Source organism: Mauremys reevesii, linkage group 20, assembly GCF_016161935.1.
Source record: "Mauremys reevesii isolate NIE-2019 linkage group 20, ASM1616193v1, whole genome shotgun sequence".
Taxonomy (NCBI): Eukaryota; Metazoa; Chordata; order Testudines; family Geoemydidae; genus Mauremys; species Mauremys reevesii.
In genome coordinates this window covers 13,051,280-13,122,815 of record NC_052642.1, presented here as the reverse complement: position 1 = coordinate 13,122,815, position 71,536 = coordinate 13,051,280, and the positions used below count along the sequence as shown (strand labels likewise).

General features: G+C 42.5%; 1 protein-coding gene, 2 long non-coding RNA genes and 3 other non-coding genes across 8 annotated transcripts in view; all 6 read left to right on the top strand.

The window, feature by feature from the left end:
• The first annotated feature begins 21,390 nt into the window (after positions 1–21,390).
• NCBP3 (nuclear cap binding subunit 3) lies at positions 21,391–46,075 on the top strand. 3 transcript variants are annotated; one of them, XM_039508244.1, is made up of 14 exons: positions 21,391–21,652; positions 22,709–22,774; positions 25,566–25,671; positions 27,033–27,158; positions 28,716–28,844; positions 32,460–32,533; positions 33,597–33,705; positions 34,537–34,636; positions 34,992–35,098; positions 37,381–37,666; positions 39,637–39,794; positions 41,603–41,767; positions 42,105–42,150; positions 44,016–44,153. In XM_039508244.1, the coding sequence occupies exons 1-13, from the start codon at positions 21,491–21,493 to the stop codon at positions 42,125–42,127; spliced, it is 1,611 nt and encodes a 536-aa protein (XP_039364178.1). In that variant the 5' UTR covers positions 21,391–21,490; the 3' UTR covers positions 42,128–42,150; positions 44,016–44,153. The 3 variants fall into 3 exon arrangements, with proteins under 3 accessions (XP_039364178.1, XP_039364176.1, XP_039364177.1); XM_039508242.1 differs by lacking the exon at positions 42,105–42,150 and having other exon boundaries at positions 21,392–21,652; positions 44,016–46,075; XM_039508243.1 differs by lacking the exons at positions 21,391–21,652; positions 42,105–42,150 and adding an exon at positions 22,004–22,036 and having other exon boundaries at positions 44,016–46,075.
• A 6,756-nt stretch (positions 46,076–52,831) lies between these two features.
• On the top strand, positions 52,832–57,122 carry LOC120387109. Its single transcript, XR_005590035.1, has 6 exons — positions 52,832–52,908; positions 53,115–53,219; positions 54,321–54,346; positions 55,082–55,312; positions 55,966–56,043; positions 56,951–57,122. It is a non-coding gene; the product is annotated as an uncharacterized LOC120387109 (long non-coding RNA).
• LOC120387612 lies at positions 54,177–54,250 on the top strand. Its single transcript, XR_005590257.1, has one exon. It is a non-coding gene; the product is annotated as a small nucleolar RNA SNORD65 (small nucleolar RNA).
• Positions 54,784–54,859, top strand: LOC120387605. Its single transcript, XR_005590250.1, has one exon. It is a non-coding gene; the product is annotated as a small nucleolar RNA SNORD49 (small nucleolar RNA).
• On the top strand, positions 56,802–56,874 carry LOC120387611. The gene has a single exon (XR_005590256.1). It is a non-coding gene; the product is annotated as a small nucleolar RNA SNORD65 (small nucleolar RNA).
• A 1,575-nt stretch (positions 57,123–58,697) lies between the features above and the next one.
• The window catches only part of LOC120387411, a 70,783-nt gene continuing 57,944 nt past the window's right edge, over positions 58,698–71,536 (top strand). Inside the window, exons 1-2 of the long non-coding RNA XR_005590154.1 lie at positions 58,698–59,236; positions 61,369–61,469. This is a non-coding gene — a long non-coding RNA (uncharacterized LOC120387411). The remainder of the gene's footprint in view (positions 59,237–61,368; positions 61,470–71,536) is intronic.

The following is a 71,536-nucleotide window of genomic DNA, read 5'->3' as shown; positions in this document are numbered from 1 at the left end:
TTAAGATTCAGATTTTATGTTTAGTTTCTCCCTCCATTATGAACCACCCCCCCACCCCCCGATCTGGACTCCTCCAAACTTAGTGGTTTGTGATCTGAATTCCACAGCGCAGGACCATCTCTAGGGCTGCCAACTGTCTAATCACACAAACCCAAATGACCTTTCCTCGCCCCTTCCATGAGGCAGCGGCCCCACCCCTTCCCCAAGGCCCTGCCCCAATCACTCCATCCCCCCTCCTGCCATCGATCGATCTCCCCCACCCTCACTCACTTTCACTGGGCTGGGGCCGAGGGGTTCGGGGCTCTGGGCTGAGGCCGGGGCAGGGGGTTGGAGTGCAGGAGGGGTGCGGGGTGAAAGCTCTGGGAGGGAGTTTGGGTGTTGGAGGGGGTTGGGGTGTGGGAGGAGATTTGGGGTGCTGGCTCCAGGAGGGGGCTCAGGGATGGGGCAGGGGGTTGGGGTGCAGTAGGGGGTGAGGGTTGTGGGCGCTGGCCGGGTGGCACTTACCTCAGGCAGCTCCTGGTTGGGGGCACAGCGGGGCTAAGGCAGGCTCCCTGCCTGCCCTGGCCCCGTGCCGCTCCCGGAAGCAGCCAGCACATCCCTGCATCCTTTGGGGAGGTAGGGGGCTCCACGCACTGTCCCTGCCTTCAGGCACTGCCCGCACAGGTCCCACTGGCCTCCGTTCCTGGCCAATGGGAGCTGCGGAGTCAGCACTTGGGATGGGGGCAGCATGCAGAGACCCCCTCCCCACTCCCAGGGCAGGCAAGGAGCGTGCCTTAGCCCCGCTGCACCGCCGGACTTTTAGCAGCCTAAAATCTCCCCGTTTGGCTTCATTAGCCTCCGGGAGATAGAGCCCGATTCCGGGAGACTCCCGGTGAAACCGGGAGGATTGGCAACCCTACTCATCTCTGAGCTGTGAATTTCTTATTCAGTGTGAAAATCTGTTGGCAGGTTTTACAGAAAGGAAGGCAATAGTTCTGGGTTATACAAACATGGCCTGCCTGCAACAGTGAAAAGAGACTCAAAGCAAGGTACGTGCTCAGTCAGGATAACTAAATATGCTCCAAGCTCCAAGAGGCCATTTGGGGGAAACCGTACAAACTCATGGGCAAAGGCAAGAAATCAATTAGCCCAGCAGGGAGTGTGAGATGTTTAGCAGATCAGCTGATGTGAGGATTTCAGTCTTTGCTGTTCTCTGAGTGAGAACTAGAAATGGATTCAGACATCCATGAGTTTTTGAAGCGTTTCAGCTCCAAACCTGGATCCAGATCCAAACTTTGCAAATACTGTAGCTCCTATCGTTCTAACGGACCAAATCAAAACCTCCGCCTGCCACAACCCTCAATCCAAACCTTAGAGTGTTTGAAATCTGAAGCTTTCGATCCAAGCGTGAGGTGTCAGAAGGACTTAGCACTCACTGTAGGTGGGGTGTTACTTTTCAAAGCACTGGGAATCGATTGATTGAGGTGATGTGTATATAAATTGCCTACTTTGAAATCTGAACGTTCTGAGGGACTGGTCTGAGACTGTGGAATGAACTCCACATCTCCAGCAGGTCTTCAGTCCTGTGGAGTGAAACACTGCAGGGATCCTCTCGTGGGAGACAGGAGACAGCTCCTGGGATGGGAGAGAATCCGATTTTAGAAATCTCAGGTCAAAGGCCTGGAACAGGGGAAAGGAACTGGGACTGAGTTGTCAATGACTTTTGGGTGGGTGACCTGGGAACCTTTGAATGGGATTGGGAAGCTGCTGTGCTGTAACCTTGGTTAACTTTGGGGCTTGGGGAGGAGCTATTTGTACTATGCGGGATGCAGGGACTATGGCAGGTTGTGTGAATGAAAGGGTTTGAATTCTCTGCCAAGAGAGACAACATTCCTTTGCATGGATAGATGAAGGGAAAACTGAGGTGGGGTGCAGCTGGACTGTGGGGGGGTGCCTGTGGCGGGGTGTCACGTGTCACTGTCACGTGATCATTAATTCACAAAATTTACCAGAGGTCTTTAACATCTGTATCCTGGCCAAATTCCAGTTTGACTGCTGATATTCTACTTATCTAAAATTCCCTGGGTAGCCTTCAACTGCATATAATATTCTTCTATTCTTGTCCAAAATTGTTGTATCATTTTGCTAGGCGTTGCTAAACAACTGCTGCATACTACCTCAGCGGTGGTTGCATTTTAGTGCCGGGCAAAGTAATTCCTAAATTAGAAACCTGGAAATCTTTAGGTTGAAAAACTCCTCTAGAAATGTAGTGTCCTTGTTGTTAACTTATTACCAAGAGAGATGCCTATTCTGAAAGCCTTGGGGTAGCTTGTGCACTGCTCAGGCATATTATTATTATTTATTATTTATTATTGCAATAGCAACTACAGGCCTCAGTTATAGATTCCAAGGCCAGAAGGAACCATTGTGATCCTCTAGTCTGTCCTCCTGTATAATGCGGGCCATAGAATTTCATCCAGTTACCCCTGCATTGATACCAGTAAAGGATCAGGTCTGCACTGTGCTAGAAGCTGTAAGACACAAAATGTAAGGAGAGTCCCCATCCCAAAACGCTTGCGGTCTGCATAAGGCGAAACAATAATGGGGGCAGGGGAAGAAACAGCACAAAAAGTGACTATGGATCTGCAGTAGGAAATAAAAGGTGAAACTGAAGTTAGTGTTTGGCAGGGTGATGGGAACCACACGCTGATGGCTCAAAGATCTGCAGCTCCTCAAAACAACAGTCAGTGGTTAAGTGGGCTAAGATAAAGGGGTTAGGGGAGCCAAGATCTGCTATCAATAAGGACCTGGGAAAATCACAGAACGTGCAACCGAGTATATTCCCGAGGGTGACATGTCATTTGAGGCTGGAGGGCAATGCGGGGGCATGAATGACACTAGAAATGGCACGATTCTGTTTTCAAACAGCTGTAAATTATATAAGTTAATTAACTTAAAGACTTGAGATATTGGGCTAAATTCACTCAGTGGCCCTCTGTGGGGCAGTGACCGCTTACACCTTTGGAATATTTGGCCTGTTGATATTACAAGTCCTGTATTATCTTTCATTTGTATTACAGCAGTGCCCCAGGCAAGATCTGGGCCCCATTGCGCCAGGCACTGTACGCACACATAGCAAGAGACAGTCCTCGCCCTAAAGAATTCACAACGGGAATTGAGATGCAGCAAGAGTGACTCGCCCAAAGACAGACACTAGGCCTGGTGGAGGGCTTAGAAGTGAATGTCTTCTGGTCCTAATCCAGGGCTTTAAACACAAAACCATCATCTTTACTGTCTGTGACTAGTTACTTTTTACACATACATTCCCATAGGGCCGTAAGAACAGTGGGAGATCAGTTAGGAAGACAACAAAAATTAACACCCTCGGAGCTGAGAATCATTGCAGCTAAGGGGGAGTTGCTAGCAGGCAGATTGGCTAACCTCTTCCTGGCATAGAAGTAGACAGATGGGAAGTTAATCCTGTGATTCGAATGCACTGTGCGATGTAACTATAATTTGCAGCCATCCCTGGGTGGAATATCATAGCTTAAGCAGGAGTGAAAACTCATCTCCAGAAGTACCCTAATCAATCAAGCAAGTCACAAAAATGTCAGTCAGAAAAACCCCCAATCTCCCATCTCAGCCAGGTAGAGTCACTTACGGGACTTAAATATATATAAGGAGCTGAAATAACAGATGAGTGAATTCATTCCTAGCACTAATCGGCATAGCAGCCACCCAGACTTGGATGGAAATAGAACAGAGACGAGAACAGCAGTTTTGGCAAGCATGAGAGTGCATAGTCCTGTCTCAAAGTGTACTGGAAGCAGCAGTTTCCCTAGGACACAAGGAACAGTTGCAGAATCATCTCCTGGGAGAGGATGTGCCAAACCAATTGCCTTGCAAGCTGGGCCATGATTCAGAACGGGATGGGGGGGAGGAATTGTCATCATGTATATGTTTGATTTCTCCCCCCCACCCCACCCCCTGAAAATGTCACCAAAAAAGAAACATCTGGTTTCTAAACAGATATAGCACAAGTTATGGCATGTAGACAGGCCCTCATGGGAAAGCACATTAGTGTAGGCAAGGAACCACTAATCAACCCTTTGTCAATGAAGCAAAACAAAACAGTGCCTTGCATTAACCCTGCAGACTGGACACAGGAGGCTGACATTAAGTGGTTGTTAGAATCTGGATGGAGACACAGCTACCATCTGAAAGGGCTCCTCGCCTGACTCCCATCCCGAAGCACACCAGCAAGTTGCTATTGTTTTAAGGACTGTTTGTTTCCAAAGGTTTCAGATGTGGGAAGTTAACTGCATAAGAACACTCATACCAAATTAAACCAATGATCCATCTAGCCCAGTGTCCTGTCTCTTACAGTGGCCAGTGCCAGATGCTTCAGAGGGAATGAACAGAACAGGGCAATTTTGAGAGATCCATCCCCTGTCATCAAGTCCCAGCTTCTGGGAGTTGGAGGTTTAGGGACACCTGGAGTATGGGGTTGCGTCCCTGACTCTCCTGGCTAATAACCAGGGGCAGCGCCCGCGGGGGGCAGCCAGCGGGGAGGCGGGCTGGCGGCATTGGGGGCGGCGCGGCTCCGGCTGCCTGCGGCGCCGCTGCGGAGCCCGAGAGAGCCCGAGCCGGACCTGCCGTGCCAGTCGGTCCTGCGGCGCGCGCGTCCCGCCTCTCCCGCGCTCGCTCCTCCCCGCAGGCATGACCGCGCAGGTCCGCGCCCCCGGACCCGGACCTGCCCGGCAGGGCGCCGGGGGAGCTCGAGCGAGCCTCGCCCCCCATGCCGCCGCCGATGCGGAAGAAGGGGACCGCCCCGGGGGACTGGGGAAGGGCGGCGCAGCGCTCCGCGCTGCTTGGGGCAGCCTACTTTGTAGAGCCGCCCCTGCTAATAACCCCCTCAACTGACCTAAAACAGCACAATGCTGTCCCTTCCTGAGGTTCCCAAGCACCAATCTGCTCCCTTGCAAGCAAGGGAGGTCAACATTTCCTGCATTCTCCAGGGCAGGGGACTCTGGCAAATGAGCCCATGGCCACTCGTTCACCCAGCTAGTTCACCCTTCCCTGCAGTTAGGGTGACCAGATGTCCCGATTTTATAGGGACAGTCCCGTTTTTTGGGTCTTTTTCTTTATATAGGCTCCTATTACCCTCCACCCCCATCCCGATTTTTCACACTTGCTGTCTGGTCACTCTACCTGCAGTTAATTCCAGTTTTACTTGCAATGGATCACAAACATACGTCCAGATTTTCCAAATTGCTCAGAGTGCTGGGCACTGAGCTCTTCTGAAAATCCAGACCCAAACGGCATGCCCTTCTGACACAGTCCTGCAGCTCTTTTGAAAATCCGGGTCTGTAACACAATCTGCCTGCTGCATTATGCGTGGGATGCCTACTGCTGCTGAGAGAAGTTCAGGGAACTCTGTGTGAGGACAGGACACACTGTAGGATCAGGCCTTTCCGAGGTGGATACTTCCAACCCACGAGAGAGGATGGAAGGTAATAGTGTGTAAACTGGATTACTGCATCCAGCTCCTGTCCTCAGTGTGTGAATCAGCAGGAGCAGAAAGAGAAGAGACACAAGGGAGCGTGAGGCAATGAAGCACTTCAACTAGTATTTGTCAGAGCTTTGTTTTCAAGAAGCGTCAGACACCGAAAGGGACAGCTGAGGCCGGGAGGGGGCTGTGTGTAGTGTGAATGATATAACATGAATTTGGCCGTAAGCACACACTGTCGTTCTGACTTCATCACATTTTATGAACTTGCAAAACAGCCCTTTGAAATAACTGATGTTTTCTCCATTGACCCGAGTAAATCTCCCTCTAGGCCTGTGAGTCTGGAAAACTTGCTTGCTTGTCATATTATCTCCCCTTTCATTTGGGTACAGGAGCAGAACAGGGTATTTTATGTCTTGTGTTGGAAATGTACATAAATGAATCCAGAGGTCTAGAGTTCTGTGCACAGGACTAGCGACTTGGAATGCGTGAGTTTTAACACCGGCTTTGACGCAGACTTGCAGGCCACCTCACCTCTCTGTGCTTCCATTTCCTCGTCTGTAAAATGGGGATAATGACACTTCCCTAATTCATAGCAGAATTCTGAGACTAGCAATGTGCTGCTAGGGTTTTAACAAGGGGCTCCCGCAAATATTTTCTGCCTCCTCGGCTCCGGAGGGCCTGGAACCTGAACTGCTGGCCTGGTCCATTAGACAGGCATTTTAATAGCATTGAACAATGTTATCGGTATTCGCGTAATAGATTTTTAAAGGCAGAAGGACGTCATCTAGCTTGACCTTCTGCATCGCACTGAATTTCCCCAAGTGATTCCTACAGCAAGTCCATAACGTCTGTGTGAGCTACAGCAGATCTTTTAGAAAGAAATCCAGTCTTGATTTAAAAAGTTCAAGGAATGGAGAATCCAGCATCTCTCTAGAAAAGTGCTTCCAATAGTTAACCACCCTCACTGTAAAAAATCTGTACCTGCCTTCTATCTAGTCCAAAGTCAAGCCTTTGGATCTTGTTATGCCTTTGCCAGCTAGACTAAAGAGCCATCTGTGACAGACCAACACTCTCCTGAATGAACTTCCTTGAATTGTTAAGTTAAACCTTATTGAATTAGGTTTAGTACCTTGGGGTCCATTGTGTTCAAAATGCAGTGGTGTATGTGTGATTGTGGCAGTGTATGCACCTTCTCTAGACAGCGGGGGGTGCTAATGTACTTCCTCCGTTATCAGCCCTTGGAAGCCACCCCCGGGAGAGGTGCACATTTCCTAGCTCAAACTGGATTCTCCAGCAACCAACAGACAAGGATTTTTGGATAAACAGCCTGGTTTTAAAAAGGCTCAGCCCCTTCCTCCTGATCTGGCAAATGGGCAGGACCCCTGGTCCATGGAGGAGCTCCAGTGCTTAGGGACTGAGGCCCCATAAAACTATGTGCTGTTCTGAGCTGAAGTTGTGTTGAACTTAAAACCAGAAGGAAACCCCTAGGATGGGGTGTTAAAGGACTGCCCCTGCCAGAGCCTGTGTTAGGGCTGGGCTGACCTCGGGTAAGCTTATGAGTGTGCATGTAGGGTTTTATTGCTTTTAATGTTTCCTCTTTCCGGCTTTTACCTTAGGAATAAAGCACGGGACGTGCTGTGTGGGTAGCTTGTACCTGTAGCGGTTACACCTGTTAAGCGTCTCTAAAGCGAAAGCCAGCAGGTGTCCTTGAGCACAGCCTGTCTATGCTGGGAATAAGACAGTGAAAGCAGGGAACTGTGCAGCCTGGAAATAGCCTGGTCAAGAGGCCGTGAGACACGAGACTCCTCTCCACCCAAGAAAGGCTGCAGCTGGAGGCCTGAGAGATGAACCACTGAGGGGAAATACAGGCGCAGTTGCCCTGAATTGTCACCATCAGCTGTCAGAATTCTCTTCCCCGCCTCTCCCCATCGGTGCTTGTGGATGGCGCTCAATAGCCATAACTCGCAATGGTTTCTGGGTGCCCCAGAACCCTCAGCGCACAGCAAGTGCACTCTTTCTACCAGCCTGGCCCCCAATCCCATCCCGTGTTACTGCTCAGTGAAATGGCACGAGCCACGCCCCGTTCTTATCCAGCACGCGGTGGGAAAACCCAGCACTTGACCCAACAGCCCCAGCACAGGAGGTTCTTGGAGTTTATCGCTTCGACGTTGATTTTGGCAACTTGTGGGAGCTGCTTTGCAATCCCACGGTCGCCTGTTAATACCAGCAGTGATGTTGTAATGAACCTGCTGGACTCTCTGCAGCAGCACTGTTCCCTCTTTGCCTAGTGGTTCTCAAACTAGGGCTGCGGCTTGTGTAGGGAAAGCCCCTGGCAGGCCAGGCCAATTTGTTTACCTGTCCCATCTGCAGGTTCAGCCAATCGCAGCTCCCAGTGGCCGCTTTTTGCCACTCCAGGCCAATGGGAGCTGCAGGAAGCAGCCTGGGCCGAGGGACTTACTGGCCGCCGCTTCCTGAAGCCCCCATTGGCCTGGAGCAGCAAACTGCGCCCACTGGGAGCTGCGATCAGCTGAATCTGTGGACACGGCAGGTAAACAAACCGGCCTGGCCCACCAGGGGCTTTCCCTGAACAAGCAGCAGCCCTAGTTTGAGAACCACTGGCCTAGAGTACCAAATAGAAACCAGGAATCCAAAGGACCCAGTTGCCTGTCATTCTCTCGGCCCCACTCTATGCCGCAAAGGGGATTACTTGCATCGCATAGTCTCCAGTAATACTTGTACTTGCAGTGCAATTAACCTTGCACTCCTTGCAGTGCTGCACAAGGGCTTGCAAGATCAAGGCCTTTCTGGCCCACAGGATATCTCTGCCTGATGCCAGCAAGTTCCCAGAAAACAGCGCTGCTACGAATGGAGTCCTGACGATGTCCATTTCAGTAACGGGACAGAATTGGAACCAAGTAGCCCAAATGTAGCAGCAGGACACAGCAAATTAGTCAACACCCCTTGCTTCCCATCGGTACAGTCCCCACACTCTCTCAACCCCCTCCATCCCACAAATCTGTACCCATTGGTCCCTTGTCAAGGAAAACACTGCCCCATAATAAAGAGACAGAGTCTTATTTGTGATTTAAAAGCTGGCCCGTCATATGTTTCTCCCAGATACCAATCTGCACAGTCAGCCACAACCGATAACTAATTGAAATCATACGTGTTCCAGAAGATTTTTTTTCCCCTTTCCCATGCTCTATATTTACGGCGTTGCTAACATTTACCGTATATGCAGCTAGGGCAAAGAGAGGGCTGAAACAATGACAAAGAACTCCTAGCATCTCTGGAGAAAAAGCAGACATTTTCAGGTAGGGTTGTTATTTATTCCTTCCTTTCTCTTAACTCAGGTGTAGTTTGCTTGCACGTAGCTCATCTCAGTGGCAGGTTTCAAAGAGCTTTAGAAAATGTGACTTAATTCTCCTATGCAGGCTAGTTGAAGCTGTAAGCTCTCTAGCGTGGCCGCAGCCTAAGGTATAGGAAGGGAGTTGAAGAGTATGTCTGCAGTGCAGCTGGAGATAGGATTTCCAGCTTGGGGAGACATGCGCGCATGCTGGCTTGGATCAAGCTAACACGCTGAAAACAGCAGGGTAGCCGCCGCGGCGTAGACTGGCTACCCAAGTGCAGTACAGCTGGCCCTGAGGTAAGCACTCGGGCAGCCAGCGCCCCGTGCCACTGTGGCTCCATTGCTAGCTTTAGCAGGCTGCCTCAGTCCAAGCCAGCGTGCGTGTGTCTGGAAACAACACCTGCAGCGTGGATGTAACGTAAGTGACGTACCCAAGTCTATCCGGTAACAGGAATGGGGAATCGAACCTAGGAGTTAGGGAGGCCCGTCCCTCGCTCTAACCATTAGACAGCACATAATGTTGATGGGTCACTTCCTTTAATACCCTACTCAGCATTTTCTTGGGCAAAACTTCACTGGCTCAGACCCTGAGGGACTGAATCCTTGTGACTCCCAGTGAAATCAATAGGCTGGGTCTTACGACCCCTGAGCTTTGGGGACGTTTGGAACTGGCTCTGAACTCTGCAGCTCGATCCCTCTCGCTGAATGCAGAGAGGAACAGGGGAGGCTCCAGGAAGTCATGACAGCTTCTGGATTTTTTTTTCTTTATCTCAGCGCCTTCGTGACTTAATAGTGTGAGAGGTTCCCAGATAGTGAGGCCTGAAAACAAGGCAGTGAGACTTCAAAGATACCGTGGGAATGTAATGGTGTGAGAAACTAGGGCCAGGCGCCCAGGCCAACAACCAAACCGTTACAGACTGGCTCAGCGGCAGCAGATCTGCCCTCACCCCAGTGTACGGTTCTCATTAACAGCCACTCGCGTGAGATGTTTCTGCACTTTCAGGGAACGTGTGCCAGATTTTGGAGAGTGACGTTAGCAGGCATGGAAGGGGCTGCTCCATTTCTGAAAGTGTGAGCACTGCACGCACAAACCAACATACATAGTTGTGCGAGGGGGAGACTCTGCCCTCCAGTTTTGAAACGAAGCCTACACCGGAGCTGGAAGGTGCTAGCTCTGGCATGTTTCCTCAAGCTGGAAGTTACGTCTTCCTCTTCTAGTGTAGACATACCCTGAGCCACGAAGCCGTGTGAGCTTGTGCCTGGTGTAGGGAGAAGACAGAGAGCTTCAGATTCCCACTCTTTCAACTTACAGTTAAGATACATAGGGTGAAATTCAGCCCCGTTCTGTAGAAAGCCAGTGCCAAACTGAGGCACCATTTAGGTCCACTTAAACTCTGTTTTGAGGGATAGTCACTATTGCACTTTTAGCAACTGAGAAACTTCTCAAACAAAACAAAATCAAGTTGTTTGCTTCGGCCCAGAGTGTTAGCAAGAGGCATGGGAACACCATAAATCTCCCTGCTGCTTAGAACAGGTATGCCGCACAGCAGATTTGGAAATAATACCGGATCCACCTTTAGTGTGAAACTTCAAGTCTGCCTGACAAGACACTGATGAGATTATCCTTGAAGAGCACAGGCAAATAGTTCTGCCTTGATGTAACTTTTAAATCAGGGGTTCTCAAACTGGGGGTTGGGACCCCTCAGGGGGTCACGAGGTTGTTACATGGGGGGTTGCGAGCTGTCAGCCTCCATCCCAAACCCCGCTGTCTCTCCAGCATTTATAATGGTGTTAAATAGATAAAAAAGTGTTTTAATGTATAAGGGGAGTCGCTCTCAGAGGCTTGCTGTGTGAAAGGGGTCACCAGTCCAAAATTCTGAGAACCCCTGTTTTAAATACCATCCTGGGAGAACTTTGTCTCCCTGGTCTGTTTTACCCTGTTCTAGTCCTTTCATTTCTTTTTTTTTTTTTTTTGCAACATTAATAAACAATACAGAATCAAGAGTATAATTAGGCCAGGTCCTCAGTTGGTGTGAATTGGCTTCAGTGGAATTAATACAAAAAAAATCATTATAACCAATATTAGGTCAAAGGGAATGTAAACGAGTGCTTGATGCTTTAATCTTTCTTTCTTTTGTCACAAGGAGGCTGAGAGCCAGATCATGAGATCAGCATATTGGGTGAAATCCTCAGCTGGTGTAAATAAGTAATCACACCAGCTGGGGATCTGGATCACCAACTGATGTTTTTGGAACTGACATGATGCATATAAGGCACAGGGCATTTATAGCTGCCTTAATGCATCCAAATGACACCAAATTTTAGGGTTCCCTCTTATGTTGTCACAGATACAAAGTCGTTTTCTCCATGAGAGCAGTTAACCTGTGGAACAGGCTTCCAAGGCAGGTTGTGGACTCCCCATCATTTGAGGGTTTTAAGAACAAGTTGAACAAACACCTGCCAGGGATGGTCTAGGTTTACTTGGTCTTGCCCCAGCACAGGGGGTTGGATTTGATGACTTCTTGGGGTCCCTTCCAGCCCAACATTTCTGTGATTCTATGTGATTCAGCCATTCTGAATACCCTGGCGGTGTGTTAGACGTCTGTTAGTATTACAAGTTTGCTACTAATCATTGTATTCAGAACCGTAGGGAAATCTTGGTATATATCGCTCTGCTATTTTGGTAATTGGCAAGAAAAACGAGTGGGGACAGCTGTGGGTTGTGGCATCTCCAGCATTTGCAGTGGGTAGCTAAAGCTGCCAGGGCTCTAGTGTCCAGAAAAATCTCTTCATGACACAGTTCTGGAAAAACTGTAGACATCATCTGCCTGATTCTCCTTTGCTACCTCCCTGGTGTAGGTGTGACTTCAAAGGGCAATGGATCAGGCCTACTGCCCCCACGCTGGTTGGTGGTCAGACATCCTCAGTGGGGGGCCTGAAGAGTGGAATTCACTCCCTGATGCTGGTTTGTCAGAGCCAGGCTCTGACTTAAGACCCAACCCTGGTCCCATTACCATTGGCTTCAGTGGGACTGAGGTCTGTTCCTCCAGCCCTTCCCAGAAGGGTTGGGTGAGTACTGAACGTAGGGGAGGGAATCCATCCAGTCCAGAGGAACAGGATATTTAAATGTTTGTACCTGTGCTCAGGGGCAATTCCTTTAATTCTTGTGCAGAGGGCCCCACACACAGAAGGGATGCAGTTCTGTAGGACTGGGGAAGGCCCCACAGGGGGCGACTATCCTCTGCACAGCCATGAACCCAGATCCCTACTGCGTCCCCTGCATGCTGCTGCCCAGAGGAAGTTCGAGGCTGGGCAGGGAGATGAGCTGCCATACACCTGGAGGAGGCACTAGAGCCGTGGAGACTACTACTGCCCTTAGGCCTGCTCTCACGCCTCCTTCTCATCTTTAGTGCCCAGATGAATGATCCAGGGTGGGCCCGGGCTCTGGGGCCGGTGGGTAAGGCCTTTAGAAATCCATCGGTTCCCTACATTAAGAATCAGGTGATGAAGCAGAAGGATCCAGAGAACATCTTGCAGAACAGTTAGGCTGCCCTATGAATTGCAGAGCCCTAGATCACTCCCGAAATGTCCCATAGCCTTTCAACCAGCCGTATTTCCCTGGAATACAATGACTAGCTCCACTCCTCTCCCAAAGCTTTGGCTTCACGCTGCAATCTGTACTGTCTGTCCAAGCACAGGCTACTTTTCTCTTCAGACTTCACCTCAGCTTGGAGGAGACTCCGGAGCCACAGAGCCCTTTGGGTTCCCTTCTCATGCATAGCTGTGATCACACCACTCTGCCGCATGCCTCAGTATCATGCCCAATCAATGCTCGCCCAGAAGGTGCAGCCTGAGGCTTGACAGGAGACACAACCCTGTGCCACAGCCACCGCACTTTGTCTTGAAGTGAGACGGGGGCTTCTCTATGCTCTGACATCTGTGCTTCAAATACTTTCCTGTCTGCCCAGCCAGTTGGTTCATCCAGCCCCATCCATAAGGCCTCCTTAAGGAATTGCATCTCTAAGACAATCTGAGATCTCAATTCTGCGGTGTACATAAGTACTACAAGCCTGTCTTTAAGTTCCAGAAGAGTCTCATTGGCTACTCTCGTGCTTATAGTACCTTCCTGAATTGAGACCTGAGAGGGGACATTGTGCAATGAAGGAGAATGACAGCCTTCAGTAATGCTGCCTAGGGTTTGATCCTGCACAGAGCTGCAAGTTCAGGCACAAGATTGAAACTGCAGGTCCGGTTGTGCTGCGGCACTGTCTTCTGTGTTAATGAGAGCGCTGCTGCCTAATAGCCAGAGTGAGGCCAAAGCGAGGCGTACATGAGCAACTTCTTCAGCATGCTGAAGATTGCTCTTACCTGTGACACTGACCGTCTCTGTTCAGACCCTGCCTCTTTTTCCTTATTTGAATTGTTGCCCTTCTGCCAAGCAGGAAGCAAATGTCTGTGGCCTTGCAGGTCAGCTTCCCAATGCATGACAAATCAGTATTGTGACTGTGTAAACATGGCAATAACAGGAGTTACTCCAGTCCTGGAGCAGAGGTGGTCACAAACAGCATGCAGGCAATCTCTTCTTTCAGGAATGCCAGTTCCTGGGGAGCAACTTTGCTTCAAGAATTGAATCTAATCAGAGAGCAAACTCTTTGGCTGTTCACACAGGTCTTACCACCCAGAACCCTTGCATGACAAAACCAACAGGATACCCAGCTCTTAAAATCTTCCCAATGTTGCCTTTGCACTTTGATAACATTTCTTTGGTATTTTGGATCCTGCCTAACTTCCCTAATCTTAGTACACTGAGACAAAAATACTCTATCTCAGGCAAATGAAGTTTTTATGGGTAGCCGCTAGAACATTGTGGGTGCCTTGGAAAAATATACACAATGCACCCAAAAAAGAAACAGCAAGCCCTGTAATACCCAGTACAACTAAATAATCAGCAATGTGGAAATTTACCTAATACACCATTTTCTCTATACTTTACCCCCCGTCAATATTTGCTTTGCAAAAGCAATATCAGCTTTCCTAAGAAAATGTTGGAAAAAGTCAGCAGATTCAGGCTATTTCACACAAGGTTTGGGGTGGGGGTGATTCCACTTAGTTTGGAAGTGACTTCCTTAGAACAACCAGAATTTGATTTATCCACTGTAATTAGGAATATAAATCCTACCGGGAGCTGAATTTAAAATATAGTAAAAAAAAATCTGAGTTAAAAGAAGGGGTTTTGGAGTTATTTGGTGACCTATTATTTTTTGTTTCTATTGCAGTAGCCTCAGTCAAGATCAGGTCCCCATAAAGCTGTACAAACACATAGATATTATTTATGTATTTGTATCACCATAGCAGCCCCAGTCCACCATTGTGCCAGGCCCTGTACAAACACAGAACACAAAGATGGTCCCTGCCTCAAAGAGGTTACAGTCTCATTACTTTCCACCGTCTTTATTGTTCTGTTTTATTTCTTTCCTTTTCCTTTCCTTTTTACAACGCAGAGCTTTTGATTTTGCACTGACAAATTCAGCAGAAATGAGTGGGAGACGATGACAAGCAAGCTGTCTCGGAGGCAGTGTGTGAAGATTATAATTTATTGGATTTAAAACAGGGTAAACAAACCCTTTCTCTCAGGACCCTCAAGTGACAGAGGGGATTTATATATTAATGAATGGTTCTTTCATGGTTTCCCTCTCGCACACAGACAGCAAATTCCGACTAGAGGGTGGATTAAGATGAAAGCTGTATGTGTGAAACCCCAGATTAAATTGCTCTGACCATTAGCTCCACACTGGTCTAACAGGACTGTAAAAATATGAAACATTGGGCCTGATCCTGCTCCCATTGACGTCAATGGGCAAAACTCCCTTGACTTCATTTGGAGCAGGACTCAGACAGATTTGTTCCTAGTGTAACATTATTGGCTTGAGAGGATTCACACCAGGGATGAATTTGGATATTCATATTCTGAAAAACAAAAAGGTTTGCTCCAGCTGTAGCTTTTCGAGCCACTGGCTAGGCACACTGCTAATACACTGCCAGGTGTGAGACTCTAACCCATGTGATTTATAACAAGATAGCGATTCAGATTAATTTAAACAAGATTTAATAGTCAGATCATTTCAAACCAAAAGCCAACCTGCCAGGGCTGAGATTTTCCACCTGCAAAAAACAGATTCCACTGCAAGAAACCAGACACTGTAGCAGGATTGTTTTAAATTGAACTATTAAAGGGCTAGGGAGTCTGTATTAAAGCATGGGAATTTAATCTCCATCTGTTTATATCGCCTTGGTTATTAAAACTTTGATGCTAGATCTGAGAGGAAAAGAAGCTGTCTGCATGCAAATATCCATAGCTATTTTACTATTTACATGGAAATAGCACTGACGCAACAAGGATTTCAAAGCACTTTGCATACATTAATTAATATAAGCTTAGGGAGGTAGGGAAGTGTGGTTTCAGCCCTGGGATGCGTGGAAACTGAGACACAGAGATGAAGCAATTAGTCCCCCGCTCCCACGGAGGGCTGACCCTCTCTACTGTGGGTAGCACCCATGGGAGGGGTGAATATCGCGGTGAAGTTTCCCTTACATGAGTCTTCCGCAAGCATCCCATTGCAGGGGTGAGGTTTAGTACCCCCGGAATAAGCCATGGGACCGTCCCAGCTCCCAGCCTATAAAATCCCCCGAGATCAATGGAAAGACAGGACCACCCGTGCTGGGGTGCTGTTCCTCTGCCCCTGGCACCACTCTGCAGCATGTCTTCACTGGAGTCTCTTGCAGTGGGAAATTCCACAGTTCAGCCCCAGGCTGTTACTTTTCCCGGCGACTTTAATCAGGGCCAGAGGTGAGACAATGAAAGTCTCACCGGGCTCCACCTCCATCCGAGGCGAGGCTGCGCATTCCTTGTCTTCAGTCTGCCAAGTCTTCTCACTTCACCCTGTAAGTGGCTTTCAACCGCCAGGACGGCCCTCTGTGGGGTCCTGGGAAGGGGGAGAAGATGGTGGGATACACACACCAAGGGTCTCTTCTCCATGCAGATCTGGGGGCATAATCTGGCTCCAGATCAGGAGCTGAATTCAAACTAGAACCCAGGTATCCTGATTTCCTAGACTCTGAACAAACCACTAGGCAGCATTCCTTCGCTATTTTGCCATAAACATCAGTCAGTCTGTCCTCATTTACTGTGGTGATCGGTCAATATTTTGAAAGGAGAATGTGACTGCAGCTTTGAAAGAAAGGAATAGTGGCTGAATTGTGTCATATACAAAAAGTACCGTGTTCCTCCATACAGAATGGTACAGCTGTTCGTTAATAACACCTTCCTCCAGAACCTTAAGAACAGCGGCCAATCAGATCTGCCTTTCGACTTGCTGGCTCCGTCTGCACACATATGGAACTTATAGCTGCAAACTTGGATCCACACGCCTGTTATAAAAACCTTTCCAAATATCTGTCTCCTGCTGGCATTTCTGCAGAAGTTGTTTAAATTGAAAACTCTAGCTTCCAGCCACGGAGTTATCCTTGATCTGAATGATAGAACTCAGTCTGAGCAGCAAGGTACATCATAGTGAACAAAGTGTGAAAGCCCTGCCATAACTGCACGGGGGATACTAAGGCCCACACCACGTGTGCATGGGTGTATGTGTGTGTGTGTGGTAAGGATGATACCTACAAAGCAATACTTTAGAGATCATAATCTCTTCTTGCTGTGAACTGAAAGGGATTCATTGCCTTTTCATTGCTGCTCGGTACGCTGTGTTTTTAAACCACTCTCCATGGCAGTAAAATGTGTGGAGGTGCACTGCTCTGCCAACAGCTCCTTGAGACATTGTACCTGAGCCTACCACCATCCTCACTACTGAGGATCTGACCCAGTGTTTCCAAGGACCTGATTCTGCATCTTTGAAGTCCAGGGGATTTACGTCATTGGCTTCAGTGGAAGCTGGATCAGAGCCCAAGAAGGCTGGAGGAATGCACACAACAGCACAATCCACTACACCAAGGGTTCTCAACCTTTTCTTTCTGACCCCCCACTCCCCGCAACATGCTATAAAAACTCCACAGCTGACCTGTGCCACAACAATTGTTTTTCTGCATATAAAACCTAGGGCCAACCTTAGGGGATAGTAAGCAGGGAAATTGCCCATCACCTCACGCCACAGTGACCCCCCACGAAACTAAGTTGCTCGGGCTTCAGCCCCACCACGGCAGGGCTCAGGCTTTGGCTTTCTGCCCTGGGGCCTAGCGAGTTTAATGCCAGCTCTGCTTTGTCATTCATTCATGCCCGTCACCCCAACCGGGGTATGGGCCGCCAACCACAGATCTCCATAGTCTTCTATCCTGGGCCTGTGGGCTCCCTGAAACCTGCTCATGACCCCTCCCCTCCCCTCCCCAGAGGGAGCACAGAGCTGGTTGAGAACCGATGCACTACACCCTTTCAACCAGGGCAGGAGCAAGGCCTACCCAGGCCCTGTTAAGTGTCTGACACTGGTGTCAGGGAATGGTGCCATGGTTTAAACACAACTGTAGTTCACATGGATCTGATCCCAGGACCAGTCCAGAAACACAGCTTTGAAAACAAGGTGCTGCATATGGGCTTTCCTATAGGATGGTATTGTTTGGTAATTAAATCTCAGAACTGTCTTTACTGAGTCCAAGATGAAAGGAAACACAATCATTAACAGACTTTTCCATCTCGTGTTTATTTGGCCAACTGACATCTCTTTCCGTGACCTTTTTCTGGTCATAAATCGAAAGTGTTTGCTGCTCATGTGGACAAGACTACACTGTTCTGTAACACAGCCCCTTTATCCATTAGGGAAGGGTCTTACCGAAATAAATAGATCTTTGTGTAGGTTTTCCAAAGCTGCCTATAAAATTTACTGGAGAATTCTATAGGTTCAAAAACCCTGAAAGGAACTGATTTTTTATTAAATTCCATAGGTTTTTAGAGGTATTTCTACAGATCCCTATTAAATTTCTATGAAATTCTGTTTCAGCCCTGTTGAATTCTGTTAGACTTTTCCATAAGGTAAACCACATTTAAAACTGTTTTGCCTCTTCTTAGCGCCAATAAAAAAAAATCACATTAGAACAGAGATGCCCCATCTGTGAGGTAACTGTGCTAGCACACAATCTCTCTCGGCCTGGGTACTTATATAGTCACCATCTCTGTAACGTTGGAGGTTAAACTTGTAGCACGGACAGGCACCGACCGTCTCATTCTTGCCATGCAACAGATAAATCTATCCAGCTGAGGGATATATATGGGCTTCTGTTACTGTAGTATGTGAGCACCTCACGATCCCCTGTGAGATAGAGCAGTACGATTATCCCCATTTTATAGGGGGGGAGCTGAGGCTTATATAGATTAAATAATTTGACTAGGGTTACACAGGAAGTTTGTAGTAAAGCAGGTTCCCCTGAGTGCTAAGGTAACACCCCTAACCACTGACCATCCATCATTTCAAGGGCTTGTTACCCTTCCAGATTTGATAAGGAAGTTTGACTTTCGGTGATTAGATAGCCGTCTAGCAGTATCAGCTCTGCACTCCTTTCCCATTTTATCCTGGTGATTCTATGGGTTCACCATCCAGTTGCAGAAATACCCGTGCTCATTGTGTGATGCACTGCATTTTAAAGGGCTGCAGCTCTCAGGTCCTGCTCTGAGTCATAGTGGCCAGGCGAAATAACAGAAAAACCCCCAAAACATTGTGGTGAATAAAATGTCTCTGGTCTGTTCAAGAGGTCACGGGAACTTCATTTACTGTCCCACAACAGCCAGATTTTCCATCTTTGAAATTCATTGCAGATCGTTCCAAAAAAGACCCCTTTGATCAGGTGCCCTCAGACTGCTCTTGCTCCCGCCATCCTCCTATTTTTAGCTTAATCACAAAACTGACAGTGCAAACTTTAATTATGCTCTACCCTTCATCCTGCAGCTCTTAGGGAATCTTGTTGCAAGACCTCCCTCTGGTGGACAGTTATAACCCAAGCACTTTCCTTCAAAAGCACAGGAAAAAGCAAATACTGGCAAAAGCCTCTAGGACGAGGTTGTTGTTTCTCAAAGGTTATTTTAGGATCTAGGCTCCATTTGATCCAAACTTTCAAAGTTCAGGAGCTTAGGGGGGTGGGAGTATTGTTTCCCATTTAGGCCTGACTCTAAATGTTTGAAGTCTGGGAAGCAGCTACCTGACCTGATACTATTCAATGGGGCTTCGTTCTCCAACACAAAGATCTCTTTTGGAAGCTCAGCTAAGTATATCCCATTAGGTGGATACACAGAGACATACACTAATAAGTATTTGGCAGTCACAAATCCCCACAGATCCCAATAATATTGCAGCTAAAGACAAGCTAAATCAAAACCGTAGACCCAAAAAATCCTGTAAATTTGGGCAAGTTCAAATTTTTGCAGCAAAGTCCAAGGCTTTATCAGCACAGTTCGGGAAAACACAGTTCATTTTCCATGCACCCGACAAGACGGAGCTGTGTTTCATTGTACTGCTGCTTTGTAACCAGGTCCTAGTGTTCCATTGTATATGTGGGTCTCCTTTCATTTGAACTGAAAACCAAAGGAAAATTCCTGTGAACCAAACCTGCTGAGATTCAGTGAGCTCTGCAAAGAGCATGCATCTAACAAGTTCCGAACACAAGTGTATCAATTGCCTGATAGGTAATCACAGAAGTCTAACTATGTACAGGGCAGAAATATATATGAAGGAGGAAGAGACAAGAGGTGGGAACCCCATGTGGCATAAAGAATCCCTTCTGCTTCTTAGGCTGGAAAATTCTGGAGTTGGTAAGTGGGAAACTCCCCGGGGATCAAATAAAGTTTCTTGCTATTAGTTGTACTATCTGGACTTGTTCTTTTTAACAATCCCTGCCTAGGAGCCTTTACCCGACAGTTAATTGTAGCCTGTCTCTCCAAAGTACAATATTCAGTCCTGACATCATGTAGCCAATATCTGGCAGGAGCCCACACACCCCACACATAGTCAGTGTTTGCAAACCAGAGGTGAACAGGAAAAATACAGACAGTAAATGGCAGAGGCCACACACACTCACAAATACACTCACACATTGTGTGCTTCTGAGCAATAAATAACAAACATTGCACACATACACACCCCAGGAGCAATACAAAGTGACTGCAGAAGAAAGAAATGTTGCTTCTCAAGTGCCTGAAAGCTCACAGAGAAGGAAAAATGAAATATTAGTTTTCATCTCCTTCTGGTCTTTGTTCCCTTAGTACGACCAATAGCAAGAAGCTTTATTGCAAAACCAAACTACGTTATAACATGATTAGGGCAGAACTGTTTAACAACTGGACTCCCTAACATAATTGTAATAATCATGTAGAAATAGGGACTTTATACATGATTTTACAGGGACAGTCCCGATTTTGGGGTCTTTTTCTTATATAGGCTCCTATTACCCCGCACCCCATCCTGATTTTTCACACTTGCTGTCTGGTCACCCTATGTAGAACATGGCATAGCTACAATCCAGGAGTGCTCTGATCACAACACATTTGGATCTTTATGGTTACATTACAGCCGTGTTACAGAACTATGCTACAATCCTCTGCTTTTCAGATTCCAAAGTCAAAAGGCCTGCTCCGATGGCTTTTGAAGTCAATGTGAGTCTTTCTATTGATTACAATGGGCTTTGGCTCAGACCCCGAAGATTTAGTGCTGTGTAGAGGAAAATAAGCACAGACCTATCTATATGGTAATACTAAATCAAGATTAACTGCATTAGGAGATAACCATGTTGTGACCGAGTCCCTGGACACTGTAGTTTTTTACAAACTCGACCACAGAGTCTTTTAATGAAATTTATTATTTCCTCAGGGATATAAACATGGATTTAAAACAATGCTTCAGATTGCGCAAATTATCCCAATATTATCCTTCTGAGGCCTACACTTAAAACTTAGGTCAACAAAGCCATGGTGCTCAAAAATTCACACTCCTGAGCACCACAGCTCTGCCAACCTAAGCCCCGGAGGCCAAATGCTGACGCTACAATATCACGACAATGTGACTTGATGCTCGATCTGATACAAGCCGGCAATGCTGTCGTGATGTGATGTTGCCACACCCTCTTGTGCTGCGCCATATCGTACCAGGCCCCTCTCGGGCTAGGCTGTGGGGTGCCAGCGTGGCAGGGTGGTCAGATAGCAAGTGTGAAAAACTGGGATGGGGGGTGTGGGGGTAATAGGAGCCCATATAAAAAAAAGCCCCAAATATCAGGACTGTCCCTATAAAATCAGGCCATCTGGTCACCCTACAGCGTGGTGACATGCCGAGAGCAGCTGGGGAGGCCCCTGCTCTGGGGCAAGGCTGTAGGGTTTTCTACTGCAGTCAGAGTCAGGCTCCAACAAGGCAACTGGCCTCTCTAGCCTCCTCCCTGTACTCCATGGCCCTGGAGGACCGAGCTGGTCGCGCTCCCTCCCCGTCTCTATGGCATTAAGAGCGCTCTGGCCGGCCAGCTGCCGTCTCTATGACCCGGCCGGCGGCGCTCTATCCGCCACCCCGCCTCTGTGCTCGTGGAGGCCGGCTCGGAGGCGGCGCGGCGCTCAGTCCATCCGGCGGGCCCCTCTCGCTGGTTGTGTCGGGCGGGCGCGCTGGCCTGGCGGAGCGATGGCGGCCGTGCGGGGCCTGCGGATCTCGGTGGCGGCGGAGGAGGCGGCAGCAGCGGCGGAGGAGGAGCCGCCCCGCGGCCCCGAGCCCGAGCCCATGGAGGTGGAGGAGGGCGAGCTGGAGACCGTCCCCGTGCGGCGCTCGCTGCGGGAGCTGCTCCCGGTGCGGTGCGGGGCCCGGGCGGGAGGGGGAGGCGGGAAGCTGGCGGGAGGGGGGGGCGAGGCGGTGACTGTGCAGCAGCCCCTCTCCGGGAGGGGGCCTGTGTGGCGGGAGGTGGGGGCGGCGGCCGAGGTAGCGCGGGGGGGGGGCGGCACAGCATCCCCCCCCCCGCCTCTGAGGCTGTAACTCGAGCGAGCTAACACGAGGTAGAACCCTAGTGAGGACGGGGCGGCTTGTCAGACTGAACAGGTCGAGTCAGGGGGCGGGATGGAGGGGGGATGCCGAGGCCTCAAAGCCAGAATGAGACGGTAAATGGCCATTTAGCTGGAGGGTGGAGAAGAAATTGGATTATTTTTGCATAGAGTCTACATGGTTCAGTGCAATCAGGTAAACTCAGCAGAACTAACTGATGACAATGAAAAACCTCGTTTTTCCCCCTCCGTGTCACTCGTAATTTTTATGACATAATTAGGGCGATTTAACAAAACAAAGGCAGTGATTCCGACTGGGATATTTTGGGAACTGGGACTAGAATCGATGCCAAGAGGCTTAAAAGTTACTTTTTTAATATGAAAGTTGAGTTTAATGTTACCTTGTGCTAAAAGGTTGCTTGATAACCTAATGCTGGTAAGTTGTAACTTTTAGAGAGCCTGATATCTTAAAATAATATGATTATGTTAAACACACACTTTTTTCAATTGGAAGACAGTTATACCTGAAACCATGGACGTTAGAGTTGGTAATGCTATTTGATTATCACCTCCACTTCCTGCTGTGGCAGAATATATTTTCGCCTGTGATAGTGGATGTACTAGGTTTTTAACTACTGCTAAAAATTACTTATGCCAAGGGAAGCTGCATTTGTTTTGATCCATTCTGTTTGTATGTAATTCCATTGAGTGAGTGTGGTCCACATCTGGTCAAGAACATACTGGCGCATAGAGTTAGGAGAAAGTAGAAAGGAATGGATTTATTTTAGAGCTGATTACCAGGCGAGATTTTTATCAGTCTAACTGGTTTGTTGCATTTAGCCTTCATCACAGTTCTGCTTTGTTTCAGGACACTAGTAGAAGGTATGAAAACAAAGCTGGAAGTTTCATCACCGGAATAGATGTCACCTCCAAGGTAATATTGTGCTGTGGGTCTTTTAAAAGTTTTGTATTACTGTTGTTGGATAGGAAGCATTGTTAGCTGGTGTTCAGGAAATTCAGATAAATGGTCATTTTCGGGTACACTTAGACCAGTGATTGGCTCTTAAATGTGTCTCCTGCGGGTGTTTTGATATTAAAACACTGTATGATTTAATTATTAATAGGGCTACAATTATGTCATGGAGTTCATGGAAGTCATGGAATCTGTGACTTCCAGAGAGCTCCGTGACATTTTCTGCCCCACGGCTGGACAGCTGTCAGCAGGTAACCCCGTAGCCTAGCTGCTCGGCAGCAGGGGGACCCCAGAGCTCCCTGGGGGGTCCCATAGAGCTCCCACTTCCCATGGGAGGCAGGAGCCCCCCTGCAGCTGCCCAGCCAGCGGGGGAGGACAGGGGGAACCCCGCAGCAGCTCAGCCCTGGTGGGGGAGAGCAGGGGGACCACCACCCTCCTCTCCCCCAGCAGCCCAGCCACTGTGGGTGTTGGACCCTCCTCCCTCCCCATTTTGTCAAGGCTAGTTTTAGTAAAAATCACGGGACAGGTCACGTTATTAACCAATCAGGATGCTTTTACAATGTTATTAACAAATTGTAGTTCATAAAATAATAATACTTAATCAGTCATTTTGCTGTGAGGATTTTATATATATACACCTCTACCCCAATATAACGCTGTCCTCGGGAGCCAAAATATCTTACTGCATTATAGGTGAAATTGTGTTATATCAAACTTGCTTTGATCCACCAGAGCGCGCAGCCCTGCCCCCCCCCCCCCATTCACACTACTGTAGCTCTTTTGGGCAATGCTGATCACTAATTTGGCTCCTGAACCACTAAGGTCTGAGTATTACTGACTTTAGACACTCTTTTATAGCTGTAGAGCTCTTGTTTTGATGTCAGGTTGGTGAAATTTCTTGTGTAAAATATTAGAGGCAGCGATTTGTAAGTCACAAAATGTACAAAATAAACAAGCTCTATGAAAATGCTGAGCCAACCATCTCTTTCTATGATTTTATAGTGAAAGATTTATTTGTAGACAAAGTTTTCATACCCTGCCAGGAATTTGTAATACTGTTTCTAAAAGCTCAGTGCATTTGCCAGAAAACAAGGAGACTCTCTTGGAATTGCAGTGATGCAACTCCATAGTGCAAAGCAAAGCCCTTTGAGTCAGGTCAGCTGAATTTTTCTTATTATGTGAGTGACAGACAAGGAAAAACAAGTGTTTGGCAGGAAAATCTAGTTCCATTGTCTTGAGTCTTCAAAGGGCATCGTTGTGTGTTTCCACATACTGGGCTTTAAGTACATAAATTAACAGCCGCTTCAAAACAAGGTTTGATCATTTTGTGGTTCTTTGGAAGCTTAAACTTGCAGCTGGTCTCCCTGACACACACTGCAATTTTTAAATAATTGGCATCACTGTATGACAGATCACTGTAAGTTGTATCTGGAAATGGAAAAGAAAATGCACTGTTCCATGTTCTGTGTTAAGTGTTCTGTGGTATTATTAGGATTTTACATTTTCAGATTATGATAAAATATGAATCTTCACAGCAGCACTGTGAGAGACGATACATGAGTTTTATTCCCATTTTGCCTAGAGAAAGCTCAGCCAAAGAACTTGTTACTTCCCCAAGAGCACAAATGGAGCTGGTGTAAGAGATTGAAAATCAGCATTCTTGGCTACAAATTTATAGCTTCTGTATGTCAGAGACTTGTAGTTCAGGAAGCAATTAAAGTTATAGTATCAGAGAGAAAATCTCCCTCCTTTGTTACATTCCTTAATAACAGCTTTAAAATGGAATTCATAATTAAGGGTAAAGATGTACAGTGCTGAATAATGAAAATGAGTTGGTTGGGAAATCTAATAAAACGATGATTAAAAGGTCAAATTTATCTTGTAGTTATATCCAAGGGCAGTTCTCGCTTAAGGATATTTTTATGAGACAAGTTTCATTTTAGTTGATTGAAAGATTTTTAAAACACTCATTAATTTTTTAGACTGAGTAATTGTTAATCAGTCGCAAGAAATAAAATTACCATCGCTGTTGAGGGCTTGCATAACATCTTTTGTATCACTGGTTTTAGAGAATCTGTTGATGGGCTCCCTGGAAATAGTTTGGATTACCAATCCCAGCAAGATTTCTATAGTCAGCATTCCAGTTAGTCCTGATGAAGTGCAAACACAAAGGGATATTCCCAAAGGCCACAGTGCAGACAAAGGGATATTCCCAAGGGCCACAGGTCTCCAAATAATATTTTTTAACTGTCTGGAAACTGCTTGAGCTGTATCTTCTCAACATGTTTTTCTCTTTTCCTCCAAGTAAACAAGCCAGCAGTCTCAAAATAAAAGATTAGTCTGCCTGGTAGAGGAAACATTTGTTTCAAGTAAAGTTTTGCTGAATTTTGCCTTTGACGTATACTTATTTTAAGGATCAGTAAATTTGGTTATCCATCAGAAAGGTTTAAGCACTTGTCCAAAGTCATACAGACTCCGTGACGGACAACACATCATGATTCCCATTATGCTGTTTGGCCACAAGACAATAATCATTTGACTCTTAGTCAAGCTATGAAAGAGTTTTTAATTTTGTCCCTTTTAACATAATTTTCTTTTTTTGTTGACTCAGCCAGGCCTAATGAAAACTAATAGAAACGTTGTAATGATTAATTTCTGGCCACTTGTGTTTTATTAAATGTCTGGTATTACTATGAAACTTGTTTGGAACAAAGCATCAATTTCCTTTTCCATTGGACCTTGTTTCCTGCAGGAAGCAATTGAGAAAAAGGAGCAAAGAGCGAAGCGTTTTCATTTTCGAGCTGAAGTGAACCTTGCCCAAAGGAATGTGGCATTGGAACGAGATATGATGAAGAAAGGTAGGGAATGTACCATGAGCTTATCAAACTGAACGAAAGGCAGAATCTCTAGATTGTTTCCTTCCTGTTTCCTGGCTTGATGGCCATACTACCTCACTCCTTTCTAGGTGTGAGTGAAAGAGTGAAAAAGCAAGCATCACTAGGAGTAATATCTTGTATTTTTCACTTCCCTTTTTTTCTGTTCACTTTCCCATTTAAAAAAATACTTGAAGACAATCTAAAAAATAAATACAATTAAAATTGTTGTGGGAGGATGATGACACTTAAAAGAAACAGAACCATTTTGGGCAGACAGCATTTTTTTAATGACGTGGCAGCAATATCCACTGCTGCGTGTAGACTGGCTGTCCAAGGCTTTTCTGTCAGTTGACACAGCAGAAGCTGTTGGCGCGCACACACACACACACACGGTTACAAGGCTCCAGTAGGTTGTCTGTTCAATATTTAATGAAAGCGATGTTATCAAGTTTTAAAAAGTCTTTTTTTTTTTAAAGGGTTAAAAGTAGTCTGAAAACCATTCAGCACCTGCCTCTGAATCCCTTGCCAGTCTTTGTGGTTTTACAACCACGTTTTCCCGTATTATTTAAAATATTTCTCGTTGTTGCTGTGTAAAGAACATACAGAAAGGAAACTAAAGTCCCAGTCATGCAACTGCATTAGTGCAGGTGGATCCACATGCATGTTATCCTGTTGAAGTTAGTGGGGCTCAATGTGGTCATACAGGTCCACCCATGTGGATGCAGTTGCAGGACCTAGGTCCTAACGGTCCTTCTGTGCAGATCCATTTGCAGGATCAAGACCTAGGCCATTGATTATACAGAGGAAACTTGAAACTGACTGTACAGATGGTTGTGAAATACATGATGAAGACATTGAAAACAGAGGAAAATAATATTAATTTTCTGTTATGGATAACCTTACTACTGCTTGTAACAATACTAGGTAAAAAACTTTCAGAATGGCATGATTTGTTTTTTTTATTTGATCATGTACCTTTAAAATAAGCTGAAGATTTTACATTCTTCTTGAAAAGTTAATAACATGCATGCTGTCTTTAAAATCAAATTATAATCGGTGATTGGCAGTAGAATTTCTATAGCAATACATTTTAATATTTCTGATGATTTTGGATTGATAAGTATCCTATTTTTATTTTCAACTAGAAAGGTCAAAACATTGTGAAATTATAAGTTAAGTTCCAGGCCATTAGACTAGAAGATCAGGCCTTTAAGTTGGTATAGGATGTACCTGACTTTAATAAACTATTCTCCACTTTTAAAAAATGATTTTGGTTTTTAATTCAACATGTTTCTAATACTCATTTTGTAAAAATGAGCAGTGGTTTTGTTTCTTGTTTACAGCAATCCCGAAAGTGAGGCTGGATACAGTCCACGTTTGCGGAGTAGATGAGATGAGTACCCAGGACATCTTTGCCTATTTTAAAGAGTATCCTCCTGCTCATATTGAGTGGCTAGATGACACATCATGTAAGTAAACTAAGTCTTTAGCCTATAGTTCTTAATATTTTTTGTATTCCAGAGCTCTTGGATTCTGTTACTAGTTCTGCCACTGATTTCCTTTGTGGCTTTTGGACAAGTCCCTGACCCTTCTGCACTTTAACTTCCCCGTCTGTAAACTTACTACCTCAAAGGGGTGTTTGAAAGAACTAGTTAATAAAGAACTGTGAATATCAAAAGCAATATCTAGTTACGTTATTGGTTAGTGAGAAAAATTACCGCAGCTCTAGCAGGTTAGGTTGGCTACACCCTGCTGCAATATAGAATGTTGTGAAAGATGCTAACTCTGGTGAAAATGACAAGCTGCAGCAGTGCGTCTTAAATTGGTGCAACAGAATTGTAGCATTTTTAAAGGTCCGAGACATATTGAGGTAATGCCCTTGTTCTTCAGAGAGAGAAACAAAGAAAAGGTGTAGACTTTAAAAATCCAAAGATTGATGGGCACTTGGGTATTTGGTTTATATGTAGATTTTCTGTCTTCAGCCTGCATTTACATTTAGAATATGGGTGTTTTCCCCTACAGTGAATCTTATCTATTCAGGCATCTTAATATAAAACAAGATAAAATTTATTGCTCTGGTTTTTCCAGAATCATTAAACAGCAGAACAGCATTTAACGCTTGTGGCTGTATCTGGGCTGAATGCATCTCAATAAAAGGACTTTGGCTTAATGCTTATTTTTAAGAAGCACCTCTCAAATCTTCTTTTTCCCCTCTTTCATTGTCACATGTCTAACAGAGTTATCATCAGCCTGACATGATCAGTTCTACTGCATATAATTTTAATTCTCACTCTTCTTACAGGGATTTTTCTTATAAGTACCAAATCTGCATTGTATTTTCTTCAATGCACGTGAACATTGCTAATCCTTGCATCACTAATGTACAAATTTGATAATCTGTACAAAAACCCCTTAACAGTCTCTCCTTTCTTCTCAGCAAGTTCTGCAGTGAAGTCTCTTGTTACTTAAACTTAATTATTTTACAAAATATACTTCAGTCATACTTCCTAGAATAGCGTCAAGAGTTTTACACAGTGAAACTAAACAACATTCTTAAAAATAAATGAACGGATCATTTTATGAGCCAGTATCCTTGATTTAATCATGATTGGTCACTAGCATATACAGAAGGTGCAGTAATCTTGAGTGGGTCTTCTAGTTATTGGCACAAATAAATGAGCCCCTATTATTTATGTAGACCTTAATCATTCCAGCGTTTGTTTTTTTTAAGTTTTGATCAGAAAATAATATGGTGTATGGCCTGTGTTGTCCTGTGTGATAAGAGTTGTCTCTCCTGCTGATCAAACATGCTAAAGGATTTGTTTTCCCTTTATGAAACACATCTGATAATCTCCCTTCCTGTTGGTACATATAACTTTATATACTTATTATGTGACTGAAGTTTTATACTAGTAATTTGTCTTCTACATAAAGGACTGTAAGATAAAGGATATAATCTTAGGAGCCTGTGTGGAAAACTTTAGCTAACTAGAACTATTTTTTTTTTGTTTGTTTTTTTGTTTTAGGTAATGTAGTCTGGCTTGATGAAGTGACAGCAACACGAGCTCTTATAAATATGAGCTCTATGCCTGATCAGGATAAACTCAAAGACAGAGAAAACAACGAGGAGAAAGCAACTGAAAAAAATAAAAAAGGTAGATGCACAGAAGATATAGGTCATGCAGTTAAAACTCCGCAGTCTTTAAAATATATTTTCTTGGCTTGGGTGCTGAATAATTTGAGTTACTGAAGGAGGTTCTGTCATGTAGTTTCAGGTAATGGTATTCTGCCACTTTAAAAAAGGCTTTCATCTTGGAAACCTTTTGAAGGAGCTGCTTCCTAAAAGGTGGGTTGGAGAGATACCAAAATCAGTAATATGATCTGTACTGAACATTCTAAACGTAAGGACAAATTCAGAGGTGTTTTAAGTAGTGGGGCAAGTTTACACAGTCCTTGTAACTCACAAGCTGAGTGGGTGGAAGGGTGGGGTGGTAACAATGAGAAACAAGTGGGTGTAATAAGGTGCTTTATCATCTTAAACCCTCCTGTTGGTTGCTTTTCCTTGTTACTACACCATCCTTTCTGCAAATGACATTGATTTACCAATGTGTAACTTCCATCACTATTTATATTATCTCTGAATTTGACCTTGTTAAAACCTGACCCAATACCCCACTGTATGTTTACAAATCTATTGCAAATGGACCCAATTGCTGGGTCCCATGTGCTTCCAAATCAACTGCGTCTGGCTAGAGTCTAGCCACTGTTTCTAGCTTTGAGACCCTAGGGTACATTCCCACGCTCTGACCTCTTGTCTAATGCCCTTCCTTGGGATGTGGGATGCCGCTATCCAGGACTTTGAAATCAGTGTCTGTGACCGCCTGAGTCCCCCAGTCACATACACTCCCCAGAGTTCCACCTGGGCTGTGAGCACTCTAGGCTTGTAGCTTTACCCCGTTGGGGACAGCGTGGCAGGAAAGCAAGTAACATAGGAATTGATTAACCATAGTGACCTTAAAGCATTTGAGTTACAGATCTTTTAAAACAAAAGTCCTTAGACCTGGTATGAGCTCATCCATTGTGTGAGTCTAAGGTTTTATCAGTATTTTAAGCTGGACAGTCCTTCCCCTTCCCCTTCCCCTTCCCCCTCCTCTGCAAGTCCCTGTATGTAGCCGATGGTCACTCCCCCCCCCTCCCCCCCGCTCAGAGCGGAACCCTGCCCTTAAATAGGGTTTCTCCTCTGCAGGGCCGGCTTTAGGCCGATTCCCCGGAATTGGGCCCCATGCCTAAGAGGGCCCCGCGCCTTAGGTGCCTTTTTAATTTTTTTTACTCATCCGGCGGTGGTCCGGGTCTTCGGCGGCTTTTCGGCAGCAGGGGGTCCTTCAGTGCCATGGAAGACCCGGAGCGAGTGAAGGACCCCCCACTGCCGAAGTGCCGCCAAAGACCCGGACTGCCACCGAGTATTCGAATTGGGCCCCACAGTTCCTAAAGCCAGCACTGCTCCTCTGAGCCATGTGCTCAGATTGAAACGCTAGTCATGTTTGCCCCTTCCTCACTGCAACACCCTGTGTAGAAAACCCATTGTTCCATGGGGATGGGCCAGTAGTTGAAAGACAATCAAAGTTGTTGACCCCAGATTGCAGTCTTGATGGCTCTTAGTGTTGGTCCTTTAAGGAGTCTTTGTGCATGTCCAGGCTTGTGCAGTCACGGTGTCCAACATTTCCACACATAGAACAAGATAATGTTCATAATTTGACTCAGACATATTCCACTCTGTCACAGTGCCCATAGTCTCCTTTTCCAGACAGAGCATACTGCAAGGTAAGTTGTATAAATTGAAGCAGCTACGGTACACCTTCAAATTGTGATAAACCTGGAATCTACTTGCTGACAACATCCCCCCTAATTATAACCCCATTATACTTCCACAGACAGGAATTTGTGGCTTTTATTACTTTGACTACATCCAGCTGTTTTGCTGCTAGGTGATGTGTTAACTTCCTGTGATGTGGTTCAAACCAAGATATTGAATTGCACATTATCAACCAATAGTGACAATGCAATTCATAAAAACATTTGTTTCAACTGAAACTGTAAATTATGCTTAGGTATGAGTTGCATGAACAAAATCCAGATTACCAATCTCCACTTTCTGTACGTTATGCACTAGCAGAAGCCATCAGATGTGGTCTGTTTTCACAACTCTGTTATGCTTCCAGATGCCTTCATAACAGATTTCTCCTTGCAGTTTTCCACTGCAACTCAGGCGCTTTCTAACAACCCCCTTTTTGCCTTGGGAAAACTAAGTCTATACAAAAATAGGTATTGTGAGGAAGACTTAGGTGCTTTTTATACTATTTTACCAGCCTCCTCTATACTATGTCTTATTTCTTTGTACTGAAAACTTTTTGTGCGGTTTTAAAACACAACCTAACCTTTGATTTCAGGCAAATACCAAGATTCTACAAAATGTAACATTCTTAAAATACATCTTATGTTATTTTTGGAGACTAGGGAAAGACCTTATTTAAATTGAGGACATATATTTTCACATTGATCCTGTCAGGTGCAAAATAATTACTATGACGTGTATATCAACAGTAGTAAAAATATGTATTTCCCTAAACTCCCACATACATTTCTGCATCTGGTCACCTGGAAAAGCAGGCTACTGGGCAAAGTTCAGACTTTTTCAGTTGGGAAGAATTTATGAAGTAAGATAAGGTCTGAGGAATCGGATAAATCCAAAATATTAGGGAGGCTTTGGCTCAGATATATTCCTTTTTTAAAATAATTCTGGAGTTACCTAGGCACATTGTGTCATTAAAAACCTTGCAGTAATTAAAGATCCTGTCGCCCTTTTTGTAAGAGGCAGGATGCTAGCCCTGATAACTTGGCCAAATTCCACCAAAGTAATTACATTCTGCTGTCTGAATATTCTCCATGGTTTCATTTGGGTTCAGTATTCCTTCGTTCCTGCCCATAACTTTTGTGTAGTTGTTGTGTGCTGTAACCAGCTGTTGTATTCCACTCTGAAAGTTGCTGCATTTAGTTGTTAGGTGAAGAATCTCTATATTCCCTTACTAAACAGGGCTGCTGAGGGGCTTAGCCAGTGTTGGTAAAGTGCTTTGAGATATCTGAGTCAGAAGCACCGTTAAAGGACTATTAAGTTGTCTTTCAGAAATAATTGAAACAAGATTCTGCTGACAATATAAACAAAACCTTTTTCTTAGCCCCCAAAAATAAACTGAAAATATCTGCCATCAGCTAGCAATGCACACTGTATACAATCAATAGACTAGTATTACTGGTTAAAAGTTTGCTTCCAGAACTACTTATGTTAGATTCTTGAAATGAAATCACTCATAATTTTTGAGCTGCAGAGATTATCTCAGTAACTTTCTAACTATTGAACATTAACTCAAATATTTTTAAGTGGCAGCTAAATTAAGGCATCAGTGACCTCTCTGCGGTTGATAAACTGAAACACAGTGTGTCTTCTTATATTAACAGACAGTTAAACTTCTGCTTCAGCCACTTACATTAGTAGAGCGCACCAGCATGAAGGAAGTTCTATGATTAGTTAGTTATCGTGTGTACTCACCTGTTTAAAATTTTTGCAGAGGTTTACTATCTTAATTATTCTCCAGGCTACCCAGAACAATGGATAACTTACTCAGTTTGATTTCAGAAAATACAAGGAAATGAAAAGCAAATGCTGGCAACATCATAAAATCAGGAAGAATATCCTAAAATTTGTTTATCCTTAGACAAACAGGAGGAAAGCTCGGACGATGAGACCGAGGAAGGAGAGGTTGAGGATGACAATCCAAGTGATGTTGAGGTCAGTACAGAAAGAAAAACATTAACATGAGAGATTCAGTTTTGGGCAGTGAGATCGTTCCGATATTCTACTCTTAATGTAAAAATATTATACAGAATCTGGACTATTGCGTAGTATTATAAATTAAATGCTAAATCAGATTTAGTACTTATGAAAACATTTAAGGCAAGGAGAAGTCCAGAGATTTTGTCAGTGAGGATATCAGCCTAGAATGGCTTTGTGAAAGTGAGTTTTTAGGAGAGGGAGGGCATTTGGCATATGGGAAGTCTGAAGCTGCTCCACCCATGTGAGGACCATATGAAAGCAGGAATGGAAACGACTGGAAGGAGGAGATAAAGGGAGTAATTAGGAGGAAGGATGAAGAGGAGCCAAGCTATTCGGTTTTGGCAAACTGTACGTAAAGGTATGCATCGGGGGAGCGTTTCACTCTTACAACAGCAGGGACAGCACATCTAGAATAATGCTGCTTTTCCAAAGAAACCAGCTGAAATATTGCTAGAGACGAAAGAAAATTTTAAAAAGCTGTTTATTTTAAGATGAGCTGCTTAATAGAATACTGTCAGGTCAGTGTAGGCCCAAATTTCAGTTTGTGTAAAACAAATTTAATGGAAACTTTTCTAAACAAACACTTTGTGTTTTTGCAGTCCAGACATTGCAGCATTGTGCTAGTGTGTGACAAGTTGATAAACAGGCTAGAAACTGACTGTGAGCAAAAATAAAATTGACTAGTTGTCTTTCATTGTCCAGGCTAAATGAAATGTAGATAGTCAGAAGTAGTGGAAAGTAAATTAGAGTTTAAAAAGCTTAGTTTTAGTAACTTAGGGTATTAATAAGACACGGAGGGGAATCTTTTTGTTTAAAAAAAAATAATTTTAACCTGTCAATGTTCCTTTAATAAATCAGTCTGTTAAAGAAATGCAAAACAGCTGAGTTCACAAATCTGCTGGAAAGCTCCTAACTCGAAAATAAACTTTCTTAGTAATCATTTGTTAGCTTTACTGTTGAATGTAATCCGTGCTGAAAAACATTTTATTTTTGTATCTAAAATATTTTCTTTCCAAAGTTGGATGCGCTTTCCCAGGTAGAAGAAGATTCTCTCCTACGTAATGATCTACGCCCAGCCAACAAGCTGGCTAAAGGAAACAAACTGTTCATGAGATTTGCTACGAAAGGTAACTAACTCACTGCATAGGCACTATACAGTATTTGAAGGTGACTGTTGACTAAATGATGTCTTTACAACACAGATACAAATAAAATCATTATTAAAGTGTTAGATTGCTTGTCAAGTATTATATGGTAAAATCGCACAGTTCTTGTGTGTGTTTTTAATGTGTGAAGAACGTATATGTAAAACTTATTCTGGGTGAAATTCAGCCTAATGCAAAGATTCGGTAAAAGATAAATCTACCACTTCAGTCCCACTGAAGCGCACAAAATAGGCTCTGCATAAGGGCAAATTTTGCCTTTTCTGAGCATCAAGAATCATTTGCCATGCTTATGGTGTTGGAATTCTTTGTATGGTATTGGTGGAAGCTGTTACCAGCTACAGTCATGTCAGTAGATAATATTAATGCATTTAAGGTAAACAAACTCAAGTCCTGACTTTTTTCCAATTTGACTGTCCTTTTTCATACAGTTCTGACAGCGACATCTCTAATTAGATAGTCTCCATATTCCAGCTCTTAAAGTGATACATAATACAACAGGGAAGGTGATAAATGGAAACTCATATCTCCATGGAATGAAATTAGTTGAACCCAGTATCTGTTACTGTTAGTTTTATTTCAGACGAATTGTCAGCAAGCATTGTAATCCGTTTTGTTCCTAGTAAGTACACGGATTTTTTACTCACATGAAGGAGATTGGATATTTTATAGCTCAGCAGTAGTTGAGACTGCCTATTATAATATATGCTTCATATCTTTGACTGGGCACTCTTTATTTTTGCTCCAGTGTGGTTAGGGGAAAAGTATTCCTTTAACTTAATTACACATTTTCAGATGATAAAAAAGAGCTGGGAGCTGCAAGAAGAAGTCAGTACTACATGAAATATGGCAACCCTAATTATGGTGGCATGAAAGGAATTCTTAGCAACTCTTGGTGAGTACATGATAAAGGGGAGTAGAACCTTGCATGTGTCCAGCCATGCTTACAGGGCTATCTAACTTGTGAGTGTCATCCCTCAAAGTTCTGTAGACTTGGGGGTGGGGAGCATTGATTTGTATTTTAGCAAAGTTGATTTGTTGACTTTACATTTATAAAACTTTGAATTCAAAATTAACAAGTCCTTATAGTTGAGAGATTCATACTGGGCAAAATAGAGCCATAGAGTAAATGCGTTCAACTGCCACTGAAGTCAGTGGAAATTGCAGCTGTTACTCTGTCGCTGAATTTAGGTCACTTTCTTTTGGCCTTTTACGTGGCAGAAATGTGTTTGCTTTTGTTGACATTCCAGGAAACGAAGATATCATTCACGTCGAATCCATCGTGATGTGATAAAGAAAAGGACACTCATTGGGGATGATGTTGGGTTGACACCTCCTTATAAACACCGGCATTCAGGTAATTAATGACAGTACTGGAAACGTGTATATATAATGCTTTACATCTTCAAACAAGTGTTGCAGCTGTTGTGAAACTGCAGAATGAAATAAAATATAGGTCTTTGTGCTTCACAGGCCTGCCTTTTCTGTCCACTCTGCCTCATTAAATAATTAACCAAAGCAGAGTTTAGTCCAGGAGAAAATGGTGGTTACCACATGCTAGTTTTGGGTGGAGGCATTTCTAATAGTTAAAACATGGAATTGAGTCAAGATACTAGGGTTCTTGGCCCTGCTTAGCCACTGATTTACTTGTTACATGACCTAGTTTTTCCTGTTTCCCTATCTGTCTGACCACTTTATATGGCTTATAGTATCTGACTGAATCATTCTTACAATACCTCTCTCTAATAGGACAACATTATTCCCACTTTGCGGGTGAGGAACTGAGACACAGAAATGAAGTCAGTTGTCCAAGATCACTTAGGAAATCTGAGACAGAGTTAGGACTCAAGCCCACATGTGTGTCCAGTGCTTTAAACACTGTTCTTAACCTTTACTTGATAATGATTTCTCAAGGATGTTGTGAGAAATCAGAGTGGCAGAGTCCTTTTAAGATCCTCTTGTGAAAGGTGCTATTCAAATGCAAAGTATAACCTAAGCAACAGTATGCACAATGTAAATTCTAAAATAATACCTTTAATTAAATAAAAGCATTCTCTCAAGTAAAACAAAACAGGAGTACTTGTGGCACCTTAAAGACTAACAAATTTATTTAAGTATGAGCTTTCGTGAGCTACAGCTCACTTCTTCGGAAAGCTCATGCTTAAATAAATTTGTTAGTCTTTAAGGTGCCACAAGTACTCCTGGGTTTTTTTTTCCGGATACAGACTAACACTGCTGCTACTCTGAAACCTATCAAGTAAAACAGTAATTGAAATATTAATGGAATACCTGCCAAAATATAATTGTTACTGTCTTTGGGTCTGTCAATGTGACATAGATTGTGCATAATTAATCTGATAAATAGAACAATGTCAGATAAGTGAAAAAGAGCTATGCTTCCTCCTCCTCCCCCCCCCCCCCCGCCAGCACTTAGATTTTGTCCTATGGTTTTGCAAGCAACAGTTCAGATACAAAACATCAAATCACTTAGCGTAATTCAGTAGGTACTTCATTTTACTTGATTGTTTTCTTTTAGAGATTTAGGAAACGGGGTCTGGAGCATAAGAGACAAAAATATCTAATGGTTTGTTTACACTTCACTTTAAACTGTCATATTTGCCATTTCAACTCTTATCTTACAATACATGACAAAAATAAAGTAGTTGGGTGGTATATATTCCAAGGGAATATAGTCCAGAAAACCCTATCAATGAGCTTCTAATTGGTACTTTAGCCTTTACAGTGGTCACGTGATTTATGGGTGTGTGTATTAGGGAGATAATATGGGAAGAAATATGTTAAGTGCTAAGGAAAAAACTGTACAGGAGGCTACATATCTGCTGACTGCTTTGTAAAAAAAAAAAAAAAAAAGACTGATACAAAGTGCATTCAATACATTTTCTAGAATATATTCCTATATATGTACTGAGTCATATGAAGATTGGAAGAGGGTGCTGAAACTGCACCATCAGCCATTTAACTGTGTGTAATTAACACTGTATTACTTGATGGGGCAGTGTTTGCCTCCTGTTGCATATGACATAAGATTAAAACACTGTTTTACTTCTGAGTATATATTATAGATTTAGAACATTGGCAATACATGATGCACCTGTTCTGTTGTGCAGTGCTGAATATGGGATCAGGAAGAAATCTTTCTCTCTGTCACCAGCAGTGATCACCTTAAGGCACTATACAAGCTTTAGAATTAATTATCTTTATTTTATCAAGTACTGCTTCATATAATTGATCATTCAGTTATTCAGACATTTCAAAAAATCCAGATGTAGTACTTAACCTCCCTTCCAAGACAGTGAATGGTACAGATTATGGCATGTTTCATGGCAGTTTTATATTTCCTGTATTTACTTGCCATTTTTTCTAAATCTTGATTTTTAATTAACTTTATGAAAAAGAGACAAGATACGTGAGGTAATATCTTTTATTGAACCAACTTTTGCTGATGAAAGAGACAAGCTTTTGAGACCTCTTCTTCAGGCTTTAAAGTTGGTCCAGTGAAAGAGATCACCCGACCCATCTTGTGTTTCGTATTCTGGGACCAACATGACTACAAAAACTCTGCAAACATTTATGAAAAGGATAAGCTGCAATCTCTCCAAATTAATTGTTGTGTTTCAGGCCTAGTGAATGTTCCTGAGGAGCCTATTGAGGAAGAAGAGGAGGAGGAGGAAGATGAGGATATGGATGAGGATGACAGGGTTGTGGTAGAGTACCGGGATGAACTACAAGCTTTCAAACAGTCTCGAGATCGCAGTGCAGCAAGGCGATCAAGTGCCAGTGCATCTGATTCTGATGAAATGGACTATGATCTTGAACTGAAAATGATATCCACTCCATCTCCCAAAAAGAGCATGAAAATGACAATGTATGCTGATGAGGTGGAATCTCAATTGAAAACTATTAGGTAAAAATTTAATTTCTTGCATTTTATTGCTTAAAAACCCCAGTCACAAAGTGTTTCTTGCATTATATTATAATTATATTTTGATTTGGTTAAAAAAAATTGAAGCTTAAAAGCTCTAGAAAATAATGTAATCACTTATATGAATTGACAAAATCAACTGAACTGCTGTTTTAAATTAAAAAAAAATACAATAACTGTTCAGGATCTCAGCTCGTTAACTCAAGTATTTTGAGTCACCCTTTTAATGGTTAAAACCTATGTAGTACAGGCATTTGATCCTGATCCTGCAAATATATACGTAGTCATTTTATATATCTGTTGTTCTGTTGCATTCAATGGGACTACTCAAGTTTAAATTTACTCATATGCACAAGTGTCTGCAAGACTGAGGCTGTACTTTTTTAAGTATATACTGATTATGTAAAAAACTATGAAATAAGTGTTTATTAAATAGTGTATGTAAAAGAGTTGTCTAAAAATATGTTCAGTAGCTACTTAATTTTCTGTGCCATGAACAATATTAACGTCTTGTATATTAAGATCATTCCAGTTAGACCATGTATTTCAAAAGAAGTGACTCAATAGTACACGTGAAGATCTTAACAACAATTGTACAACTGCTTTGACTTGATATAATACGGAACCCTTCTAAAGAAGCCACTATAGCATGACATCTCAATGTGTAGTATATTTAATGCTGAAAATCCTTAGCACTGAGTAACAACTCTCCTTGAAATCTTATCCAATTTGACTCTTCATTAAGATCAATCACTTGTCATTTCAGTGACATACTTGTAATGACTTAAATGAAGTGGCAGCATCAGCATGCCCTCTTTAGCTCTGACATGATTTAGTGGAAGATATTTAAAAGAAGAAATACAGAAAACTCACTGAAATTAACCCTTAATCCAAATGTAACTGTTAAATATTCCCTTGCAATGTTTGTAATCTAACATTGCAGCATTGTGTTAATGCATGAGAACCTGATTAAAATAAATAGAACTGACTGCTGTTTTCATTGCTGAATCTAGGAGAAATGTGCATAAAACCGACACCAACCACAAACCAACAACAACCGTTTTAATGGTAAAAAGTAAAAGTAGGTTTTAATATTTTCAGTATTAATAATCTAATAAAAATCTGCAGGTCCCTTCAATAATATAATAGAACATGATGGAACCATTAAAATGTGAATTAAATCAATCTAGTAGTTAGTTCTCTGACTGTTCATTTACTCTGAATTACTTTGACTGCAGTGGAACTGCTGTGTTGACATCAACCTGGTGTACTTCTGTTTGAAACAGATACTGATTAAGCTTGTTCACATCACTATTTTTAGTTTTCAGAGTACCTCATAGTGGTCCGAATGCTGTCAGAATAGTGCTGATAGCACTTATTACTAGAGACTGTAGCAGATATCTTTAAAGAAAATACATTTTCTCTTTAGCGAAAGGGATTGCAAACTCTGTACTATCATAGCCTACAAATGTATCCCTTATCTGCACTCTCCCTGACAGGTAAGATGTTTACAAGCAGCCCCTGAGCACATTTATAGTCTTGAGTAACAAACGATGATGAACCTAAACTTAGAGAAGCATTGATACTTTGTCTATTGTTGTTTTGACAAGATATGCTTATATCCTGCTTTAAAACTGAAAAAACATTGCTACCTATTTGTTACAGGCTTCTAAGGCATCCTGGATGCAGGATATGCAGCATATAATGGTCTGAACATATTGATAATATGCTTGAAGAAGAGCTAAGACTGATTCTGGAATGCAGTTTTTTTTGTTTTTGTTTTTTTACAGTGATAGATTTTGTGTGTTCTTCCCCATTTCTTAATAAGGGAAATCCTGATATCACTAACTTCCAACATGTGTTTATGCACAGGGTGCCTTCCTGAGGACTCTGTTGAACTTCATTCATGGGAATTTGTTTGCTGATTAGAAATATATTATGTCTTTATTTAGGAACTCTATGAGAGCAGATAGTGTAGCATCCAGTAATGTCAAAAACCGGATTGGCAGCAAAGGATCATCAGAAAAAGTTGCAGATGTAAGACTACTGTTAGAGGAAAAACGTCAGAATAATACAGGGCAGCGTCAGCCAGTCAGCACTACAAAATCAGGTAATGTAAAACTAATGTAACACACAGTGGATGACTTGCTGTTTAAAATGGGTATGTTCAGTACTGAAATTTATAAACCTGTAGGAATTATGTTCAGCTGTTGGTTTTGCATGTATGCAATTCATTATTCTCTCAAATTTTTCACACCTCATAATGAATATAAAGAATCTTATGTTACCAGGCTTTGAAAGTTCATATATTAGTGAAATTGCAGGTGGCTTGTATTCAGATATTAGGAGCTTATTGAGATAAATGTATATTGCCTACTTTTTTTTAATCTGATGAATGAACTACTCCCTTATGCAGAGGGCAGATTAGGGCTATAAGAATATTAGGGACAAAACTGGGGCTTGCTACAGGGAAAAATGAATAGTTGGATGGAGATGAAGAATTTATTGTTGCCTGAATTACTTTGCTTATATCAGTTCTCCCCACTTTTTTTTTCTTTTTACATTGCTGGCTCTCTAATGCAGAGATTCTGTATTTCTTCGTGAAACTACCTAGTACATTGTGGGGCTAACATGATACAAATAACAAATATGAATCGCTTTGAATGTCTTGAATGAAAGATCCTGTTTAAGTGCAGAATATTTTAGTTGCTTATGACTTGAAGGTTTTGAGTTTTAATCTTAGTTGACTGGTCCTTTTTATTATTATTTTTTTAAACTTGAGCATGTGTCGCTCTCGTTACCCTCTTATGTGCGTAATGTCTAGAGGTTACTCTTCGTCACTTGGAAGGAATACTTTCTTTATATAAAGTTTACTAAATAATCCAGCTGTTTAATACCTTTCTCTAATCTTTCATGTCCTTCAGATTGACAACTTTATATATCTATATAGATATATATATAGATATATCTTCCTGTTCCATTTGCTTTCATGTTTGTGTCTGAGTCCTAGTGCAGAAGCAGGGATCCAAATCTTAAGGCATATCTGCATCTGCCGGTACTCCCGCAATCAATGCAGCGAGTGTCAATTTTAGTGGGTCTGGTGAAGACACGCTAAATTGATGGGAAAGCACTCTCTCATCAATTTGTGTACTCCACCTTCCCGAGAAGCATTAGGGAAGTTGATGGGAGACGCTCTCCCATCGACACAGCGCAGTGTAGCCACCACGGTAAGTGGCTCTAACTACGTCGACTTCTATTACGTTATTCACGTAACTGAAGTTGTGTAACTTAGATCGATTTAGCGCGATAGTGTAGACCAGCCCTTACAGTTTTCAATATGGCATGGTTCACGTCAGGGGTTAAGTATCTTTACGATAAGATTCTTTTGCTCTGGTTTTCAGTTTAGTTCTCTAAATTAGAGGAAGCAATACTGTAATTTTAAAGTGGATTTTTTCATGTATTCTAAAAAGTAATTAATGAAGGAGTCATGCTTTTCATATAAACTGCCTCACACTGGACAGAGACCCTTTTGTCTTCCTTCAGTATTTATATTCCTAAAATAGAAATGGAATCCAAAACAAAGATAGCTTTTGGCGATCTTTAGAAAAGTTGTTACTTTTTAATCTTTGGGGCCCAGCCACGTAAGAGTAAACATCCCAAAAGGGGGTGCCTTGCAAAGATGCCATGTGACAAATCTATCATAGAAATAATTCAAGCCTGGATAAACTGTAATACAGGAATTCAGAGCATTTCAAAGACAGTGTGCTATGTTAAGATTTAATTAAAAGACTTCACAAAAAACAACCTCTCTAATTCCAAATTTTGCAAATGGATAAAGGACATGGGATCAGCTGGAAGAGTTAAAGTAAATGCAGTACATGATTACTCAGTTTAATCACTGTCGCATGTTATTTCCAGATGTACGGCAGAGACTAGGAAAGAGACCTCACTCTCCGGAAGTCAAGCCCCCAAGTAGCAACTCCACCCCTCGTCGAGAATCGGTATCCGATGTACATAGCCGGTTAGGGATACCCAAACAAGATGTGAAAGGCCTTTACTCTGACACCAGAGAGAAGAAAGCAGGTTTGTTTTACAGAGAGAAAATGTGACTTTACTTTAGGGGTGCATATGTAGATTGTAACTACAGACGACAGTGATGTCTTGATGCTGTTAGTGGCATTTGACTAGAAAATAACCAAAGGATATTAACTTAAAACAGAATATTATTCCTAAACATTAAAGCTTTGCCATTCATGTGGGTAAAATTCTAGACTTTATAATCTTGCATAGAGATTGCATCTCATGAGCTTTATTACAAAATCCTCATGTGAATAACTTTTAATAGCTAAAGCAGTTTTTGTAATGAAGATCACAAATGTTGGCTTATTCCCTTTAAGATACTTTACTGCTTTGATTCTAGGGAACAAGAGGAACTTCAAATGAAAACCTGGAGGAATAATATTCTGGTGACTGAAGTTAGAAATCAAGTAGTGAATGTTTGTGGAATGTTTTGAAGTTGTAAAGCACTATATTAATGGTTATTAGAAGTCACAAGTGCCAAATTCTGCCCTGAGAGATGTATGCAGTTCCCATAAAAGATAATGGGACTTGTGCATGTTTTTGAGGGCAGAATTTGGTTGAAATGTCTTCAAAATCTGGTCTTGGAGAAAATCATAGAATGATGGTTGAATTATTATATAATTTATTGCATTTAATTTCTACTTTTCTCTCAACATATAGAATAAAGGAACTTTTAAGAGAGATTTTCCCTGAATGTTATTCTCTATCCTCAGTGTTGAACTTTTCCAGATTTTTGGTTTTTATTCTTTTGCTCAGCTTGTCTGAACAGAGCAGTTGTTAAAGATATCTCAAACTCTGAGGTGTAATAATGTGGAAATAAAAAGTGCAAAACTATAGCAACCAAGGAATTTGCATTTCAAACGGTTAATATACGTTCCTAACCTTTACTCATTTTGACTGTGAATTGCAATACAATTATTCATGTTCACTGTCATTCTCTTTAAAGTGTGGCTCTACTTTCAGAAGAGACTTTGTGAAAATAATTTGATACAGTTCTGTAACTTTCTTAGTGAGGCTAGGTCACATTTTCTCAGTTTACAAAAAGAAAGCTTTTCTTGGTGACAGCCCTGAAAACTTAACCTGGGAGTCATACTGTCTTTTTTCATACTTGTAAATCCCCAGTAATAAAGCGTCTGTAGGCCACATAGAGGCTGCACAGATGTAAGGGAAGTGTTGGGGAAAACTAACTTCTTTTGATGATGCATTTGAATCCTGCTCTCTTACAAAATCTGTGTGTGGACCAGGTCTATCAGTATAACTGTGTTGTTACGGGGTATGATTTATTTATTTTTTAAGCAATGTACACATACCAGCTCCTAGCATGGACACAACATAAAGGTGTCTTATACGGGTTGCTATTGCCATACTGGAAGGAGAATAAGTTATATCTCAGTACAAAGCACCTTTATACTGATAGAACTGCCCACATTGGGTGGGGTTGTACCAGTTTAACTATACTGGTAAAGTTAAAAAGGTTCCACTTTCTAGTGTAGACAAAGCCTTATTCAAAAACATGTGATTCTACAGTTCTAACAGAAGTAAAATTAGTGAAAATGTACTATCACTAAGGCTATGATTTAATCATGTATTTTTAGCAAAAGTCATGGACAAGTCAGGGGCAAGAAACAAAAAATCACAGTCCGTGACCTGTCCAATACCCCTGATTGAACCTTGAGGGGGAGGAATCTGGGGGCCCGCAACACCAGCTGCCAATCTGGCTGCTGCGCGAGAGGAAGCCCTGGGGCGCCAGCCACTGCTCCAGCCACCCTGGAACCGCTGTTCAGGCAGTCTCTGGGGCCAGCTGCACCAGCTGCTGCTTGGGTGGTCCCCAGGTCCAGCTCCCCAGGGTCATCAGAGCAGCGGCCGGCTGCAAGGCCGCTCCCGCAGCTCGCCCCAGGATCAGCCACACTGGCCGCTGCAGAAGTCACGGAATCCATGACTTCCACGACCTTTGTGACAAACACGGAGCCCTAACTATCACTGCTGTAAGCAAGGATTGCTCTGGATACATACAGTAGAAGAATTAAATAAAAGCACCATTTTACCTAGTTACTTTTAAGAGTAGACCTGCACTTTAAAATATATTAAATTCTATTTAAAAAAATGTTGAGAACATTAAGGTTGAAGTGTTCAAAATTTAGGACATGCAATGGTTAAAATTGAAGACATTTTTGAACATATGTCAGTTTTACCAGTGTTTTTCGTTACTATCCATTTCTGTGATTTTCAAACATGTTTTTAATCCAATTAGGTAATTTATGGACCCGCTTAGGATCAGCACCTAAGACACAAGAAAAGACTCCAGAGAAATCAGAAAACTCAGTAACATCTCCAGAGGAGGACGATTCAGAGCTCCAGCGGGCATGGGGTGCTCTTATAAAAGAAAAAGAACAGTCTCGCCAGAAGAAAAGCCGATTAGATAACTTGCCATCTCTACAAATTGAAATTAGCCGGGAGAGTAGTTCTGGGTCAGACACTGAATCATGATGCTCTTTAGACCCTGATCCTCAGGATTTGAACTCTGCAGCATGGCAAGATTTCCATTGCCCAAAGGCTGAACATTATGGAAGCGTGGCAGGACTCTGATTGAGGTTCCAGGAGCCTCTCCATTCTGTTTACACAGAAGTAAAGACCTGTATACCACTTGACATTTAAAGCAATCACATTTGTCTTCAGTATGTGTGGCCCTGTGTTGTGTAGGGCATTGTCATATACATTTATTACAACAAACCTGTAGTAGTTATTGCAAAACATTTTTTTTCCCCAAGCTTCAAACTTTAAAGAAGGGGCAGAACTACTCCTGGATTTTGTAGACGACTTTTTGTTCTTAATCTTTTTAACATGGAGTCTTTTAAGAAAATGTTTTACACAGTTCATCCAAAGAACAGGGAACTTCAGAATAATCACTATTGCCTGGCCCTTATAGCTGTTACCAGCACCTTTAGTCTCCTCATAGGGTAATAACAATGATGCTTCCTGGGTGCGCAGCCAGCAAGGGTAAAGCTTATCAAGGGATTGCTGTCTCCCACTCCTCCAAAATACTGAATGTAAATCTAAACTAGACCTCCTAGTAGGTAATACTTCAAAATAACATCAGAGGAGCACCACTATATTAGTCTCAAAAAGGATTCTGCTTCATTCATTTTGGTGATAACTTTTTGCTTTAAGGGAAGATTGACAAGTTCAAGACTGCAGAGTTGGATTTGTTGACAAAATTGTGCAAATTCCTGGGATTCATTTTTTTGAGTTTAAATGTTGAAACAATTTTAAAAAAATATTTCAATATAGCTGTATTATGTTTGAAGAAATCTTAACAATTTAAAAGCTTAAAATAATGTTTATATTTGTGAGAATTCTGTTGGCTACAGTGAAAGCTTATAGTGGTGTTTTCATATGTGCTGTTAAACTACACACACACACACATATATATATATAAAAATATGATTGAAAGAGAAAAGGAAAATATAGGATCAGTGTTTCATGTCAATATTTTTGAATGTCCTAATTGTATAGTACATGTGGATGTGCACATGGTTGACTAGTTACATTCACTTCACTTTTCTTACTCTTGTCCTCTTCCTTAGTAGGTAAAAAGGTTAATGAATGTGCAACCGTTTTTTGGTTTGTTTTTTATTATTTGTGGCGTTTATTTTGATTGCCCACAACTCGGGGAAAAGGAATAATGTGTATGACGTGTAGCAAACTATTACCTGCCAAGATTTAACAGCCTGCAAATCTGTTTGCATTGTATCTAATTCCTAGGTTCTGTTAGCCCAAAATGTCAGTGTGTCCCTTCCCCTTCTTCCTTTTAAACATACATTTTTCTTCTGTTTTCTAATTTTTTCATACTATATTGAAACAGGTTTGGGGCTTTGCAAAAGCAAGGAATCTGCAGTTAACCTCCGTTATGTCAGTGTGTGTATAAGAATATTATGTTCTAATAGCAGTATATGAAACTGAAGATAAGCTACAGTGACTAAATACAGCAGGGTGAGCTGGGGACTGACTGGGCTTCTAGCCTGAACTATTTCCTTGCTTTTGTGACATTCGCCCTTTTTTATATATTTAATTGAATTTAATATTGTCTGGTAAACATGGCTGCCTAAAATACTGTTCATGACGAGTAAATGACTGCAGTACCACTGTCATGGGTTATTTTGATGTGTACTTTCATTAATATATTTCCCCTTATAAAGCTTTAAAATAGAACCATATCTAACAATCCATCTGACACCTTACCTATATTAACATCCTGATAAAAGTTCCCGTAACTGCTGTGTTTCTGCCAGTAAATTACTTGGGTTGCTTGTATTGCTGGTTTGACTCGAATATCACAACTTACTTTTTATGGAAGTAGAGATTGTGTAGGCCCCGATCATGTAAGCTGCACTGCTCTGGAGCCCTTGCAGGTTTCTGCTGAGGCAGAGCAACTGGGCCTTTAATTTGCTTTTAGTGTTGCCGATGGGCATGCTGCTTGTGTCTTCCTTCTCAGCCAAGAAGTGGCTATGCCTTTCACACATTTCACAGTAGGAGGGTCCGATACCTTTAAAATCTTTAGGCCTGAGTCCTCATAGCCCTAATTGTGAGTGTAATGTAAGTGTATTGTTAAAGGAACCATACAAAGGATTCGTCTAGAATTGACCTTGTGCCCATTTTTGCTTCTTTATGAAGTATAAAAAGGGTTTGAAAGGTATTTGCCAGTATCACGTGTCAAAGTCTGGTTTTCTCTGGTTTGGCTAGAGGACCCTATCCGTTGTCTCAGATGGGGTGTGTATTGTTTTCTCTCACCTTTAATTAAAAGTGGGTAGTGAGTCTTTTTAACAAAGGATATCCTTTCCCAAAAATGTTAATTACTCAATGAAATTAAGCAGATGTTAACAAAAGACATAGGAAAAAGTATTAAGCAGATGTACTAAAAATCCTCCCGCCCCCTTCTCATTTTGCTTGGCTTTTTGCACGCTCTTCATTCTTGTTTGGTTGGCATTTCACTAGTTCTCAAGTCTAGTGAAATGCCTATTGTGTCTTCTGTGCAAGACAAATTAAATGAGTAACATAAAAGGCAAGCTGGGGGGAAAAAAAGTCTGTAGGTCTCTCTGCAACATAATGAAGCAAAAAGCACATAACCAAAAAAGGAAAGAAAAAATGGGCACCTTTAAGTGATTAATGTTGATAAATGTTCAGATAGTGAATGTGAGAAATTTGACCTGTCTATTCCATTAGAATAAATGAATTCTGTTCAAAGTCTCTCAGATTTGGGAATGAATATTCTGGTTTTGCTGTGGAACCTACGCCAAGGAAGGGAAATGAGCATTCCTCAATTCTAAGTGAACTGTTATAGAAACACCTTAAGACTTTATTTAGATCATTTCTTATTAAAGGAAAAAACCTCTTTTAGTGAGTGATTCAGGTGACTTGCATTCTGTTTTTCAAAATAAATTGACATGGCATTTTAGGCCCCAATTCTCCATGGGCAGAACCAGGCCTTAGGATTTTAAAACCAAGATTTTATTTCAGGTAAGTGCATCCAATAGCAGACAAGGGGAAGAAGAGAGCAAAGGTACTTTTTTTTTTTTTTTTTTTTTTTTTTTCCAATTCAAGGCAAAGAATATAATGTGAAAATATTTATACCTTTATTTAAGCAGATATTGCTGATGTCTGTTGGCTTGATCCTCTTCCAAATAAAAACTGCTAGAAATTACATGAACGTCCAATTTTACTGAAATTCTGTTGGGTAGTCGTTAAATCAGTTCCTGAAAAGGGCTTACTGCGGTATAATCAGGAGCCTAGCAATTACATAAATGAAGAGAAAAAGATGTGATTATTTTAATATAGAGGATGTGGGTGCATCAATTAGCCCTTTATTGTCCCCTTTTTATATGGGGGTGAAAAACAAGTTCATCTGGATTAAACAACCTTTAGCTTTACTTCATTGTCCTGTAATCCAAACTCAACTTGGTCATAGGGTGTTTCAATGCAAACTGGTATTCCCTGATCATCTCAAGGTTAAAGGAGCCTTACTAGTTTGTGAGGTTTGGTTAAAGGTGTCTTGGAAATGACTTTAAAATATTTGGGTTTGTAATCCTTTTTTTCTTTTGTGATGTCATTATGTTTGTACAGTGCCTAGTGCAATAGGGTCCAACCGGGTTGTGGCTTTAAAGACCCTCCCCTCAATATAAATGTTTAATAATATTAATTTGGGTTAGATGGTCAACAGTGAACGGTAGGAGGGGAGTTGAAGGTTCAATCAGCTAATGTGTTTTAAAATACTTACTATTTGTGTTGTGCTGGCCTATAGGAACCTCACGCACACAAGGGTCTCGTTTTGCTTTACATTGTACAAATACATAACAAAAAGGCAGCCTGCTCCAAGGGGCCTACTATCTAAAGGTTTGTTTATGCAGGGATGTTATGGAATAACTCCCCATGTGGACACTGTTCTGGAATAAAAAGTCACCTTATGCTGGAATAATTAGTGTGCGTCCAGAGGGGAATAATTATTCTGGAATAAAAGTGATTTTATTCCAGAATCGTGTCCCCATGGACAGCTATTCTAGAATAGCTTTTGCAGAATAAGTTATTCTGCAATAGTTATTTCAGTCAATTTCCCTGTGTAGACAAGCCTTTAGTTTAAAAACAGACCTGATCAGGAAGAGGTAAAATGGTTTGCAAAAAATGTTGAAAAATATTAATTTAGTTTACAGTTTTTTAAAATTGAAATGATTTTTTTTTCTTTTTGCTTTGTGAAAAAGCCCACTTTCTTCCCCCTCTCCTCCAGAAATGGTAGAGAATATAGTAAGAGAAAGTAGGGGACTGGAGGGAGGGGAAATTACTTTCTTTCAGTTTACTTCTTCCCCACAGTTTAAAAAAAAATAAAGCGGTGGGGGAAGGTGAGTAAAATGTTTTAAAACAAAACAAAAGAGTGAGTGGATTTGTTTCCCCACAATTTTGAAACATCTAAATTTTTGTCAGTTTTTCGTGTAGAAATTTCATTGAAATATGAGGAAATTCAATTAATTTTCTCCACAAAAATGTTATCACAACCCCATTTTTAATGAAAAAAATTCAACCCAGCTCATGTTAAAATATATTGGTTAATGTACTAAAACTGCACTTTCTAAATTCTAGTCTAGATAAGCTTTTGAGTGAGGCTCATGAGAGACCTTAATGAATAAAGCAATAGGATTCTCTGTTGAGTATGCCTGATACCTTGGTATTGCAACAGTTGTCTTTAAATCCAAAGGGTGATGGAGCAGTGTACCAGGAAATCAAATCACTACACCTTGATACTGTAAATGAAAATATGGAGAGCTGCTAAGTCATCTAATTGATAGAAAAGCAACCACTGCCCCTGTTAATTCTATTAGTACTACATCATAATTTCAATACTGTAACTGGGATGGGAGCCCTATAAATGTAAAAAGTGACGAGTCCAGTGGCACCTTATAGACTAACAGACATATTGGAGCACAAGCTTTCGTGGGGGAATACCCACTTCGTCGGATGCATTGTGGGGCATCTATAAATGTAAGGAATTATAAGGCTAGGTAATTGATGGGTTGATATGAAAAAGAGTGGGTGACTGAGGCACCTTCCTGTGTAAGTGGGGTCCTGATGAAAAGATATGTAAACTATTTTCCTATTCTGAAATGATGTGTCCATGAAGAATTGGCAGTATCCAAATAAGAGATGATTCACTGAAGCTGTGTCCTTTATCTTTGCCAAGTAGAATCTAAAGATTTAGGTCTGTTCTACACCACCGAGTTAGGTTGACGCAAGGCAGCTTACATCAACCTAACTGGAAGTGTTTATACGTAAATTTCACTCCCACTGATGTAACTTCCTTTCTACACTGACTTAACTCCACTTATGCAAATGGCATAGAGTCAAGGTCAATGTAATTAGGTTGACGCAGCATCAGTGTAGACACTGCGTTGTTTATGTCAATTCTTACTGGCTTTCAGGAGCCATCCCACAATGGCCCATACTGATAGTACAATCGATACAAGCGCTCCTGATGAGGATGCGTACCAGCAACACAGGAGCAAAGTGTAGACATGCACAAGCAATGTAATGACTGTGGTGGTTGTATGACAATGTAAGTTAGGTTGACTTAATTTTTAGTGTAGATGCAGAGCCGCCGAGAGCAGATTTGGGCCCCAGTGAGTGCGGACCGGCTAAAAAGGGCTGACGAAGACGGGCCCCGGGCCGGCTATACACACACACACACACACACACACACACACACACACACACACACACACACACACACACACACACACACACACACACACACACACACACACCATAGAAGTTGTGAAACTTCAGCAGAGTTGCATGTACGAGAGAAAGTCCATCAAGCAAAGGGTGAATAAAAACCAACTGGTTCATAGCCTGAATGATTGCAGTGGAGAAAAGCACCCCGTGGTAGATTGTAGGATGCCTCAAGTCAGCAGCGATGTTCTGTACAGGTCACAGTATTACCTAATAAAACACTGTGCAGAAAATTCACCCAGGCTCTAGCAGGCTCATCTCAACCTCTGTACGTAGTTTGGATGCCAGGCGAGGGGGATAATGCCACAGTGAGTTAGTTATGCCATGTCTGGGAGATCCTGCAGGGCACACATTATGGGACTCTAGGTAGGTAAAGGGATAGAAAGTTTCACCTGACTGCTGGTTTAAGTAGAGCCTAGGTCATAGTGACTTAGTTGTTACAATTTAATGGGTGTTCAATGGTCTCAGTTCAGTTCTCAAGATAGGGCCCTGTATGTCACAAAAACTGCTGAAGTTGGGTTATTCTCTGTTCTAGGAGTCTGACAGAAATGGGTGTGAAGATGGTCATACAAGTATTCACTTTTTCTCAAAGGTGAATTCCAGGAATCGTGTGCCCTGGTACATATTGTTATAAAGAGGATGGTGATCAATTGTAATGGGCTTAATCTGCAGCAAGGGCGATTTAGGATAGATATCAGGAAAAACTTTCTACCTATAAGGGTTATTTAAAAGCTGGAATAGGCTCCTAAGGAAGTTGTGGAATCCCTATCACTGAAAGTTTTTAAGGACATGTTGAACATATACCTGACACTTATGGTCTGGGTTTACTTGGTCCTGCCTCAGTGCAGAGGGCTAAACTTCATGTACTTTTGAGGTCCAGTCCAGCCCTATGATTATATGTGATCAATCAGATCTCTAGACTTTTAAAACTAAGAATAATCTCATCCATCCCTCTATCTCAGGGGTAGGCAACCTATGGCACACGTGCCAAAGGCAGCACGTGAGCTGATTTTTAGTGGCACTCACACTGCCTGGGCCTGGCCACCAGTCTGGGAGGCTCTGCATTTAAATTTAATTTTAAAGGAAGCTTCCTAAACATTTTAAAAACCTTATTTACTTTACATACAACAATAGTTTGGTTCTATATTACAGAGTTTTATAGAAAGAGACCTTCTAAAAATGTTAAAATGTATTCCTGACACGCCAAACCTTAAATTAGAGTGAATAAATGAAGACTCGACACACCACTTCTGAAAGGTTGCTGCCCCCTGCTCTATCTTATAGCCCCAGGTTGTCTATACCCTACAAAGTATAAAAAGCCCTATGATCACCTTCTCCCTGTATATAGCCATAGGTTACTGAGACACTTTCTTGGGCATACAGGATTATAAATCAGCTTGGTATCTCCCTCACCCTGCCTCAGCAAGAGAACGATTTGCTAGTTATAAACTGGATGTCTGCTCCCTGTCACTCCAGTCTGTTAGCCGGCTCAAACAGTGTTCTCAAAAGCAGTCAGCCTTTACTTTGCTTTGCAGTTTAACTAGCTCCACCCTGGTCCCCAAACCACGTTGAAAAGCATTCCCCTGTGGCATCCACCTCCTGTCACGAGCCACTCACAGAAATTACCATGTATGCTACCTCCAAGGAGACAGTGTACACACCTGCTTACTTGATTCAACCAAGACGATACATCCTATGTAATATCACAGCACTGAGATGATTTTATAGTAAAAACAGAATATGTATTAGCAAAGACCAGAGATTCTCAGATTCAAGTAATAACTGAGTATGAATAATGGAAACAGTGCTGGTTACAATTAAGAGGAAGTATATGTTATATACTTTTGTCTAAGGGACTGAGCTTAACTTTCACAGGCCTTGCCTAAAGAAAGCGTCTCAGTGTTACTAGCGTTTCCCCCCTTGGTTTGGGATCCAACTTTCATGGAGGTAAAAAATATTGTCCTTTTTGCTCCCTTAGCCATAGACAACTAAATGTTTCTTTTTCCTTCTTCTCATAGTACAGTAAACCTTTGAAATGTATCCTTTTGATGTATACACTCTCATAAGATTCTCCAGCACGCTGCTTTCTCGGTTTTTGTTTACCTCAGGTGCAAATGAACTCCTATTGTATTTGACTTATCCTGCTTAATTTATGTTGGTAAATCAACATTCCGTTGTTTGGGGAGAACATTTATCAACGCTGAGGGGGTTACATAGTTTAAAGATATTTTTAGCAGGTGCAATGATGCTGGTACATCATTACAAGGAGTAATGGTCTCAAGTTGCAGAGGGGGAGGTTTAGGTTGGATATTAGGAAAAACTTTTCACTAGTAGGGTGGTGAAGAACTGGAATGGAGGTGGTGGAATCTCCTTCCTTAGAGGTTTTTAAGGTCAGGCTTGACAAAGCCCTGGCTGGGATGATTTAGTTGGGTTTGATCCTGCTTTGAGCAGGGGGTTGGACTAGATACCCCCTGAGGTCCCTTCCAACCCTGAGATTCTATGACTCTATGATACATAGTCCCACAATGCTTAGGGTGGTCAGGCTGCTATAAGCTGTCCTTTGATAGCCCACAGGGCAGTCTTGGTAGGTAATTCTATGTCAGCAATGTGAGAGGCGGAGTGAGCTCTGCCCCTGTCCCCTGCAGAATAAGGCCCTCTGTCCCTTTAAAAGGCAGGCCGACGAGATCATGTTTGCGCCCCCCCTTCCCTATCCTGCGATCGAGATGGTACGTTCCACCAGCGCGGAGGCGTGCTCTAGAGGCTTGAGGGCCTACAATGAGCCTCCCCTCCCCCAGAGGATGGTACAGTCCAACCCCTTAAAAGCAGCCGCCTGCCCACGCTTCGCTCTCTCTCGCTCGCGGGCGTGCGCGTCGGTCAGTGGCGCTGGAGCGGGGCTGCCTGAGGGGGCAGCGGCTCTGGGGCGGGAAAGCGGGGCTGGGCCCCTCGTGCGCTGCCCAGCGGGGGTGGGCTCGTGGCATCCGGGCCTGAGGAGGGCCGTTGGGACTGTAGCGCGCGTGCGAGGGACACCCCGGGGGCAGCTACTGGGGACTGACCGAGCCTCCCTGTGTCCGTCTTACAGTCTGGGTGACCTGCGTGGTCCCGAGGCGGCGGGCGGAAGATGGCGGCGGCGGCTGCCCGAGGCACAGGCACTGAGTGGCCAGGGCTTGGCGGCTCCGCGGCTGAGGTAAGATGGCGCGTGCCCCGTGCGGCTGTGCTGGGGAGGCGCCCTGCCCCGGGGCGCGGCGGGGTTCATGGCATTGTGCCCCCCCCAGCTCTGCTGTAGGGCCCGGGGCCCCCTTTATCCTTAACGGGCGGGTACAGTAGGGAAGAGACTGAGAACAAGGAGCTATGATCTCCAGTGGGGGAGGTCTAGGTTGGATATTCGGAAACACTATTTCACTAGGAGGGTGGTGAAGCCCTGGAATGGGTTCCCGAGGGAGGGGGTGGAATCTCCTTCCTTAGAGGTTTTTAAGGTCTGGTTTGACAAAGCCCTGGCTGGGATGATTTAGTTGGGGATTGGTCCTGCTTTGAGCAGGGGGGTTGGACCAGATGCCTCCTGAGGTCCCTTCCAACCCTGAGATTCTATGAACAGGGAGTGGGAAGGGATGATCAGACTCAGCTAGTTGCATTTGTTCCCCATAGTGTTTAAAACTTTTTTTGTGAAAGACACCCATGCTGGCCATTAAGGGTTGAGAAGTTAGAGTAAGATCTGCAGTTCTCTATTCTTCAAATCAGAAATAGGAATACAAGATTTGCTTAAAAGTGCTCAAACTAAAAAAAAAAAGTTGCTATAGAAAAAGCAGGGTTTCCTTTCCTGTATCATAATCAAAAAGGGTGAAACCCCTTTTGTCCTTTCCAAATTTATGCATGTGCTAGAGAGTAGAATACAAAACTTCTCAGGCGTTGTCCTGTAGCAGTGGTTATAGTTCTGGATTCTGCAGGGCACTTAAATTCAGAAACTGAAGTTCGGGATAATGATTAGCAAGCTGTAACAAGGGAATCACTGGCTTTAAAGTTCAGTAATTCATGACTGGGTGAGTTTTTTGCAGATAATTACATGCAAAAACCTAGTTGAGTATTAGTGCTGCTTTCACAATGAGCTTTTTAATATTCCTATAGAATTGGTCAAATTAAAGGTGCATAATGATGAAATAAAACCGAAAATAGCTGGAATTACCGACAGATTGTTGGTGGTGAGAAGGTTTTTTTCTGAATAAACCTACAAAATATCCTTTGTATAATACTATAATATTGTCCTATAATAACTGATATTTCCTCTTTTTAGGACAGAATGGTGTCTTGAAGTATAAGGTAAGCTTTATTTTTGCACTAACTTTTGTATAAATTCTTAAGCCAGTTTGGGGATTTTACTTGCACATTGACAAACTCTAAAGTTGAAATGTGGCAGTCCCATTTATCTTCTGGATGTGTGGGGGACAGACTCTAGTTAGGTACTTGACTAGTAGTGTACCATATGGACCTGGACTAATACAAAAGGAAAAGCTGATAGAAAGATTTGTTGGGGGTTTTTTGGAGCTGCTCCATGAGGTTGAAATAGAAGCACTTTGGTGTATTCAACTGTAAGGTACCAGTCTAAAGCTGATTGTTAGACTTGATTAAGTAAGTTACAGATTTGATCAGCTAATGCTTTGCAGCTTACTCCTAGACATGGGGAAAGTTAGAGTAAAATTTGCAAGCATTGGGCTTGTGTTAATTGCTTATCTACACAAACAAATGCAAAAAGCTGTTGACATGATGATACCCTTGAATAGGAAGTGCCGTCAGATGCGAGAACTGACGATAACCTTTTCAACTTGTCTGAAATACAGCTATATGTATATTGAATTCAAGTTGTCAGGAGGCTTGTATGCTAAACTTGGCTGTTTGTGCTAAAATTACACTGGTACTAGGAGCCAAAAGACAATCAGGCATGCAGTTTATCTGAAGACTAGCTCTTCCATGCTTGCTGTTTTCACTGCTGCCTCGGCCTACTCAGGGTATCATGTAATGTCCATTTTTGTTCTCTTCTTTTCATTTACTCTGCAGAGTCTGTCTGTAGACTTCGATATTTCAGAGGAGTGAGATGTCCACAGGAGGGGTGGAAAGCAGCTCCCTTGGGCTAATGCGGGCCTTGGACCAGACCTAATCTGGGTGGAAAAGGAGAACTGGATCATGGCTTACCAAAACTTGGTGGAAAAGTGGAGCCTTCTGTTCTTCAGACCCTGTTAATACACAGATTCAAGGTCAAGAGCTGAAACTGGATATTGCATGAATTATGTAAGTTCTGACAGACCATCCTGTCCCCACTATACCTGGGCATCCACCTCCCCTTGCACTTGCCTATAGCTTAAAGTGTGCAAAGTGTCAGTCATATTTCACTAGCTTAATAGAAGACCTATGTAAGGGTTCTGTTCTACATAAGAATAGCTTCTAGTGAAATTCAGCTGTACAGTTCTCTAATATATAGCAGCAGCGGACTGGTAATGTAGTCATTGAGGAATTTGGACAGAAAACATTGTCGTTCCCACCATCTATTGTAATTCCAGATCATTTGTCTACAGGTACTTTTTTTTCCCTCTCCTGAGAAAATGTGATGCTACAGTAAAGATTGAATATTTCTAATCCTGTATATGGTTTCAAACACAACTGTACTATTAAAACTGTTAACACATGTACATCCTTAGAAATCAGAAGATAACATGAGGTCAGGCAACTTTTAATCACATCCCTTGTAAGTCTGGACCCTGATAGTTTTGCAGCTAATCTGCTTCCCTCCCCTCCGAGTGAACTCTCAATTTTCCCTTCTTGACTAACCCTCTCCCCCATGAGTCTTAGTTCACAGAACCAATGTGGCTAGACATCACTAGCAGCTCCCTCTGCAACCTGTCCTTTATCATTTTAATGTTGGTTCGGAAACTTGTGTTTTACAGCTTTTTTTCCAAAATTATCAGGGAAGTTAAATGAGATTCCTGCAGTAAAGAAAGTACAGCACTAGAAAACCTTTTTGGGTGAGTTTGAATACAAATGTTTTCCACCACCAACTCTAACTTTTTTCATGAGTCGTGTACCTGAATGTATGGATGCTAGATATCTAAACTGTATTCTTAAATTAGTTATTGCTGATTATGCACTATATGTATCTTATGACTTTTTAAAAACAAACTTTGTATTTGGATAATCTAAGCACTATATCCTGATATACAGACACTTTTCTCAACCTATGTAGTTAATTAGTTTTAACATTAGCTTTAATAAAATTTTACATGTGTTCATAAACTCTAAATGAGAAATTGTCAGCTACCCTTGCTATTCAATTTAGATTCTAGGGTGTATAATTGATTAGCAGACTCAGGGAGATACCACTTTTTTTTAAAAACGTACTGATGCAGTGCTAAGTTAAAAACTTTAAGGGCTAAAAAAGTTAACCACTGATGTGCTTGATGTTATATGGGCGAGTTGTCCCTGCATCATATTTGTTCACTGAAAGCTTATCAAGTGCAAATGAGTGAATAATACTGAGGCATTGATGAACTGGAGGTGAAAGCCCATGTGGTTATATGGGTGTAATTCATAAAGTGTTTTTAAAAAAATAAAAAAGCAGAGTATTTAAAGACATCAAATCCCAATGGTGATTGAACCTGGTGATACTCTAAACAAAAAACTCAGCCACATTTGTAGTTTTTTTTCATTACTTCAAACAGTCTAGGCTTCAGTGACTATCTTGTTATAGATATTTATAAATGTGTACCACTCAGTACAAGATATCAAATGATGAAATTCACCAAAAATAGCTGGAATTACCGGCAGATTGACTAGTGGTGAGCAAAGGTTTTCTGAAGACATCTTGTATACTAATGAATTGGTTGGGTAGAAGTTCACATTGCACTGTAACTTATTTGTCATATTGTGTTGCAGGTGTCCATATTGCAAGCCTGTTAGTCTGCGATAGAAGAACATCACAAAATATCTGAATGACCCTGAGAATTAGCAACTGGTTTTTTTTGAGCACAAATGTTTCTGCTCACTTTTTTACAAGTATAAGATGCATACTGTTGAGTGCACAAATTAAAATTTTCAAATCATTGTACTCTTGGTCTTTATTTCAAATAACTTGCATAATAGAAATTCATTATTCATAATAGAAAATACCCCTTTTATATAACTTAAAATACAGCATTGTTTGCACAAATGGATACTATCATTTACTACATAGCTGAAAAAAACTGCACACAATGTATAAGGTATTACAAATAAACTTTGTGTAACTTGAACATACTGGATTTTTGACACTTTTTGCTTAGTTTAAACACAACTGCCTTTTTAAAAAGTTACCTGTGGCTGAACTCTTTCCTTTAAAGAGTGCTCAGCCTTTAAGCTTAAGTAGCATTAGTGAAACATGTCTCACGGAGAGTTTGTGGGGAGGTTACGGAAGGGGACACTTTGTTTTCAGTTACAGAATCTGAATTCTCTCCTCATGTGATGTGGTCTAAAGGAGAGAATCTCTTGTTGACCCAGCTTCTGTTGGAGAAAGACATGCTATTGTGAAGAGCTCTGTAAGCTTGAAAGTTTGTCTCCCAGAAGAAGCTGGTCCAATTATGGATATTACCTCACCTGTCTCTTAACACCCACAACTGCACCACTGTGTGTAACTTTAAATGACTGCTTCCTACTGCAATAACCCTTTAGTTAGAGCAAGTAACATTTAAAATGTGCTGGCTGCACAGAAGTCTCTTCATACTCAGCTGCTGCTCTTCATTTTTTACATATTTGTTTACAATTCACTGATTTCTTTTGATACTTTGAGGAGGAAATCTTCCTCCTCACTAGTAAACATGTATCTTACTTTGAGGTGGGCAGATCAATGAATGAGCAATCCATTAAACAATCATAAAACACCACGTGCTAACAAGGTTTTATAGAAAGGTGAAAACGTTTGAGCCACAATGGAATTTTCAAGCAAGTAATTCCACAGCAAACAAAACTGAAAGAAGGGTTTCTATATCACCACCATCTTTGGCCTTAAACTGCAGGCTGTCTTGAGGAATAAAATGAATGCTGAAGGTCTCCCACCCACAGCAGGATTTGCGGAAGTAGCAGGGGCAGGGTAACAGTTCAGTCAGAATTGTGTATATTGCAGACAAATACCAATTTCAAACAACTGGTTAATGACAGTTGTAAAGGAAATGCCCCCACTAGGAGAGGATTGTTAAGTAACATGCTTGGGTGTAATGAAAATGGCATGGAAAGAAGCTACATCTTTAAGGTGTTAAGAAGATTGTTTTCTAGTGAGCTGTGACATTTAGCCACTCCTTTGTATGGTAGGTCAACATTTCAAGTTTAATATTTGACATTAAGGCTCTTTTCCTATAAGGCTGAAGTACTGGTTTCCTCCTTGTATCAGAAAGTTGTCAATGTCTAAGTTATAGTAAAAAGTACAGACATAAGATATTTGCTTATACTAACCTATCCCAATTCATTTATGGGGTAGGGAATGAAAGCTCATATGCTTAAATTTCAGCTATAACTAGTCTGCCTGTTTAGGAACTTGGGGCCAGACAGGTCTGTTCATTAATGAGATGCAGCTGAGGGGGTGGGGGCAGGTGTTCCCTATAAGGAGTCAGGCTGTCATTAAGGAAGGGGAGGCTGTGGGGAAAGGGGCCTTGTGGGAGATAGTGCTCAGCTAATACCGAAAGGAAGCACCCTGCAGAGCCCAGGAACACCGTGCATGCAGCAGGGGTGCCCAGGAAAGGGGCTGAATTTGCTTCTTTAGTAAAGACATGGTGAAACCATTGTTGAAGGTCAGCATGACGGTGGCAGAAGATTTCCTGTTTATGATTTCTAGTCTGTTGGACATTGTCACATTTGGACTTTGAGGACTTTATCTTTGGGTTTGGAAGACTTAAGTTGGTCTTAATAATTGAGCCCAGACATGTAACCAAAGTGCAGAATCTGTGAAGTTCCCTGCTCAAGAGCCTGAGGGAGAAACTGAGGCAAAGCACTGCAGTGCCAGATCTTGCTCTAAGGAGCTGATACGTGATGGTGGTCAGTGATACTACTAACTGAAAGACTGAGCTACTTCAGCCCATCTGTCCTAGCTCTGAGATGGATACAACTGCCTAGGTAGAAAATGGGTAACATTCACTTCCAGTCAGTGGAGAACTTAGAGGAGACTGTCCAACATACGCATGTTCTTTATCATTGGTAAGCATTTATATTACACTAGTTCTGTTCTGTGGAAAGGTCAGAACTAACCCCTGGCCTGGATTGCAGACTACAATGCAAAAAGTGAAGGGGTAGCACCTGTGGATTTAGTATAAAAGTGAACCAATATGATGAATCGGCACAACTTTGTTCGTTTTGACTTTTTGTTACAACCCCTGTGCGCGGAAAGTAAATACTTTGTCTGGGTCTGAGATCAACTTTGCTCTGGCTAAAAAGCTAGGATTCTAGAATAGAGAAACTTCATGTCTGCTATTTGATATGCTACCACACCAGTATCTGGTTTTATTGTAAAAAGGTGGGTATCGAAGATTACTTCATTATAATCTCTTTGGTTTTGAATGTGTTTGTTGAGGCTGTGGAACTAGCCGTTTACCACCACTGAAAAATTACTGACGTTTGCCCACTTGGTGTCACTATGGGAGAGATTTTGAATTTAACTTGCTTTTGGTAGTATTGGCTTCCTGTCTGCTGATTTTTCTCAACAACAAAAAAATTGTTAAAGATACTTTGCAAGAAGTTGGACCTTGTTGCTAGCAATATACAAACCAAGCTGACTGTACATAGATTCATAGACTCTAGTGCCCTCATGGCTGGACCAAATACTGTCTAGACCATCCCTGATAGACATTTATCTAACCTACTCTTAAATATCTCCAGAGATGGAGATTCCACAACCTCCCTAGGCAATTTATTCCAGTGTTTAACCACCCTAACAGTTAGGAACTTTTTCCTAATGTCCAACCTAAATCTCCCTTGCTGCAGTTTAGATACCTGAAAACTGCTATCATGTCCCCTCTCAGTCTTCTCTTTTCCAAACTAAATGTTCTCAAGACCTTCAATCATTCTTGTTGCTCTTCTCTGGACCCTGTAGATAACTTCATCTCACAAATTCATAGACTAGAGACTCCAGCTGGTAGGGGCAGAAGCAGTCACAGCAGGGACTGCTGCACTCGGGGGAAGGGAGAAAATTGGGCCCAGCCAGAGCTGAGGAGGAAAGAAAACTGCAGAGGAGCCAGCCACAGATGCTACCAGAAACAACCAAATCAGGGACTGCTGCACTGAGGGATCAGATGTAAAATGGAGCCTAGCTGGGGCCACTCTTCTCCCTTCCCTGTGGGCTTAAGAGAAAACTGCAGAAAGGAGCCAGCCAGAGACTCTAGCAGGTAGGAGCAGAAGCAACCAAAGCACAAAGCTCTGGATATGGAGAACTTTTCTGCAGTTCTGACCGGCCTTTCTCTGCTCTGTGCTGTATGCTCCAACCCTCTCTTCTCCCTCACATTCTCCTCACCTCACCTTCACTCCACCCTGGCCCCCTCACCCTGTCTTCCCTTTTCCTTACATGTAGGTGATCCCCCTCCTAACTAACAAAACCCATTTAAAAAAATGGAACTAACCTGCCATTTGCTGCCACCACACTGTTCATTCTGCGGTTGTATTCTATCCCTTTCCCCATCCCCCTGGGGTTTGTCTATTTAGATAGTAAACTCTTTGGGATGGAGCCATCTACTAGTTTGTACAGCACCTAGCACAATGCACTACTATACAGAACACGATTAATAACAACAACATGGGGTCACTGCCTGTGAAAGGACTTCAAACTACATGCAGCACTCACTTCAGTGGTGCTGCGGGTGCTGTCGCAGCCCCTACCTTGAAGTAGTATTAACAAACACCAAATACATAGTTTACATGGTTTCCATCATCAGCACCCCCGACTCACTTCACCTATCTCTGAAATAGGGATACTGCTGGCCTGTAAAATGGCAACACTTGGGCTTCTACTTTGTTGTATTGTACAATTTTTTAAAAAACATTATTTTTGGTGGTAGTGCCTGTAGGCCCTAATGAAGATCGGCGCCTCCTGATAGGCACTGTATAACACAGAGTAAGAGTCCCTGCCCTAAAAAGCTTGTACTGTGTTTTAAATAGACAAGTGGGAGGCGAAAGAAGATGTAAACATGAAGACACACAGTGCCTTGTGTCAGAATGCTTACAACCCCAAATCATACCTAGAAAATCAAAATGGGCTGAGATGCAGATGAAAGAGTTAATTGAGATAATTTTATAACAACACCATCTTAATCTGATCACTTCCATGTTTTGTTTTGCAGCAAAGGAGGTGGATCTCTAGGTGTGATTTGAAAGACAACCATTTAGACCAGGAAATGAAGAAAATCCAGATTCAAAAGAAACTACTGAGGCCATCTGGGAGGTAGGTTGTAATTACCTAAAGAACCAGTTTTTATATAGTGTGAGGAATAGTTAATATAAAAATAATCTTTGTTTTTTTTCTAACCCCTGTTCAACCAAAACTTTTCTCTGAATCATGAGTTTCTCATTGCGCATCACAAGCTAATTGGCCCCCTACCTTTCACATTAACCTGTTTTGCTACATGTTTTTGATGTCTCTAAAACATTGTAGTTGTACTCTCTTAAATGGTCATTTAAATGAATTTTTTTACATAGATCTTTGTTCTTCATTATCCCATTTCTTATTTTCTCAAATTGACAGAATAAGTATAAGGCTCCAATGTTGCTAAAGCTTTCATCCATTGGAGCTCCTCCCATAATTAAAATTCACCACATACCTAAATCTTTGCAGGATTGGGGCTTACATTTTAAAATCTCATTTGTAATCCAGCGAGGCTACAGAATGTAGTTTGTGGTGCAGAAATATATCAATATAGTATGTGAACCCAGGAAGCACATATACAAATATTTTGAAAAGTCAGCATGTTTCTGTAAACTACAATAAATAACAAAGTGAAACTGTATTCTTGTGATTACAAAAGAAATAGCATAGCTATGCAATAGTTACCCAAAACGTTTGGTTTAACAAGAACATAGAGCACTATATTTCTGACCTGTTCAATGGAGCATGCAAACTGCATGTGGTTACTAATGAGATTCTTCTTTTTTTGAATGCGAAGCAGAGCGCTATGAAACACTGATTGTTCAAACACTGTTTAATTAAAATCCTTAATAGAATCACAGTCTGTTCTGCCGTGTTGTGAAATGGAAATGTAATCAAAAGCACTTTTTGTATTACAACAAATGTGAGGCAGGCTTTTTTTTCTTGGCGTAGGTTTAGTACAGTATATTGTAAACTTGTTCAGCATTTTTGTTGGAAAAAAAACAAAATACATTTCTCAGATGATGTGTTATACATAGAAAGTTTATTTATTTTAAAGGTTTAAAAACATCCTGTAGAAAGTGTAAAAGTTTGGGCTGCAAGGGAATCTGACCTCTGATTAAACAAGACTACAAACTCCACTGATGTTAATGGCCATTGTATACTCTCACAGACCTTGGGTAGATTGAAGCAACTCCACAAATGTTTGCTTGATGGTTTAGCTTGCTGGGGCTTTTATTTTTATGTAGTCAGTGGATTAATTAGCTACGTGGCTACTGTTTTTGTTTTAAAACCTTTGTTTTTATTAACAAAGGGCTCTTTTCTAATATATGTTAGCTTATTGAGATTGCAAATTGGAAGTGCTCCTGCTGAGTAAACTATAAGGTGTTGATTTGGGAATATTTATCTACATTCAGAAGACACTTTATTAGCTGGAATTTGGTTGACGTTATAAGACGATGGTATCAGTCATAAATAGCTATTATAGATTAACTGTCTTCACCATTAATGACCTTCAATTTGTTGGTGGTTTGTTGATTAAATGATATAAACAATATAGTTTCCCAGCAGGAATCCTCAAACGCCATTTGTTGCTTAAATGGATGTGTAACAAAGGCTCATCCTTATTAAAATTGTGCATTGATTGAACTAACTTCTGTTTCATAAACATGAAATATATAACAGTCAGTCCTTCTGTGGGGAAAATAAAATGGATTCATTTGCATTTCATTTGCAATGTATTTGGTTTTGCAGAGTTATTAGGAAATAAGCAACGGAAAGGTCTTGAATTAAAATTATTTTGAGTAGCAAAAGCTTGAGAGAAAGTGGCGGCTTGCGCCCCCAGAGCTTAATGAGAGCTAAACTCAAGTCCATGAATAAATTTAAAACCTATCAAAAGATTAAGGCTGCAAGAAAATAATGATAAACATTAGATGCTGAAAGCAAGAATGGCTCCCAGTCTGAGATGGGAATGTCATGTTGCAATTCATTTATGAGAGAATTGAGTGCTGATGTGTAAGGTGCCCTGATACACCGAACACATACCCTATAGGTTATGACCGGAAGTTTCAATCCTGATCTGGAGTGGCCACTGCTGTGGTGAAGGGGTGATTATACTTTTTTATGCTGAGACGGCCACCGAGGAGGCTATTTGTGACTGTTTTTTGTGTTGCAGGTACTTGGTTAGTAGAAACATCACTGAGACCACTGAGCTCATTTTCACATAGGCCAACAAGCAACCATCAGATGGTAGTGACCTTTGATCTCTGCCCATAGAGTTTGTGAGATGCCTGCAGTCATGAAGGAGAGTCACATGCAGGCATCTGAAGGCAGAATTAGACCTGTAGTGAAGTGGAAAGAAAAGAATAGTCTCATGTGGAGGCTCCATTTCCAATGTGGGTGAAGGTGCATAAATATCCAATGTGCCTGTAAAAACTTGCAATGTAAATGTAAGAGTAAAAGCTGGAGTGCTCTCAGGGAGGGAACAACTGGAGTTCCTGATACTTCTCTTTCCTTCTGTCACTGCGGGAAGACATGGCAAATCCTCTACTTCACTTTCCCTCTGAGCTCTTGCTTTCAATCTCCAGCTCTCACTGCAGCACAAAGTCAATGGTGCTTAGGCTTCTAAGTCACTTAGGTTAAAGTTTGGAAAGGTACCTATGTGAACTTCAGTACTGAATTGAAATTCCACAGATAGCCAAGTTCTGCCAGTGACCCCTTCCATCAAGGGTAGACTTGGTTGGTAGCTAAAGCACAGGACTCAGTGCCAGGACGTCTGAGTTCAGTTCCTGGTTCTGCCGCAGGCTTGCCATGTGACCTGGGCCAGGTCATGGCATTAGCCTGTGCCTTTGTCTCCCCCTCTGTCAGACAGAGAGAGGATTCTTGTCAACCCACGGTGGTAATGCTAATTCATTAATATCGTTAAAGGTCAGTGAGATCCTCAGATGGTGATATTGAAGCATACATTGTTATTACTAATAGGTTTTTTTCCCCCTCTCTCTGGGCGGTACCACTCTAAAAATTGCCACAATTTCTGTTTAAATGAGCCACTTTGAAATGAACTACTAATTATCTTAATCAAGTGTAAAATCTGCACTTTTTATCCTTTGTAGTTTTGGTATTAGAAGCAGTAGGACTAAAAATGGGACACATCTCCTCCTATATTGCATTTGACAGCACACCCAATAGTCTGTGTTCTTAAATACGATATATTTCATCATTCATTCATGCTGTGTAACAATTTTGTTTTAAACTTTAATATGAAAAACCAAATTCTCTCTCGCCATCAGCAAGACTATATCCTGAAGTGCCACAGATAATTATGGATGGTTACTAAGACGCAACCTTTAAAAATTGAACACAAAGATGAAACCCTACATTTGGGTGTGCTCATGTGTTATATTTTTACTCTGTGACTGAAGGGGGACTACTTCCATTATTTCAGACAAGCCATTTTGGCAAGTCAGGCTGCCTGCAAGCAATATGCTCTGGCTCCAGCCGTGTCATGAGATCTGCATGGGCACGAGGGTCTGCCCTCATAAGTCTCATTGGAGAATCAGGGCCTCTGAACTCAAGATACAGCAATGGAATCCCCTGACTTGTATATGAATCATTAGCCTTCAGGTGCACAGAGCAAATAACTTTTGTCCTTCATAAAATAAATACAGGTTCTCTCTCTCTCTCTAACCACATAGTCGTCCAAATTTTTCTGCCTGCCTTCTATTATAGATTAATCCTGCGATGTATTTACCAAGAGTAGTATGTAGGCATTTCTGAATTAATCTTCATATGAGAAGATGACTGCCAGTTTTTGCTCATACAGCGTTGAGATGTCAAGATGTTTTCTGTTTCTTATTTTTTTAACATCTTTCCTAAGGAGACATACATTAATATCATTCTGAAAGCACATTCTGCAGGCAGTTCATTCATAACCATAATGCACTAGTCCATGGACAAGTTAAAACAGCATCAGTCCTTCAACATTGACAATTGTGAGCTACTTCAACTGAATAAATTAGGAACAACTAACTATTAAACGCCAACTCCCAAAAGCCACATGCTTGCATCTCATTTAGCATTTGAAATATCTATGCTAGTGCTAGGTTCACTATGTTTTAGTGGATGCTACCAAACTCTGGCTCCGAACTTAGTCATTGAAATAGGTTTGGAGCAAACGTTTATCCTTATATGGGGTAGGGAAAAAAATGTGAGCTTGGAAAAAGTGACACTTTTGTTTCCTTATAAAGTAAGCCTACAAGAGTGTTTGTTAACAGAAAGATGTGTCCCCTTGGGGCACATGCTAAGGATTCATTTCTTTTCATTGGAAATTTTAGCCACTGCAAAACACAGTGACCTAATCCAAAGGGATACCTTGGAAACACAAGTTCAGATCCCAGCTTGAGGGTTGCAACCCTTTGGTGATGAATTGAGTTTGATGAAGGAAAACGTAGGTCTTCTATTTCTAGGATAGCTGTCATAATATTCGAGGCCTTGTGCTCTGGGTGACCATTAATGAACCCAGGGTAATTTCAAAGAGGAGGGGGGTTATTCTAAGTTTCTTCTCTCCCTGGTTGCTGCCTTCCCTCTGAGGCAACTGTATTTCAGAGGTGCTGTATGTATGTAAGTCCCATCTGTTAATACTGCTAAGCATAGGGCTTATGCGCTTGACTCTTGGGACTACTCGAGAGTAAGCACTGCACTCGTTAGTAAATTCTGGCAGCATTAGGCCACTAGTTTGTAAAGTACTTTGGGAAGAAAGGCTCTGTGTTTTGTTGTGTTCAAATTATAGCAATTGTTGTGTAGTCAAGAAAGGGTTTTGTAGTAATAATAATACCTAGTTCTTACATAGCGCTTCTCATCAGTAGATCTCAAACCATACAGGTGTCTATTTTATATATTCTTTTTTATTCTTTCTTAAGCTCTCACATGTGGTCAACTGTTTATGGCGGCTAGAGGAGGCCTTTGCCCCAAGGGGCTCACAGTCAAAACCGAGAAAGATCAGACGAGAACGCCAAAAGAGATGCAGAGGTTTTCATAGGTGGGATTGGTGAGGGCAATGGATTGACATGGGTTAGTGTTTGTAAGCCTTGTGGAACAAGTGAGTTTTCAGGAGGGATTTAAATGAACAGAGGCTGGGAGCCTGGTGTGCTGACCTAGGCTGACCCAGCCATAGAGAGTAGCGTGGAAGAGGAATGGGAAAAGGAGACAAAGGGAGTGGTATGGCTGGTATCATGTAGAGGCACATAGCTGGCGAGATAGGATGATGTAGGGCAGGGTGCAGAGCTTTGTCAGCCAAGGGCAATAGTAGGAAACGTGATTCAGCAGGGCTCCAGTCCCTCCTGGTGCTCAGCAAAGCACTTAAGCGTATGCTCAACTTGAAATCTCATTTAACTCAATTGGACTGTCGCATGCTTAAAGTGAAGCATGTGCCTAAGTGCTTTGCTGGAGCCAGGCTGTCGTGCTAGACACTTTGCAGGAACAAGCCCCAGGAAATGGGAGGGTAGAGGATTATGGAGAGGAGTTGAATAGAGCAGTGATGTGGGCTGTGTGATCTCAATGTCCCAAAAGTCATATAGCAGTGTAGATAGTGGTATACATCTGTAATAGAAAAAGGTCTTCAAGGAAAGTGGTTGAATTTTAAAGATTCTAATTCTTGTCTGTTTAATTTGCAATAAATGACGGGGTGTTTTCTATAAGTGCTGGTTAGAGGCTTGCAATCTTGTTGTTGTTGTAAAGTAATCAGGCACACATGCATATTAATGTTACCATTGTTGAAGAAACAACAATTCCATTATTTAATAAATTCCTGCTACTAACACAAAACAAACCCCACTTCAAATCTACAGTGTGTGAGCCAAGCTCAATTTCTTGCCTAGCTGGCTGCTATTACGATTAAATCAATGCACTCGTATTTAGTAAAAGGAAGGGGGGGGAGAAATTCCTTAACATATGTTAATGTTTGAGACTTAGTCAGTTTCAGCCAGTCTCGGGAAAATGAGATTAATCGCAGTTAGAGCTGATTTCAGAATGAACTAGGAGCTCAGCTGCACGACTTCATTCCTTTGCTTTGAAAGTGCAGGGAGGGGTACTTTATTTTTTCCAGCCTTCCCTCCCCCACACCCCATCCTCAAGTAGGGGCAAAGGGAAAGTGAGGAACTCCCAAAGGGACACATGCTGCTGACAAACTAGGATTACCCTGATATTAGCGTGAGGCCAAAAAAAAGTTTGTTTCCTCTGAGCCCTACATCCTAGCAAACGCTTCCCCCTTCTGTAGCCTATCAAAATGCCTTGGTCGGAGATGTAAAACCTGAATCTTCCTCAGCAGAGCTAACGGTGGGTGCTTACGCCTTGGCCACTAGGTATGGGTACTGAAATCAGCAATAGCCATGTTCTCTTCTCCACTCATGCTCAGAGGCTGAGATCATTGCTTCTGTAATTTTCCCAGGATCTGACAACCAGATGCTCTCTATTTAGATAGTACATCGGTGCCAAATGGGTGTGGGGGGAAAAAACTACCAACAAAACTACCAACTGCCCTGAAAACCTAACAGGCATCGTTATCTGGGCTCAAACAACGGTGTCCTGGACAGCTACCAAGAAAGCCAAGGTGATGCATTAGCAATATGGTAAAATCAGTAATATCTCCATTCTTCATCTTCCCTGTCATCAGCACATGCGTGTTTTGTCTTTTTCAATTTTCCACTTATAGAAGAATTTTAAGCCAGCTCTGCTAGATTGGGCCAAACTCCACTCTCGGTTACACCCATGCAGCCCCTCTCGCTTCAGTGAACTGGGCACAATTATAACTGAGAGTAGAATGTGACTCAATAGGTACAAGAAGAAACATTTTAAAGCGAGAATAAGCTTCAGATGCAGGGGTACGGTAAGTGAACTAGGATTTCGCCACAAGGTGGTGCAGTGATCAAGTTAAGAGGATGTGGTGTTAACCTCAAGAAGAAAAATGGATTTGTAACCTTTAAAGATAGGGAAAGTGCTGGTTTGGGAAACAATTGTTCTGTTCCTGGCTATTAGCTCAGATAGGTGACTTAGATTAACATCTAGACAAACCTTCACCCAATGAAATGTCACTCTTTGATTTATTGTGGCTGTGTTGGACAGTAATTTGATGCTGCAGTGTAGAGGCTAGTCTTAGGCTGTTCATTTCCATTGAAAGCAATAGAATGAGATTGCCAAAGACGGATAAAGATTTTTTTTTCCAGTCCTTAAAAACAAAAAATAAGGAAGCTACCTGCCCTCTATCCCGCCTCACACCATTTCAGCAGTGTCCAGCAGGGAGCTAAGTGGAGTGTTTTGGTGCAGCCTACTTGGCGAGGGCTAACCACTCAAATACATCCCCAGGGTACTGCGTGAGTTTACGCTACCCTACTGCCGCAGCTTCACTGCTATTGTTGTTTGGTGGAACAAAACTAGCGTGGGTATGTGTACAAGTGCTGCAGTCACGCAATGATTACAGAGCAGATGTACCCCATGGCTCCGATTCAGCAGAGCAGTTAAGCACACTTTTTGGCCTGAGGGCTGGATCGGGTTTCAGAAATTGTATGGAGGCTGGGCCTCCCCAAACAGCCAGGCATGGCCTGGCCCCCACCCCCTATCCACCAACCCCCCAGGTCCCTGATGCCTCCTCCCCCCTCCCGGGACCCCTGCCCCATCCACACACACCCCTGCTCACCTCTTCCCCTCCCTTTTCACATTCACATTCGCATATTCAGTTCTATTTCATGCAACATTAGCTCCGGCTCGGTGCAAATCCTCTGCTTCTTTCAACGCATTTTTGGTGAAATCTCTTTATTCTTTTAAAAAAAAAATGAAAGCAGCTTTTTTTATCTGCTATTTCTTTGAACTCTCCTCTCATGCAGCCTCCTGCTGCTTGTGCAGTGCCCTGCTCAGGGCTTCAAGACATACAGTGTAACTGGAAACACTTATAACAGCAACGGGAGGGGTTCTCCTGTCACTGTCGTTAATCGACCATCCGAAGAGATGGTAGCTAGGTCAGTGGAAGTATTCTTCCATCAACGTAGCGCTGTGGATGCCAGGGGTCAGGTCGGTTTAACTGTATTTCTCGGGGTGTGGATTTTTCCCACCCTTTAGAGATGTAGCTATGCCATCGTACCTGTTCAGTATAGACCAGCCCTGAGTCTTGGAACTTTAATGGGAGTAGTTGGGACTAGCCAGACGAGAGGTCACAAGGCAACTGTGTGGCTGGTAGTTCTGAGCTGATGTTAATAAGACCGCGTGGGAGAGGGAACCACAAAACCATGCTTAATTTCAGTCTCCCACTGAAGCTGGGGTTTGCTCACAGTCTTTAGATCTCCCTAGAAGGTGAGGAAATTGTGAAGTGGACCATAAACATGGAGTAATTCTGAGAGGGGATTGTTGGTAAGATGTTGGCAGAGCTGAATCTCAGATGGCTCCCAATGAGCCAGTGCCAAGCCTAGGGTCTCTGCATATACTGGGGTGTCAACTGTTTGGGAAGCTGAATTCCCTGTAGAAGGGGCATACTTACCCCTTCCCCAACAGAAGAAAGAGGAAAGAATTCATGATTGAGACCTTAGTGTTTACTGTTCTCAGTACCAGAAAAGCATATGTAGGGGATTCAAATATGGAAAGGGTGATGGTAAACCTTGGAAACTGCGGGGAGGAGTGCAAAATTGTTGGAAACTTGATAACAATTTGCTGTCTTTCTAAGGACTAACACAGCTTTGCATTGATGATTGCACACACACACTTAAGAACAGCGTTGTGCCAAAAATGGATCCTGTGGGAGTTTACTAGAAACTAGGGATGTAGCCGATTAACCGATAAGCATCAGTCTTACCAGTAATGTATTCTGTTAACATTTAAATGCCTAATGTGCCGGGCGGCAGCCGGGACCCTGGGCATGGGGCGGCAGCCGGTACCCCGCTTACAATGTGGTGATGCTGCAGCACCCCCCCGCATCCCAAGTTCCTGTGCCTATGTTGTGAACTTAACAGTTAAATGTTTAACCGATACAATTTAAATAAACGGTTATTTTTTTAAATACTATTTCCATCCCGACCAGAAACTTTCTTCTATTTGCTGATGTCTCTTGATTAGCAACTACACTTTGAGAACCAATTGTTAATCCATTTAATATGGGACATTAATTTTTAAAAGTAGACAGTTACATGCCTTTGTGGTGTGGCGGCTGACCCACTCCCTGAGAAAAAGGGCTAGAACAGGCCAGAGAGGCTGCACAGGCCAGCAGCCTATCAGCAAAGGCCTATGGAGAGCCAATCAGGGCCGAGCTGTGTTCTCTATAAAGGCTGCCTAACAGAGAAGGGATGTCTCTCTCCCTGGCTGGCAAGGGAGAAGGACTGGCTCCTGAGGGAAGGAGCTAGCACCTTAGACAGAGCAGTGCTGGGGAGGCTCCAGGGAGCAGAGGAGAGCTCCAACCCGCTTACCTACCAGCCTGCGGCCCTGTTAAAAAGGGTTGAGAAGGTGCACAGGGCCAAAGGGGAAGTGGCCCAGGGAACATAGTCGGACAAGAGGGGAGAGAAGGAGGGCAGAGAGAGGCTACCGTTAGAGGGTCCCTGGGTCGGGACCCAGAGTAGCGGGTGGGCCTGGTTCCCCCCCCCATTACACTGCACCCGGCCACAGAGGGGTGTTGCCGAGACAGACTGCAACTTGCCCCTGAAGCGAGGGGCTAGATTTTGGGGTTGTGGTTGGCCACTGAAGCAGGAGCAAGCCGAAAGACTGCTGGTAAACCCCCCCTCCTCTCCGAAGAGGGTGAGACTGGAGTACTGGGCACTGCCTCAGGCAGTGTCCTGAAGCAGACACCACCGAGTGGGGAGCAACGCGGGTACCAAACCAGCAGAGCAGACAATGGGCGAGACGCCACGCACAGAGGGTGCTCCGTAGCCGACAAGAGCTAATGCCCGGAGTGACCGGCAGGGGGCACCAGCGGTGGTGAGGCGAACCCCGTCACAGCCTTACAGAAATCCTAGTATAGAACACCAACACAACTGCCTTTATCAACCAGACTTGTAACCTTGCTAAACAACATCATATTTGCTCAACAAGACCTCTTTGAGAGATATTTGGCACGAGAAACACTATACAATTGCATCTGCATTATATGGGAGTTTTCAGTGTCAGAAAAACCAGCT

Excerpts from the sequence above, each read along its gene's own strand:
- NCBP3 (XM_039508242.1), top strand. The coding sequence starts at position 21,491 with ATGGCGGCCGTGCGGGGCCTGCGGATCTCGGTGGCGGCGGAGGAGGCG. Across the intron at positions 21,653-22,708 it reads CGCTGCGGGAGCTGCTCCCG|GACACTAGTAGAAGGTATGA; the intron begins GTGCGGTGCGGG and ends GCTTTGTTTCAG. Across the intron at positions 22,775-25,565 it reads GAATAGATGTCACCTCCAAG|GAAGCAATTGAGAAAAAGGA; the intron begins GTAATATTGTGC and ends TGTTTCCTGCAG.